The 72,089-nt window shown below is 34.7% G+C and overlaps 3 protein-coding genes across 3 annotated transcripts; all 3 read left to right on the plus strand.

Moving 5' to 3' along the window:
- Nucleotides 1–5,350: 5,350 nt before the first annotated feature.
- On the plus strand, nt 5,351–21,331 carry LOC137396717 (uncharacterized). Its single transcript, XM_068083026.1, has 5 exons — nt 5,351–5,418; nt 17,193–17,338; nt 17,754–17,913; nt 18,069–18,310; nt 21,283–21,331. Exons 1-5 carry the CDS (start codon nt 5,351–5,353, stop codon nt 21,294–21,296), a joined length of 630 nt encoding a protein of 209 aa, XP_067939127.1. The 3' UTR covers nt 21,297–21,331.
- Nucleotides 21,332–24,485: 3,154 nt separating this feature from the next.
- Nucleotides 24,486–55,929, plus strand: LOC137396718 (muscarinic acetylcholine receptor M1-like). The gene is made up of 8 exons (XM_068083027.1): nt 24,486–24,630; nt 27,732–27,920; nt 37,145–37,289; nt 38,920–39,060; nt 40,034–40,221; nt 42,292–42,436; nt 54,119–54,747; nt 55,790–55,929. The coding sequence occupies exons 1-8, from the start codon at nt 24,486–24,488 to the stop codon at nt 55,927–55,929; spliced, it is 1,722 nt and encodes a 573-aa protein (XP_067939128.1).
- Nucleotides 55,930–67,706: 11,777 nt separating this feature from the next.
- LOC137396719 (ankyrin repeat and SAM domain-containing protein 1A-like) lies at nt 67,707–70,430 on the plus strand. The gene is made up of 4 exons (XM_068083029.1): nt 67,707–68,385; nt 69,373–69,435; nt 69,667–69,729; nt 70,327–70,430. The coding sequence occupies exons 1-4, from the start codon at nt 67,707–67,709 to the stop codon at nt 70,428–70,430; spliced, it is 909 nt and encodes a 302-aa protein (XP_067939130.1).
- Nucleotides 70,431–72,089: the final 1,659 nt, after the last annotated feature.

Here is a 72,089-nt window from a genome sequence, read left to right on the forward strand (position 1 = left end):
TGGTCTTACACCAGTAATTCCATCAGTTTATTATTTTCTTCCAGATAATCTTTTTGTTTCTCTTCCATATTTTGGTTTTGATCCGTTTTTGCTTCAGATAACTTATCTATTTCCGGAGACATACTTGTGTATACTGAGGATGCTGTATAGGTTTCCGGGTTCTGTTCTTGTAATGATCTCAGTTGTAATGTTCAAGAGTATCCCGTACTTTTCGGCAATAACATCTGTTATGTTTCTATATGAATAACACCACAAGCTACAAAAATGTGGTTTATTCACTGTCACAGTATGTAATAAACTGTTGCTTTTAAAACCTAGTTTATAAAACCATTAGCTATGGTTATTTAGTAAATAGCTAAACAATATGTTTATTTATTAGATCTACATGTATTGCACAGAGTTAGCTTGGCCTAAACTTTTTGATTGTGGTAATATATCATACATCTTAACAAAACAGACTTAAATTAGCTTTTACTTGCCAATTATTTCACATTTACGTTTAAAAACTTCAATATTTGTTTTATTTTGCTGCTTTTTTTATTTGATCAGAACAATTTTTTCTCTTGATATAAATTTTGAAAGTTACCAGAAATATAATATCTCATTTTGACATTTGTACCAGTATCAAGAGGTACCAGTATGGTTGTATTCAATGTTTGGATGCATAGCTTCATACCTTTTTCATACACACACACACGCTCATACACACTTCTATGCAATAATTGTTATTACACTATTAATTCAACATGTACAGAAGTTTTATTTTGTTTTCTTAGTTCGTACTAATCGTATCATTATTGAATCATATGTTATCGTAATCTTAGCAAATCGGCCTTAATTTAGCTATTACTTGCTAATTATTTTACATTTACATCTACACCTTTTAATAGTCATTTTATTTTTTTTTTATTTAATTGACCAAATAATTAATTATTTTAATTGCAAATATTTTTCTTCTACTGTGAAGTTTAAAAGTTGTTTGAAAAAGTTTGAAAAGCTTTACAGTCGCTTTATTTTTTCTCTTATTTTTTTCAAACAGTTCAAAACAGTTTTTTCTTGATATTAAGTTTCAAAGTTAGAATGGTAAGTGTTGTTATATGCTAAATAAATATAAACTTCCTGTGCAAAGGCTTTTATTACCCGGGCAACTTAGGACATTCAGTAGTATCAAAACAAAAGTAAAAAATATATTCACAACATGTATTTAACTATGTTGAAATAACGTGCTATGCTTACGAACATTAATAAATCTATCAGTGTTATTCAACAAGTGAGCAGAATGCGATGTTGAGAATTTGATCGTTTGTATTTTCAGTAAACATTGTAAAGTGGCACGGGTCAAGATGGTTGTGCACAATTTATGCGGTGATCCTTATCTTACGAGTTCCAGTCTAAACAATGCCATCATATCTTGCACCAAAACTTGATTTTTTTGAGGGTCAGCCATTCATAGACAGCGTGTTTTATTCCAATCTCATACAATAGCTTGTTGAACCAATTTAAACGTTGGCGATAGTTTGAAGCAGTAAATGGTGTTTTATGCATAATAAAAAACAAGTTATGTTCTCAGTCTGAATAATGACCATAGTGCTATCAAATGGTGTGCAACACATCTGCAAACACATATTAGGAAAGGGTGAAGTAATTTGAACGTTGGTACAAGTTGAACCACCCCAATTATCTTCCTGACTGCCATAGTTAGAATTATCTACTCTTACATTTAGCTCAAAGCACATATGATATCACTTCATGAGCAGACATTTTGAAAGAAAAGACATATGGCGAGTTGCTGAGTGAAATTTCTTATTTTTCATTCAACAACTAAACATTTGTTTAATAATGATATATTTGTGTAAAATTTAAAGTAATGGCTTATAGATTCCAATATTGTGATATATTGATGGTCAATATGTCAGTATTGGTAGAATGATGGATTAACTTTCAACTCTTCAGTCATTGCTTTTGGCAGAAAATAGTTGACATTGCAAAAATAGTGGTGGGGATAAACTGAACTACTTTCATTGGGGTAAATTGAACACATTGTTCAACTTACCCTACATCAAAGTTTTTATGTTTGGTACCGTTTTCAAATGAAATTTTTATTTTTTTATATGCTTCGTAAATACATGAAGAAGACACAGCGTTGTAAGAAAACTAAGGAATCCTTATATCATGTTTTAGAAGATGTCACAATGGGCACTTTGATGAGACAAGCTGCCTAAAAACATGGTGTTGACCAAATAACATTAACAAGATATAAAGCAAGAAAGAATGAAGGATATAAAGGCAAAGATTCAGGAGCAATCTATTCGGAAACTAAGTTGGCTAAGATGGTTTTTACAGTCGCTATGGGGAAAAAGTTGACTATTCATCTAACCACACTAGCTGACTCACTTTGCATGTATGGCCTTTCTAAGGATAAAACACTTGAATTAGCATATGAGTATACCAGCCAAAATGAGCTACAAGTCCCACTGTCTTGGATCCGTAACAAACCCGCTAGTAATATCTCTATAATTCATTAACTGGCTTTGTTTTATATCTGGTTGAACTTTAAAAAATAATGCAATTATAAGCCGCTTTAACTTACAGGCAATTACTGGTTTAGAGAGTTCTGCGACTGCCATTGATTGTCAGTTAGATGACCCGAAGCTGCATCTATAACTCAAGCAACTAGCTTTAACAAACCAAATGTCAAATCGTTTTTCACCTTAACTGAGATTATGGACAGGTAACTAGACAGCCAATAGAAAATAAATTGCATTTATTGCCCATTTTTATTCTATTGTTTGATTTTTTGAACTTGTTTTTAAACATACTTTATCATATTTTCAGTTACAATTTTGGACTCTAGGACATCTATAACATGGATGAATCAGGATTAACAAATGCACAATACCCTAAAGGGGTGATTGCAGCCACAGGGAAAACGTGTGGGATCCATTACAACCCAAGAACATAGCGAACTTGTAACATTTGTAGGAACCATCAGCGCCTCAGGTGTGTCAGATACATCATTGTTCATATTTCCGACAGCTAAATGTTGTAAAGGTTTTGTGTGACCTTCACTTTCCTCCACGAGTACAAGACTCGTGCATGAGTACAATACATATATTTCTGCTTTGTTCATCAAGGTGTACAAGAAATGAAACTAGTGACAAGCAATGAACAGGCCCAGAACAGCTCTGCTCTCTACTGCAAATTTTCGTGCTTATATAGCTGGTAGGCTCCGCCTCTCGTTCTGCTTGGCTGGGCTTGACTCAGCTCGGCTATGGCTTGGCTCTACTCAGCTCGGCTCGGCTCGGCTTGGCTCTACTCAGGTTGGCTTGGCTCTAACTGGCTTAACTCTCAACTCGTTATTTTGCCTGACTGAGCACAGCCCCGGCTTAGCTCAGCCCTAGGCAGAGCACTCAGTGGATCACATTCAACAACACGCTCCCCTCTATTGGTGACCACTGTCTCCAATCAAGACCTTGGGAGAGAGCTTATGGTAGCTACTCGGCATACTTCCTCCTCTCCTCTCAGGGTTCTGTCCAGGTCTTCCACATCCGTGTCTGAGGCAGCTGTCCCGGGAAAGCTCATATGCCGACTTCGGCGGCCGCCTTCTCCCACTCCCGATCTCCCTGGTCTGCTGCCACATCGACTGGCTTCGGTGCAGTTAGGGCTTCTTCAGCTTCTTTCAAGCTCCTGGTGACCGAAGCCAATAGTCCAGGCAAAGACGCATCACATGCGTCATCCAAGTTCTCCAACAAACTGAGGGCATTCGGGGTGAGCAAGTGCTCCAACAGAAGGGCCTCGGTAGCGGCCATGAGAACTACCTGGTTGTTCCCTTGTCCCACCTCCGGATCATTTGCCGGTGACTCCATCGAGTAGCACACCCATTCCCAAACCGGTCCGGCCTTCTAGTCGTCTGGACCGGCCTTGAGTTGTGACGGACAGGTTCCAATGAAGTCTCTGGTGTCGGAGCCGTTCCAGTCTCCTCCGGGTTTGATTTGGGTTCTCCCGGAACTTCTTCTAGTGGGACCGGATTGGCTTCTTTAGGTTGCAAAACTTTAAAACTTTAAAAACTGCAAAACTCGAAGCAAAACTTTAGGTTGGCAAGGTTACAATAGCCTTGTTATTGTAAAGTGAGTACAGTTATTTTGCAATAATAATATATGTATTAAAACAAGTCATTTCGCAAATCAATGTTAGTATGTTTGTTACTTAGATTTTATTAATAATAAATAGCTCAGGCGATGTTGAGGGTGTGACAACTCTGAGTCCTTGTAGACAAGCTCTTAAGCAGACACCGAACGTGTTGATAAAAAACTTCAAAAGTTCCTTCATTGCTCAGAGTAAATATCTCATGTCAGATTGATTTGAGTTACTCATCTAATTTTACTAGTCTACAACATTCTTAAAGCTTTTCTTCTTTTTATTACAATATCACATTTTTGCATGATGTTAATTGTTTAAGGGATGTCAAAAATAACAACAGCTATGATATGAGGTTGTCAATATGCAGTATTGTTAATCCTCTAGACTAAGGCGTATTGTACGCTAGTGTGATACTATTGAATAGTATAATACGTAATGAATGCTAGTAGAGACTGATGTGAATAGACACATGATAGCTCAATTGTTGCTTGTTAGTAAGCAAAGATACTAGTGTGTTACCCTAACACAAAGAGGCAATAGGAGACTAAAATATGTTGCTCCTAGTAAATCAGTCTCGTTTCATCTCAAGACTACTACTGAGGAGGTAATAGAATTCACACAGCTAGTTACTGGTGGGCTTACATATCTTTAATTAATATTCATACTATTTTACCCCATTTTGGTGGTTGTGGTTCTGTTGTAGATTTGGGGTGCATTAGCTGTGCATTTTTTACCTTTTCATGTTTGAGAATCTCTCTGAAACATGACTAGGCCTATGAATAACGCTAGATACTCAGTATAATGGCTTCCTTTGTTGACCATTGATCGGTTCTTGTGGAATATATGATGTGAGGAAACAAGTGCCTTGTTTGATGATGTGACAAAAGCATAAGCAATGATGTGAGCAGAAAGGTGACCTGTTTATGTTTATGATGTCTTAAGGTATAGCTATATTAAGTTATTGGTTACTTTATTATTATTTATTATGAACCATTTTTGTAAAGCTCAATTATGCATGCTATTTAGTTTGGTCTGCTCTTCACTATGATAACACAAACACATCAAATAATAGGTAGAAAGGTTATATAGCTCATGTTATATTTTTAGCAAAAATTGGGGTTAGAGGGTTGGCTGAGATAGAAAAGGAGAGGATTATATCTCTCCGCAAAGTGTATGTGTTAGGTGTGAGGAAGAGTGAATGTAAATGAACATGGAAAGTGGTGAAAGGAATGCAGTGAAAGACATGGTTGGGATGAATAGGGATAAGCATTATCAAAGGTTAGGTAGGTTGGGTTTGCAAAATACACATCAATTTTAGCTGCGAAGAATAGTCTGTGCAAATGAATTGTGATAGTCTTGAGTGAAAAGTGGGTAATAAAGGTTCAGCTTGATATCAAAGTATTTTTGAGGGTCAGATGAGTCTGTAAGACAAGCTAATAGAAGTATATGTATGATATGTATTGAAGTTTAAGTCAAGACTGTTCATAAGTAGTGTTAGATTAGAAAGCCTAGCATATTAATGTAAAGCGTGTGAAGTCACTTCAATGATAAATTACAGGTAAGTTAATGTTAGGATGGTAAATGGTTAATATAGCACATGCAGAAGTTCTATGGTAACTTTTCATATCTAGTTAGGTTATGGTAGCAGCAAGTCATAGTCACCTGTCAGTTATCAAGCCCAAGTCATAAGTACATGAAGTCCTACTGAGACATTCTTATCTTTTTTAGGAGTTAAAAGCACCATGAGTTAATTCTTTATATTTTAATTTAACTATATTTGTATGTCAGTCACTAATTTGATCTTTTTTTAAGTTTTCATCTCGGTATCTTTTAATAAAACTGAGAAGGCAAATCTTAATATTAGTAAAAGTTATCAAGCGATCGCATGCATGTTTGATAATAGTATAATTAATTTAAGTTTCTACAAGGTTCAGGTCAAAAATTCAGGTTTCTGTAACCGCGGTACGTTATTTTAACTAAGGTTTTAAATTATTGAACTTGAATGTTTAATTTGCGAAAAGCTATGTGAAAAAAAGTAAACTACGGAAACCAAGTATTAGAATCATTTAAATATTTAAGGTCTTAGGCATATTTACTGTAACACAAAAGGAGGATTATTTCAACCAGGTCTATATTCCCTGGTTGCCAACTGAGGCTGCAAATTTTAGGCAGTTAGTTATGAACACCTTGGGGGTTTGGGGGGCGGTGTGAACCACCAACGGGGTTTGGGCTCTGAACCTTTTAAGCATCAACAACCCTCAAAGCATGTATAAATGCAATCCATTGTAAGCATCCAAATTTACATAAGTAAGTAATATGCTAAAGAAGGATTCCAGCGACCAATGCGCTCAATGACTCCAATGTTTATCCCGAGTTTGAAAAAAAAATTAAAATTCCCCTGTTGTACAGCCTATGACAGAAGTGATATTGGAAAAAAAAGAAAGGGTACTGCTGGTTGAGAAATGCAATATTAGCAGTCAAATGGCGCTGCAGTGCAATAGAATAACTGCATTAGTAGCTGCAATGGTAGTTGTAATGTACTAGGTGTTATTATGTACAACAAACAGCAATAATGAAAGGAGAAGATTATATGTTTATATCTCTTCCTTGCAATATGAAAAATGCAATATTAGAAGTAAAATGGCAAGCTGCTGTGTAATATACACAGTTTGCCAGTTGGTTGTGTTAGATGTAGAATGGTTTTGAAAGTTTCTGTAACCAAAGTGAAGAAATGGGTCATGATCACAGAAACCATGGTTAAAGATGTAGTTGCGTCAAATTTAAGTTGATCTTAAAAAAAAGCATTTTTTCTCTATCAGTTGATATGTTGTTTGTTGTGTCACGCGATCGCATTGCCAAGATATTTGAAGATTAAAACCGAAAAAATCTGATCGCCGTAAAAACGCTCAGGCCACAAAAACGTACCGAGACTTGCCCAAAATGATGTCACGTGTTAGGCAACCTGTCTCTATCTCTCGTATTCACATCGGCTATTTGCGATAAAAGTCTAGTCTTACGCGGCTCTATTGGCATATATCTTATTTTGTATTTGCTCATGTTGGCTAGAATAAAATTTTAAATCCTGCTACAGATGCATTATTATGAATGTTTCAAAGGCCTCAAATAACGAAAATTTGTTTTACTCACTTTCTCTAAATGTTGTGTAAACATTTGGGTACCGACTACCAATTCTACCGGTCTACGGTAATTCTGTCAAGTCACTATGTAGAACGCAGTCTTTGTATCAGCAGCTACCCATTATACTAACGATATACAGCCTCTTATAAGCCCGCCCACATTATGCCTGTCACCTATCTTTGGGGCAGGGCTGTATATCATTGCCTACACCGTCTACGTACTAGTTTCTTACTAGTATTATTGTTACCGAATACTACCGAAGTGAAATAAGCAAGCCACGTCTTTGAAAAGAATATAGACAGGGATAGAGTTTTAAGGATGATAAGTCTGCTGCAAACTGGATTTGAACTCACCTTCTCCAGTTCTGCGGACATCCATATACCATATCCAATTCACTACAATATTCTGCAAATCATGTTTTGCATCATCTTCAACAATTATATTATATAATTTTCACAAGCAAAAATATTTTCATCTCGGCATAAAACTTTTATTAAAAATATTCATCAAGTCGTGGCCACTCAGATAGTATTATGTGATACAATAAGATAAATTCATCTACTGCAACAAACTCAAACAAAACATCATGGCTTATGCAGCACACATTCAAATCTCTCTTTCCACTTTATGGCAGTTTCCACACTGACAAAGCTTCTTCGGCTGGTGGGACGACATAAACATTCTGTAATCAGTAAAAAAAAATGCAATAAATATATGTCATTCATAGATGTGTCATTCTAAAGCGTATCTATTGACAGCTTCCAAATTGGGAGTTAAATAGATTGCGAGTGTAATTTTAAAAACAAATAAACATTTAATAAAGGCACAAGCAAGTTAAGCCAATGGTTCAAAGCTTTGGTTCTGGAAATTAAAGATTTGCAATGATCAATCAATTTTACCCACTTCCTACGAGTGAAAATAATTGGTAATCATGTCTCTAATTTACCAAAGAAAATTCGAAAAAAGTATTAAAGCTAGGTAAAACGGCAGATAAGCTATGAAACGATGATTGGAGATAGCAAAGAATTATCATTTTATTAATTAGTAAATGTATTTATGACTAAAAATATTATATTTACTCAAGTATAGAAGACTAAGTTAATTTACCTCCATTCCGTCTTCCTCTGCAGCAAAACGCTGCTGACGCCTGTCAACAGCCGTAGGCTGTCTACTCCAATCTTTTACTAAAAGTTGCTCAAATAACTCTGAGTCGCAGTCGCTATACAAAACTATGTATAACTTAGTAATTGTTGAAACGCGTTGAATCAGTAATGGTGAGAATTCTCTAACGATGAGATTCTTCGAGATCACAGACAACGCGTTTTACGAGTGATAACATTTATTACGGCCTATATAAAGATTTCGCGCTCATGATTGGATAACGAAGCGACCTGATATTTATCGCTCGTGGTTTCGTTTCAGATATCTTGCTTGTGACGTCACGAAATAGGCACCCACTGGAATGTGAGCTTTTTAAAAGAGGGCCTCATTCAAACGCATATATCTCTGGACAGGGTTGGTCTACAAAGACAAAAATGGCATCAAATTGTAGCTGATGTTTTAGCCTTTTATGGGTCCTAATTTCATTAAATTGACTTTTTTGACGCAACTACATTTCTAAGTCAGGTGTGTGAGATTTAGAGTTATCTCCACTAGCAGAAGGAAAAAAATTCAAATCACAAAATCTGCTTTAACTAAGCTAGAATCAAAAAAATTTGATTCTAGCTTAGTTAAAGCAGATTTTGTGGTCAATAAACTGAATGCATGTTTACCATTAGGGCAAAAACATAGTTCTGAGAAAACTGGTGTTAAAGTTTGAGAAACAAAAACCAATGCACGATTTGGTTTACATTTCAAAACGTCATAGCAACCAATATCAAGAAATTGTGATATTTATCTAGATTTATTTAGATGCAAAAATTATGCCTAATTGAAAAATCTATACAGATTTTAGTTGGTTGTCATAGAAATAGCTGTATATCTATAAGTAAGTGTAGGCCTATAACTTAATTTTGGAGATATTAAAAACGGCTAAAAAGAAACGATTCATTTCAAAGACGATTAAAAAAACATTCATCCTGTTGTAATTTAAATGGGGAGCATTTTTATTGCCTCTTACATTGGCTTTGTTTACCTCTGCAGACTATCGAAAGTTGCAAAATAAAGTATTAAAATAGAAAAGAAGAAATCGAATTGTGTAAAACTCTAAAATAAAACAGAACCTAGTGATGAGCTTGAAGATCTCATGTCCAAACCTAGTGAGGATGAGCCAACATACAAAATGTATATTTTACCAGGAGTTATTGTAGCTGGCGTGGCTTATACACCATAGCAAACTTTTAAAATGATAACACCACAACCCCAAGTCTCACAACCTCTACAGCTCCAAGTCTCACAAACTCTACAACCCCAAGTCTCACAAGCTCTACAAACCCAAGTCTCACATCCTCCAGTCTTGACAGCAAAACAGAGAATAATGTGAGATAATATACTATAATAAATGGCATCGAATGATATGTTAAAAAATGACCATAATACTTTATATAATGGAGTTTTAATGGCGGTGGGAGTAGTAGAACCTTGATACACATTGACATAAATGGGTTTTGCAATTAGGCCCATTGATTTTAAACTAGAAAGCCTTGCGATGCTGGGTCAATAAGTGGCAACAAGGGTCTTTGGAATCAAAAAGTTGCAAAACAATAGACTACCGAGTGTTATATGAAAATAATTTTATATTTTAAAATATGAAATGTATTTTATATTGTAAAGTATTTTTATATTTCATAATATAAAATTACCCTAGTTCAATGTCAAGATCTTCTGTATGATGAGGTATGACTTGAAGTTGTTCTCTCATATATGTTCTGTCTACATTACTTTTTAAAGTATATACTGATTGTTGATCATCAATATGTTTTATTTTATCAATCAAATACGCATCTGTAGACCAAATTTGATCAGTTGCTTTGTTATCTCCAGCTTCTTCTCCGGGTTTGTATGAATATCGAACAATCCAATCTAGCTCATCGTGTTTAAAGTCTTCATCTTTATATTTGGGTTGTGGCACACTCTCTAGTTTTATTGCATCGACTGATTTCATATATATCATTCTAGTTTTTTTCATTAATAATAGCATCCACAACATCGGGTAGTCTAACGACCCACTCACGATTAGTTTGTTGGTTTTTGATTTCATTAGTCCCATCTCCATTTTAATTTCTTGTCTAAAGACTTTTCAATTTTAGTGTGTTTTTTGTGTTCTTTCATCAACTTGATAAACTCATCCATAAATCCATGACCATTATCACACATGATAGTTTTTGGACACTTTAGTGGAAATCTAGAGTATATTTTTTTGTATAGCATTTGAAGCTTTGTTGGCAGTTTTTGTTTTTATAGGGTTGGCTTCTTTATAACGAGAACCAATATCTAATATAGTTGAAGCGTTTTTGTATTTTCCATCGTGGGGTGACTGTAAAATATCCAACAGATGAGAATGATTTAGTTTGTCTTGATTAAAATGAGAATATTTAACTGTCTTTGGTTTAGGTTTATGCTGTATTTGTTGTTTTGTCAATTCAAGAAAACTTTTGCGTAGCTTGCAAAAGGCTAAACCACCCATTGATAGCCAGAAAGTTGTAATAGAATTGTTGTAGTTTTTCTAGGTATTGTATATTTTTTAAATTTACGTAAATTTATTTGACTTTACATAAATATTTTTTAAATTTACACCCATTTATTTGAAATTACACATTTTCTGTGAATTTATGAGAATATTTTTTTAATTTACACAATTACATTTGAATTTGCACAATTTTTATAAATGTTTTACCTTTAATAATATTTTTATCCCGTAATCGTCTATTAATTGTTTATCATATCTCATTTGATTAAGTGTTAGATAGCATGTGTTTAGAAAAATTATTTCCACTTAAGTTTTGTTTAATCTACATTCTTTTTCAATTGAGTGATGAGTTTTTACATCCTCATCTTAAACTCGCAATAACTCGGGTCGCTTCATTTTTTATAATTATTTATATCACGGCTTTTAGCAAGCCCTCTCAACACTAGTACACTTCGATTTTTAAGTTCAGGTGGTGAATGACGTTCTCTTTCATATATTAGAAGATGTATTGTAGGCCAAGGTGTGCTACACTAATAAAAACTTATAGGTTCAAAAGGTTTATTTTTGGGCTCATTTTTTAAAAATAAACAAACTTTTATTAGGTTCATAATTTACTTTTTCTAGCCTCAGTTCACGATCTTGCCAGTTGTAAAAATATAATATTTAGTAGTAAAAAAATACATCAACACCATCAAGACTTTTTATTAATATGAATCCATTAATATAAATTTAGCCATTGATTGAATCTTTATCATTTATTTATACTTATTCATCTTTAGCCCACAATACGGAGTGATAAGTGTGATCCCTGGTATCAGATTTTGTGGCAAGCCATTGTATACAAATCTCGAGCTAGGTGTAGCGTTATCAGCTATATACATACTTCAGCGTAAAATATTTTAGTTCTTCGTTAGTATCATAATTACAAATTGTGACTATATATGAGTATATGAGTTGAGTTTAACTGTCTTGGGGTTTACTGATACGATGGTATAACGAGTTGTTTGATTTAAGATAGCTAGTATGCTTATTGACTCTGTGGTTGCTTTAAATTCTGTACTATTTACAATCTTGTTATCTATGCCTATTTATCACATGTTTTGATCAATACAAAAAATTAGGCTAGAGTAGTATACTACAGGGGTTGGCCTATATATATCCAATAATTTATATTGGTTTTTTTGCGAATTCGAGATACAAATTGGGGTCACTGCGTGCAAAGATCATCGAGTTAAAAGTGACCCCCGACTACACCCCCTATGTAGCATACTACTTAAATATATTGTTTATGATTCATGGTAGGCAAAACTTTTTCTTTATTCACTGTTTATTCAATATATGATATAAAATGCATGACACTACAGATTTCTGTATGGGACAGTGACAGAACAGCAGCTATTAACTATTTATTGCAAAAGCTTTTGTTCTGTCAGTGGGTCCACGGCAGAAATCTTTCACATCTGATTCTGTAGCTATTTCAACCTCTTTATATATGTGTAATATTACAAGATTATTTAGACAAGCCTGCCTCACAGTGTTCATCATCAATGTTTTGATTCGCTTCAATGCAGAAAATATCTTTCACTCACTGCATTAGTGGCAGGCGAAACCAATACTAGGGTAGTGAGCCAGCCTTTCCACTTCATTGCTAGTTGTGCTCTGAGCTCATTCAGTTGCAAATTCCAAGAACTTATTAACTAGTGCTAGAGCACAATTGGCGCTAGTTGCTAGTAAATTAGTTCTTGGAATTTACAAGTGAATGAGCAGCTTAGACTGCAATTCTTAGTACTTATCCACCAAAAATCACTAAAAGGTTGGGGCGCTCAGCCGCCCAGCCGCCCCAGAAAATACTGGCCTGATTTAACAGTTACAACTGTAGCCTATAGCTTAAAAATGTATCATTGCACACAATCTATCGAAGCGCCGCATATAGCCTAGTTAATGGAGTAAAAGATATCAACTTGTCATGCGTTAAACTGACCCATTCTGATTCATTGGTTCAAAACTGTTATTCATGATTAATTACTGTTTTGTAGCCACACGCTCACAGCATACAAAAGCCATTATTAGATTGGATTAAGATTATGCTTAAGCGTGATTGATAACTTTAGTCTGAAGTCACAGCGGCGCTCACGCTTATCGTTAAGGGCACGCACCAAAATTGTCACAATTCATCATTCACTTCATGCAATCACTCACATACACTGCTTTGTATACTTTCACACATGGATACACTTTCTCTCTCATACACATATATTACTCCGTTCTCTTAAGCATAAAGGTAATTATTATAGCACTATTCTGTTCAGTACAAATTATTACTCATTGTCTTTATATGAGTAGTTAGTGAATTTTACTTTCAGTCGAAAGTGTTTACTTTGTCATTTCATCGAGATGATTCTCTCGATTTTATATTACTTTCTAAAAACTAATTTCAAATGTTTAATTAAACTATAATAGTAGTTGGTAGCTTATTAATCCATAACTGGGTTTAAAGTATCCATGGTGATAATGTTACTTTTTAAATTATTTCGTTTTTAATCTTTTGCGATTATGAAAGCTTTAAAAATGGTATAGAAATATGATCACTGCGCTGAGTTTAGCTGAAAAATAAATGGTTACAATTTCATTGCTTCTAAAGAAATACTTGATTATTTTATTAATTTGGAAGACGTACCAATCTGCAACTTGAATTTTTCATTTGAAAACAAACTTCTTTTCAAATTTTTTTCTCTAAAATTCCTTCATCAATTTAATTTTTTTTCAGTTTGAAAGCTTCCTTATATTTAATGATCTTTACGGCTATTACTGTACACCAAGGCTGAATATTTTTAGTTGGTTAACAAATTTTTTTGAAAATACTAAAAACTTGTTTTAAAAGTTGAAAATTTAAAAAAAGGACAGTTTCTGTGGTTTAAAAAAGATTTAAGTAACTTTTTTTATTCAAAATCAACAAGTAGATGAAGTATATCCATTGAAAAAGTGTAACTCTCATCATTTGCTATATAAATTGGTAGAGCAGTATTAGTAGTAACAGCTGTGTTTTATAGCCACCATATAGTTACAAAGTTATCTAGGGCTGGCTTACAATCTTTTGAAATGGTATTCTTTGTAAGTTAGAACTATCTCATAGAATTAAACTTTTTCTTAGCTAACCAGTTTTTTTGAACAAGCTATGACTGTTCTACTTGACTAGTTCTTTCGATAAATGACTTTTTTGTTAATTGAAAGGCTAGTACAGGTTACGTTACCTACATGTATATGAAAGCACACATTATTTTTGCAAATTTTTGTAAATTTTATTCTAGCCGAAAAATAAATTTCTTTTCAGGGCTTCACAGTTTTATAAGTTTAAGCGACATTTTAAAAAACAATTTCTGGCATTTTGAAAATTTATATCTTATTAACTGAGGTCAATCCGCACAGCTGAGACATGGCAAGTCAACTATCCAGAGTAGCTGATTTGTCAAGACAAGCTGAGCGTGATCTAAAGCTAACGCAAATGTTCAAGAGAACTAATATTTAACCTTAGTTATTTTATCATGTTTGACTCGTCAAACATTTAATTTGACGATTAATATGCAATTTAATTATGAAATTTGTTTTAAAATGAGTTTGTTGTAAGAATGTATGGTACACCATCAACCAATTAAAGTGAAAACTTAATTATTTATTTCCTAATCTTTGAGTAATAAAAATGTTGCTATTTAATAAAAATAACATAAGATGGCCTTTTAATTATAAGTTTTTTCAAACATTTTAATTTTATTCTTGAAAGTGAAACACATATTATTTTATGGCTTTAAATAGAGAGTAGTCGAGTCTCAAGTTTTAGAGCAAAATAAATGCACTTTAATTTAACGAAGTGTTTACCAATCAGAATTAATTGGAACAATAAAGTTTCAGTTTAAATCCAAAGTTTTTTGTGTGAAAGTTTAACAAAGCTATTTGTTGAAATTTAAAGGAAACAAAATTTCTTGTTTTATCAATTGAGCTACAAGTTACTTAAAGATCTATTTCAAAGCTGAACTACACTTTTTTGTAAATGTTGCATTTTTAGAAGCCTTTTACTATTGAAAAATGTTACAAACTCTGCTTTAGATCATTGTGAATTTTAAACACAATATACCTGAGCCTTTCCAAGTATGACAGCACTTAGTTCAATTTAGAGTGACAAGAGGAACACATCATCTTGAGACAGACACTTCGGATTTTCATGCTTACATACAATGATTGCACATTAATAAATCATTCTAAACAGGTCTCTAGTAGAAACATCCTTACATGTCTAACAAAAATATGTTTAAAAAGATGTGGCACTGAATACATCTATTCGTTATCATTATCCAGTACATAAGGAATGAACCACAAAGTTTCATCAGCTTTGCGGTTCCCAGTGGGCCGTACTGGGTACCAGAGCTAATTAATATTACATTCTGATACATAAAATGACGCGAAATGCATTTCTCTGACCAGCATAAGATGCATGTAAGAGTGAATATGACAAACTTGATGAGCTCAAAATTGCATAGTCCTTTAGTGGTCATGAGCTGAGTGATTGCAACCAAGCAAGGTGCTACAATTTTGTAGGAGTTTTGTGTAGCTTCGTATGATGATGCTCTCAATATCTATCTGAATTTAGCTTAGAAATGTCTGCCTTGTTATTAATCCAATAAAAATATTAAAATATTAAAATAACTCATCGGTCATACATGTGGTTAATGTACAGTTTATTATGGATCTGTCATTCCGCATGGTCTCGAATTAATCAAGTTTTATTTATTGTCAAAAAGAAGTATTTGAATTTATTCATTTTTTTAATAGCAAGCCTTTCATAGATAGGGAGACTCTTATTAATAGGAAACTATCATCAAGCCTCAGCTAGCATAGCGTTATAAAATCCGCCGACAACCGAAAATTAGGTACTATCAGTCTGCCCAGTAAGCAAGATAGACAGCCTAAATTATGATAAACTTTCCATAGCATTCAAATGGATGCTAGCACACAGCGTAATAATGGTAGACATTTCAAAAATTTCAATTTCAATGAGATTGTATTAAAACACAAGAAGGCTTATAAATTTCTTTTATTTTGTTTTAGTTGCACGACTTAAATACATTTGATTAGCTCAATTAACGAAATTTGCTAGAATGAAAAGCTATGTATTAGAACTTGCTTTTTAACATTTTTTCCTTTAGATGTTTAGGCAGCAGGTTTACACACATGACTAGAGTTTGGAGTGACGAAATAGTGAACAAATGGTTCATCTTTTGACAGATCGTCGTAATACTGTGTTTAGCGTTTTTACAAAGCCTCTAATAGTTACATATTGTTAGGTGCCCTAGGTAGTAATACTAATATAGTATATGTTCTATCATCAAGGGAAATTATGTACAACGTATATCAATAGATGAAAGATACACTCTTCACAGAACTAAGTTTTATGATTTAATTTTAATGGCTATTAAATATGTTAAATATTATTAGGGTTATTTAATGGTAGTCATTTTACCAAGCTGTTGCAAAAATTGACTAAGTCTGCTGTTTACCCAAACAAATGACTTTTTATCCGATCAACATTTAGTAAAAATTTAATCTACAGTATACATTCTTATGCTATTATAGCAATTGTACGAGGGATAACCGTTTAGAAAGAAATAAGTATCATGTGTGGTGCTCAACCAACTAAGCAAAAACAAAATGAACTCTGCTTTTTGTTTTAAAATTGGCGCACAAGAATATCTTAATGTAGGTCTAACATGGTTATAACTTTAGTTGTAAGTTTAACAGTCACTTTACTTATACCAAATTTTTTTGTGGCTGCCTTGTTAAAGGTCAGTTTCTTATTTATTAGCTCAATATTTAATGCTTTTAGGATAAAAAGTAAATATGCGCAGATGAATTGTTCGATAAAAAAATAGCATATTTAAAGGTACATGTATTTAAGAGTCTAAGTCAACATTTACCTCAAATGAGAAGTGATCTAATCTACCTACAACTGTTAGGGAGTAATTCAAGCTTATTATCAAATGCATATGCACTGCTTAATAGTTGGTACTATCTTCTCAGATTAGGACCAAACCTGATTAATGACTGTTTAACCAATGCCTGGTTGGTTGATGTAATCAAAATTATACAACCGACCTTCGTAGATGTGAGAATTTAGAATTATACTCTGAGAGAGGGAATCTCTAAGGTATGTAATATAAAGCCAGTTTTTCTCAATACCTAATTTTATTTCACATACTTCCATACAGTTACTATATGCTTAATTGTTCGAATTTAGCTTTTGGCGGACAAAAAAAGCTTTCCTTGACCCACCCTTATCCGCTTCCAACTACGCAAGCTCAGTTTTTGTTCGTCAACTGAAGTTGGAGCACGCACTGTTTCACAGAATTCTCTCTCTTCAGTTTCCAGCTTTAAATATGGCAGGTACGTATCATGTTTGTCCCTCCTTGAGAGGGACAGCATACCCCTTGCCTTCCTGTCAAGGGGTAGTCGATGGACGAGTTCTTTTATACTCCGAAATCAACATTTTCTTACCTTGACTTGACTCGGTTGATTTGCACCCGACCTAACCTTCGCCCTGTCCTTTCGGAAGGGGATACCCAGGTCGGAATCTCCTTGTCTCACCCTCTTTAGCTCGGAGCACATGTGTAAGCCTCCTCATGAGCTATCGGTGGGATATCTGTTATATCAGAAATACCTAACTGAGAGGTCTCTGTTTATAATGGATTGTCAGGGCTCTCCTTGATCAAGTTTCCGTACCGCTGTGTCTTGAAACTTGAGAAGGTGGTCGTTACTTTGTTGTTAACGAATATGTCAGGTCCTTCTCTTCTCTTGACAGACAATCAAGAAGCAGAAGACCAGCCTCAACCAGTGACCGTTGATGATGAAAACGGGACAGGGGAAGATGGCAAAGACATGTCCTTAAGGGAGCTGAAAAGGAAGATCTTTGAAGTACTCCCGGATTCCATACTACCCCCTCCAGATCACAAAGTAAAGAGGTATGGTAGCTTCTATGTATATCTAGTTGATATTGGTTATATTCCATGTCGATATCATGATAGATATAGTGGTTACATTGTCTTATAGATGTACATGATATATATCTAGTGAATAGATATTTATGAGTACATAATGACATTTTCTGTTCTCGTAGAGCCAAGACTATCGCCGAACAGATGCTATCTCAAGACAGACCACAAGACGATGACGATACAGACTATAGTCTGCCCTTGTCTCAGGTCATGACTTCAGCCATAGAAGAGGTCAAACACCAGAAACAAGCCTTCACAGCGAAATATCCCAGAATAAGAGGGTTCCATGTTTCGAACTACCAAGTACAGGGGGACACGCTCAAATCGTCTTACAGCCGCACTGACGAGGACGCTGCACTTCTGGGTAAGGCATCTAACAAGGCCCTCATTCCATGCAAATATATTGAGGAGATGGAAACCCTTACAAGGCAGTTGATGCTTGTTGCTAGCCATTCAGATTGGGTCCTTGGCAGCTCTGTTGCGCTTTTGCAACAGGGTGATACAGATGCAGTCATCAGATCGATTGAGAGCTTATGTCTTGCACAATCCCATACTGCTGCTTTGCTTGCACGCTTACTTGCTAATTTGGTGCATGTCAGGCGAGATCAGTTGGTCTCTACCTCTGCTCTTTCCTCTGCCACTAAGTCTTCTCTGCTAAAGCTTGCCATGCCGCTTAATTCATCACTGTTTGAAGGAAAGTTGGCTGATTTGACCTCACAGGATGCATCGACAGCATCCAACAGAGCGTTGATATCTATAGTCAAGCAGCAGAAATGGTCACTACAACCAGCTCAACCAAAATCGGAGAAAGAAGGTGACACTGGTAAAAAGTATAGTTTTCAAAGTAAAGGAAAGGCCCCACAGAAAGGCAAATCCTTCAAGATACCCAAGAAGACCGTCGAAAAAAAGTAGGCGGCTGTCTCACCAGTTACTGGCAGGTATGGAACAATCTGCCCAGTGCCTCTACTTGGCTAATAGATCTGTTAAAACACGGTTTGCGTTTAAACACAAAAGCCCCTTTAAATTATCCAGTACCACAAACACTCTCAGAGGACTTGGTATCGGAGCTAATGGTTTTAGAGTCCAAAGGTGCCGTAGAACCTGTCACAGGAGATCACAAGGGTTTCTACAGCCGAATATTCTCAGTACCGAAGACAAACGGGCAGTTGAGAATAATTATAGACTTATCCAGACTGAACAAGTGGCTCACTGCACCCAAATTCAAGATGGACAACATACAAACAGTACTAGCTGCTCTGGACAAATCGATGTGGATGGTAAAGCTGGACCTCACCGATGCCTTTTTCCATATACCCATTCACACAGACAGCAGGAAGTTTCTACGGTTTATGATGAACGAACGACCAATGCAGTTCAAGGTTCTACCGTTCGGGTTATCTATAAGCCCTCACACCTTCATGAAGGTCATCTCCACAGTAGCGGCTCACCTACGACAACGGGGTGTGACGCTGATAACATACCTAGACGACTGGCTGATCTACAGCAAGTCAAGGGAGGTCTTACAGTCCCAGGTTTTGACCGCTTCCAACCTGCTACAGGACCTGGGATTCCATATCAATTACGAAAAGAGCATGCTAAATCCCACACAAGTATGCACATTCCTAGGCTTCAATCTAGACACCAAGAGAGGATTAGCTCACCCATCTCAGGAGAATATCCTAAGACTGACTACCATGTGTCGGGCGATAGCAAAGAAGAGGGAGATAACTGCTCAAAGTTTCTTAGCGATGCTTGGTCTGATGAACTTCTGTGCTACGACATCGTGGAGGGCAAGGCTTCGAATGAGGCCACTGCAGTTCCACCTACTGAGTCACTGGAGAATGTCCAGAGGCCACCTACAAGATCCTGTGCCTATAACCAACTACATGAAAGAGCACCTAGTCTGGTGGACCACAGAAAACCTTCAGATAGGCACTCAAATGAATCCACCTCAAGCGGATTGCGTGCTTCAATCAGACGCCTCTGCCTCAGGATGGGGAGGTATAGTCGGCGAGGAAACAGCTCAAGGAAGGTGGGGAGTCGAGGAAAGAAAACTCCACATAAACGTTCTCGAACTCCTGGCACTCTACAAGTGCCTTCAAACTTTTCAGAAGAGTTTGCTCGGAAAAGTGGTCTTGTGCCAGATAGACAACACAACAGTCGTAGCCTATGTAAAGAAACAAGGAGGGACCAGATCGCCACAGCTATGTACCCTAATCTGGGAAATCCTGCACTGGTGCGACGAGAAGAAGATCACACTGAAGGCATGTCATCTGCCCGGCAAACGGAATGTTATCGCAGACATGTTGAGTCGGGTGACTTCACCAACAGAGTGGTCTCTACACCCTCAGGTGGTCAAGATGATTTTCAAACAATGGGGCACTCCAATGGTGGATCTGTTTGCAACCAAGTTGAACAACAAGCTACCGATATACTTCAGCCCTATGAAGGACCCTCAGGCAGCAGGAGTGGATGGACTGAGTCAACCATGGGACAGACTGTGGGGTTACGCGTATCCTCCCATAAACTTGCTTCCCCTGGTACTGAGGAAAATTCTCCATTCCCTAGATTGTCAGATCATAATTATAGCTCCAAACTGGCCCAGACGGAGTTGGTTCACAGGACTGTTAAACCTACTGGCATCCAGACCACTGGAACTTCCTACAATGGCGAAGCTCCTGAAACAGAACGGAGTATACCATCAGGGGACAGACAGACTGCAACTTCACGCCTGGATGCTGTCCAGCAGACAAGATGCAAGGAAGGCATTTCTCGAAAAGCAGCCTTTTATGCCACAAAATGCGTCAGGGAGTCTTCATCAGCCGTCTATGATGGGAAATGGAAAGTGTACTCTGATTGGTGTATTAGAGAGGAGAGAAATCCGCTCGAGCCCACTATCTACATGTATGATGTAACTGACTTCCTTATCTATCTGCTAGAGGAGAGAAAGCTGTCAGTGAGTACAATTAAATGCTACAAGGCTGCACTGGTCAATACTCTAGGTAGATCTTTCCCGACAGGGGCCAAGGACATAATCAAGGAGATGCTGAGAGGCTTTGCCGCTTGCTCTCATAAAACCATCAGAAGACAACTACCAAAGTGGGATCTCACGGTCATCCTCCACCACCTCTCTAAGTCAAGCTCAGATTTGAGGTAATCCTAGTTGCCTTATACTCACTAATCCTGCTTGCTTGCTGCTTTCTATCAGCATGTTACAACGCTTGTTGTACACACTACACACTAACACTGCTTGCTTGTTGCTTTCTATCAGCTTGTTAGAGCTCTTGTATTAACTTGGTGCTGACACAACAAGTTATAACTTGTATTATTTTTCAGGTCGCTATCCCTGAAATGCGTGTTTCTTCTAGCCCTGAGCACTGGGAGGAGGAGATCAGAGATTCATGCCCTCACTAGAGAGTCCATCAACATCTCTGAAGATACCATCCAACTCGGAGTTAATCGTGGCTTTATGGCCAAGACACAGAAAGCAAGCGATCCGGAACTGAAAATCCTCGTTAGAGCTAACCCAGGAAATCCAAACCTGTGTCCTTATCTGACATTACTAGAATATCTGACAGTTACTAATGATTTATGTGACAATAATGGTAATCTGTTTCTGTCTTACATCAGACCTCATAAACCCATCACTCAAGATTCTGTTTCAAGATGGATTTGTTGTGCTATTAGAGACTCTTATAAAGTTTTAGATATGTCTTCTCTACCAGAAACCAATGCCCATGAGGTTAGGGCTATAGCTGCCTCTATGTTCATTTCAGATGATAATAATGTTGATGAAATTTTAGCCACTGGCCTATGGTCAAGCAAGTGGTCCTTTCTGGGACACTATAAAAGAGATATACCGTGGGACCTGTCTCAATTTAAGTCACTGGTGGTTGTTAATAAAGTGTTGAAGCTCTAATCTACACTCTTATCACTTTATACCCAAGACCCCTACCATGATGATTGGGTCCTTTGATACATACTATCAGACACTCCACGAGTAGATAAATTCCTTGGGTGAGGAGTTTTCCCCTCCTATCACACCTTACGAAGAAAAGGGTTCGGGGTGATATCCTTTAGTATCCCCTCCTTTGACCCTTACATTTTAATCCGCTTAGTGAATTCCATACAAGACAACTCCTGCCCAGCCACCTGTGTCTGTGGGATTCTATTAAGCATATAGTAACTGTATGGAAGTATGTGAAATAAAATTCAAGATTTTTTATAGTAAAATCCAATTTTATGATCATACTTACCATACAGTTACTATAGACCCACCCTTCCTCCCCACGGGAGTTGCCTTCTCTCTGCGTGCAAGTTGACTCACAAAACTGAGCTTGCGTAGTTGGAAGCGGATAAGGATGGGTCAAGGAAAGCTTTTTTTGTCCGCCAAAAGCTAAATTCGAACAATTAAGCATATAGTAACTGTATGGTAAGTATGATCATAAAATTGGATTTTACTATAAAAAATCTTGAATTTTTATTTAAGAACAAGAAAAATTTATAATAAATTTTACTCTAGACTATGTTCTAAGAATATAAACTAATTTCTAGAGACTTAAAATATAGTCACCCTCTTGTTCTCTTGGGAAGTGACTCTTCCATGTTATCTGCTGACACGTCTGCATGCCATAATGAAGCTATGCTGAGAGAGTGAAGCATATGAGTGAACATGCATTCTTTTATATCGATTGAGAGTTAGCCCTAGTGTTCAGAAGTGAAACTCTATGTTTTAGGACTTTAATTCTGAGTCTGGTAATTTCAGAGATTCCTGGCTACGTCTTGTGGTTATTCTGTCAGCAGAGGTTCTATAATATTTAACCTCTAGTTTTAAACCCTTGTCTGGTGTAGATTGGTACCAGATGCAGATCTTCATACACCACATGACATAGGTTGTTATCCTCTCAGTGTTGTTGCCGACTGAGGGTGTGGCACTGTTTTATGAAATCAAAATACTGCTTTGAGATACACTGGCCATAGTTACCAACATGATTGAGTGCCACGCTGGCAGAATAAATATAGCACAATTATGAATTAATGTTCAAATAAGCTTTTTTCAGCAAAACGCAACAAATTTATAAAGGATAAACAAAGCTTGAGGTAACCGAGGAAGATTGTAATGATGTTTTATAATTCTTATTAGTCTGATGTCAATAGGTAAGAATTTCCTATATAGTGGTTATATCCATAGCAACATGCTTTTTCGAAAGTTGCTGCTAATATTTCAGCAAAAGGTTGCCTTTGCGATTTCCACGCAAAAAATTGAGAGTAGACAATCAAGTAGTTATGGACATGAATTCCCCCTATCATCTCTGGTTAGAGTTTATTAAAAAAACTTCTGAAAAAGTTCAAATATAGATTCTTTCTGTAATACAAAATGCCAAGCATTGATCTAGGTTCACACAATTAGTTACCAACTATATGAATATTCAGTTCTCCAGGCCTTCACTACATTTATTCTAGAGCTCAATGATTGAAAACTAAAAACTTTGATAAGTGTAAGTGTCTTGTCATCTGGGGTTTTGTTATTCCAAAAAGACAAGGTAATAAATATTGCGTTGCCATTTTGTGGCAGGATAATGAGTGGTCTACAGTCATTTGAGACCAACTTTAACCATCCAAAATGGTCAGCTGCAAGTAGAGGTAGGTACTTGTGAAACCTAAAGTAAGTCTCATCACCAGTGTTACCTTACTGTGAGTAAAATCAGCTACTCCAAATCTAAACACCTATATTTTAGTTTCGGCTAAAGCTAAAAGCTGGGTGGATTTATTCTAAGATTGAGTTTGGAGTTTAACATTAAATGAAATGAATTACTTAAAGTAATTTAACCAATTCATTTGATTCAGTAACAAATAATTTTTTTAGAAATACATTTTGTTTATTGTCTGTGGAAATTATATGTACAACTAGCCATCCTAGCTACTAACTCAAATATGGACTTCTGCATAGATTCTTGGATGCATGGATGCATAAATGCATGGGTGCATGGATGAATGGCGTGTTGAATACTTGGTTAACAATGCTTGATGTTGAGAAAAAATAGAAAGCAGGCAGTCTTACGCAATACTTTTTCCTGCATTATATTAGTGGAAAGACATTTGATTAATTTTCATTCTGTTTGAACTAAGATAAATTATTTCCGAACCTGAAACAATCATGAATAACAAAATAGATTGCTGACTGAAACTGCTGACAGCATTCCAGAAGTTTGTGAGCTGTTTGTTTGACTATTGCTGACTACTGACTATTGACTGCTGACTACTGACTGCTGACTGTTGACTGTTGACTGTTGACTGTTGACTGTTGACTGTTGACTGTTGACTGTTGACTATTGACTATTGACTGTGGACTATTGACAGTTTACTGCTGACTAGTGAAAACTGACTATTGACTGTGGACTATTGACTGATGATTGCAGACTGTTAAAACAACAGTCTAGTAAAGGAGCTATTGAGTAGTTCATTTCATTTGAATCTCGTTTTCGAAATGTCTAACTTGTCAAGCCTCTTACTACAGATCTCAATGAATACAGCATAAGATGGCCCACATTGCTGCTAATGACAGTCAAATATGGATTGGCAGCAACAGTACAGATCTTCAAACAGGCATCTATAGACTTCTAAACATTTCTTCAAATCAGACGGAATATTTTCAGGATACATCATTCAATCTCTCTCATACAGGTTTGTTGGGCTAACCTCTCTATTCATAGTCGCCTCCCAGCGCATCATGCCAAAATAAACAATTTCCAGTCAAACCTCTGCATACAAAATTATTTCGTTCTAGGATCTGCTTCATATAAAATGATTCAGCGTTGGAGAAAATGTTATCATAATAATACACAGTAATTTGTATAATCTATTCTAAAGGGCGCAAATCTATGATAACGTCCTAGAAATGGATGAGAAGAAATGGGTGGGAGAAAAAGGAGACTAGAATTAGAAACAGAAGTAGTGGTATTTAGTATAACTTACTTGACAAGTTTGAACAAACTTAGCTGATACAGTTTTCTTGTTTTTTTTTGGTTTTCTTCCCCTTTTTTATTTTCAGCAATTGAATTAAAAAAACTGCAGGTGTCACATGCTGACAATTATTTTGGATGCAAGGCAAAGTATTTGCTCAAATTATACAACAAATTTTGGAAAGTGTTCGAATGGTCAAAAGTTGCGGTTTGACTATAAAGGTTTAAATGGTACTAATAATTAATTTTCATAAAAATTCACATAAGTCCATATGAAACAGTTATCTGATGCCAAAAAGTAGACATGCAGACAAAAGTTATTCATTAGGTTTTAGAGTAAATTTAGTCATTTATTCAAGTTCAACCTCTGTGTGGGCTGAACTTGACCTCATGGGCTGCTTGTGACTGATGGATGCTGATACTTGTAACAACTTTTTTTTCTCCTTAACCAAACTTATGTATGTAATAAGTAGTCCTTCACCATTTGGTAATTTACATGTTAACATTGAAGTCAATGGTCATAGACACAGACTTTCCAGGTTAACCTATCATATGAATAACAACTTCATTAATGTTCTCTGCTAGTACCCGAGCAGTCTGGTATGCTGTGAGAAATTGTCTTGTGTAATAGTAGTCTGCAAAATTATTATCAACTGAAAAAAGGTGATCAAGTGGTGCTAAAGGTAACATGCTTTGCTAGAATGCTAAATATCAGGTTTCAAGTTTTGTGCAGTGTAATCTTTTTTTATGATGCTTTTAAAGCTGGTTCACACTAAATCGCCATAATTTGGCATTGCAGCCACAATACTTTGGTGATCGTCAATGATAACAATGTTTACACTATCACAAGCCCAACTGCATTTGCATCAGGAAATACTCTGAGACATAGTGCTTTCATTTTTCTTTTAAAACTTTTCTTAAGAAACCCTTTTGCTTTTGCATGCTTGAATCAAATACTAGTGTCGCCGCAATTATCATAAATGGTTATAAATAGATCATGCTATCCGAGAGCGCGAAAAACTATCTGCAACTGGGAATTACTATCGCCTAAATGGTTCACATTAAAAGAGTAGTCATTGATGGTCGGCGAAAGTTTTGGAAAGTTTGAAACCTGCAGACTTTCTCGACGTATCCGCGTTGTTTCGTCGTCGCTATTGGTTTATGGTTCACACAATCGACAACGAACGCCGAGAGGAAAACGCAGTCATACGGCGATATAGGGTGAACCAGCCTCAAGCGTTATGTTATTGGTATATTATATCCAGCTCTATTGTTTTATAAATTTTTGTATTATATCACATAATATAATATTATGTTCTGCTAATTTTATTATATATTTTTTGTATTATTCTGTATTATGTTACATTTCTTTACATTAAAATGCATATATATGTAGTATTATAATATGCTATATTAGATTGATGATTCTATATTTCATTACATCGTTTTATATAATCTAAGGCTCTGTTATAAAACATAACATTTTGTTATTTTATATTTATTATATATTCACAACCTTACATTCGATTTATTATAGTTTACTTTAGTATGTTAGAATAAAAGTATTAGATAACTTATTAGATTATACTATTTTTATTAAGATATATTATTTTGCATCATATTATTCTAGTTGTAGTGATTTATATATTGTTATATTATTCTTTATTGGATAGTATTTTATTTTTCCTAAATTTCCATAAATTTGGGTTTTTTAAAGATAAGATTTTTTTTCTGCATAAGTTTGCAAAGTCAAAAAACAAAATGTTGTTCTGTGTGGCAGAAGGATTTATTTTTCAAACCCTGTCTTTTTGATCGATTTTTAAAAAAAATTGCCTCTACATTTAGACTGAGATCCCAATTTAGCATTTTAAATCTTATTGTGTAGAAATATGTATTTCCTTCAAAGAATTAACCAGTATGATCAGTAAAGTAATATTATTTGATAGTGCAGATCACTCCACCTTGAAAGAAAAACCCAAAACATAAATTTAAGGCAAAGCCAACCATAGGGAAGCTTTGTGAATTCTTTGCCACGACTTAAAATGTTTGCCAGCCGATCATGGAGATTATATCTTTGGGTCTTATTTAATCATTTGCATGCTGTTAGGATGATCATAATTGGTCAAAGACTTGGCATGTTATTAGTTGATTTGTAGGCCGACAGAGGTATTGGACTACAGCCTTTTATAATTCGCATATGCATACTTGTCCAAACTTACATTATTAAAGCCTTCTATCAAACCAGCAATAAGTGAGGCATGGTAAAGTTTTGTGATGCTAACATTACTTGCAGTTGAGACTGATTAAGTCTATATCACTGTACATGAATGTCGGTGTTAACCACAAAATACTTTAGTGATCATCTGTGGTAACGATGATCACCAACCCAAATGATGCGTTAAAAATAATCCGATTATCACAAACCCATCTGCATTTACATTAGCGAATAGTCTGCAGTATAGTGTTCTCATTGTACATTGCGGTTGCAGAAATGGTAAAATACTAGTCCCGCAGCAACTGTAATAACAAACAATAGATCAAGCAATCCATGACAACCAATCACCATCACCCAAGTGGTGCACATCGCACATGTTGTTATGGATGTTTGGAATATTTAGGGAAAGTTTAACAACTGCAATCTTTCTCAACATTTCTGCACTGCCTCGATGATGCCATTAGTTTATGGTACACATAGTAGATGAGTTATCGCCATAAGGACAACAGCAATGGAGTATGAATCAGCCTTTAGTTTAAGATATCTTTTGCCTAGTATAATGCAGAACAAAAATGGAAAATGTATGTTTACTGCTTGAGTTGTTACAGACGCTAGGAACGTCAGCTCTTCTCGCCAGCTCTGGCAGGTGGCGCTCATTTCTCTTGGCGCGATTGTGTTTATCGCACTAACCATCGCAGGAAACGTCCTCGTGCTTGCATCCTTCAAGGTCGAGATCAAACTGCAGATAATATCAAACTACTTTCTGCTGAGCCTTGCAGTTGCAGATCTTATGATAGGTGAGTTGAAGTCAAGTATTTAGCGTTTATGCTTAGTCAATTCTTAGGAACTGAAGCTACATGTAGACTGATGAGGATCATGAAATATAGTTTGTGCTCAATTGTAAACATAGTATGCATCGTATAAACATACCCATCATTTCTAAGACGCGGTTAACTCATTCGCTACCATGAGCCCGTAGTACCGCTTGGCAAAGCATTTGAGTATAGTCAAGAGCAATGAAGTGCAGCATCAGTAGGTTTTGTATAAAATGTTTCGGATTTGTGAGTAGTAAATTAATTAGCCTTTAAGATCCATACGTAAACAAAAGCGAACAATTATCTGAATGTCAATAGAGAATACATTAACAGCCCATCCTGAGCGAAGCTTTGCCAAGAACTTTCTTTTTTGTTGCAATCAGTGGTCAGGCACATTACAGCTATGGAGGTTTCACAAACTGTTGATCAATGGACTTTTATGATTTTTTATTGAACAATAGCGTTACGCCTTGTATGGATTGCCAATTAAGTATGATGGATGCTTGGAGTATGCGTGTACACATTTATTTCATTGACCAATGGAGAATGACCGATGCCTGGAGTGTGTGTATACGTTACTTTCATTGACCAATGAAGGATGACTGATGCTTGGAGTGTGTGTATATGTTTCTTTCATTGACCAATGGAGGATGACTGATGCTTGGAACAAGTGTATGTGTTTATTCTGTTGATGGTAAAGCTGAAAAGCAAATGTACATAATGGGTGCAGCTATACAAAAAGTACATAAACCTCAGCAAAATGAGTGTATGAAAAAATCAAATGAAGCTTCTTTATTTCTAGTTATCTGTCCATACAGACCAGCAAATCTTTTGATACTAACAGAGTAGTATAAGCGAAGATGATTGTTACTTACATGAAGTTTTCCTTTGTCCTGTTCAAAATGGTAGTAAGGTGTGCTTTTATATGGCATGGAAAAGATTAATCTTTTATCTTGTTTTGTTAACCATGAGGTTCTTAAAGGGATAGCTAGAGACTTATGCACAACAAGCTTACGCAACAGATTATGGAAAGCCTGTGCATAGCTGACGAATAACCCATCATGACCTCTACGCTACTGCAAGTGATTATTTTATTTTAGCAGTAATAATAATAATAATAATAATACCCTAAGCTGTAATAATTCTGATAATTCTTCTGACCACTACATGCTAATGGTACTAGTTATAATGGCCAAAAAAGTGTTGAAAGTTAGTTGCAAAAGTGTTAATCTACTGGTTTGCATCATCCACAAGATGGGAACTGGCAAAACCCACAAGTCAAGCAAGTTTTATAGTTTGCAAATTTTTAGCGAATGTTCCATATTTTTGGAAGATGGAAACAGCACTTAAGGCTGATGCACAAGAAAATACCGTGGAAGACATGCCATGTCTCGAATGTTTCATGCTTGAAAAATATGGAAATGGAAATACAACAAAATACCATGCAAAACATGCTAGCTCTTGCATGGTGCTAATACCGAGCAATATTTGAAACATTTTCAAAGATTTAATATTGTAAATATTTTTTACACTGTCGTTCCTATTTTGACATTGTGCTGCTAAGCGAGACAGGAGTGCTTCACATTGACCTCTGGCGTAGAATTTCTTATACTTTTTAATAAAATGTTCATATTATTTAGCTACATGCAAATGTTCATTGAAACACCAATCACGTGATAACTCAAAGCGTGCATAATTTCAAACCAACATCATCTGCGCAATAAAAAAGAAATGATAGCTTTTTGCCTACGAACAAGCAAAGTATGCTAAAAAATTAACTGGATTAGCTGTCGAGCGATTTAATCTTCAGATGTTGTTTTTTTGAATATTTATAGGCATTCTTATAATAAAATGGGTTACCGAGAACTAAAATCAACTGAAAACTTCAGAACTACTCGGCTTTTTTGTGTTCCATTTGTACTCCAACGGTAAGCAATCACATCGATTTATCTATGTCTACTCTAAATGAGTGCTCAGCATTAGAGTTGTCTACTGAGATGATGGGTTCAATGAACAACACCAAAATTTTTGAATGATAAAATTATTGATTCATTTATTAGCATTTCCTGTGACTTTTCTTGACCAAATCGCATGCTTAAATCGAGTTAAGTTAATTTTTTCCTCTGCTTTCACTTGTTATTCTAGACAATTTTGATTAGTGTTATCACATCACCTCTACATTCTCTGCATAACTACAATTAACTTACCAAAGAGACAGGTCATCGCTCTACCATATATGTCCATTTAATATCCTGTCTTCTGCTCTGAATCTATAAAACTCTTGAGAGCTAGAATGATGAGCTATCTTGCGCAATAAACTATAATTAGACAATTACCTGATAAACTACTGACTGGTGTACCTAAGTTGGTTTGTCAGAGAGGACGAATTAAGGTCAGAAACACTTTTTTTAATCACCTATGGCTTTTTCATCTAGAAATAAACCATGGGACAGGTGCATGGGACAGTTGCTTTAGACCACAAAATCACGGCTGTGCCCAAAAGACAAGGAATGTACAACAAAGTTACATATATGATTTTTGACTTGCCTCTTTTAGCAAAAAGTTGACATACGTATCTTGTTTCGATCTGGAAAAAGTAAAACCATTGCTTGGATATGTGTTCTTAATCACACTCATAAGAAATTTGTGCACTGTGTAGCCACATACACTTTTGTTTATGCTGTAAAAATACCGTGATATTTTTGGACAAGCGTGAAAGTTACTTTTAGCCCCAGACCCCAATAATCAGGGAGATTTTTTGAAAATTTTGGTTGATCAATTAGTTTTGACAGACTCTTTTTTTGACAAACTAAAATTGTTTTGAAAATATGGCTACACTTCTATTTGAAATTGTTCAATTTGCAAATGATTGTTCAGTTGTGACAACCAATCAGAGCGGATCAAGTGCAATTCCGTAAAAACACTTGGGTTCACTCTGCAAATGAAAAAATACAAAAATACTACATTTCTATTAAAAAAGGAAAAGTTTATTAGTTTAGCATTTCTGACTTTGATGCCAAGACAAATTGGCCTAATACGTGATGACCAATGATATTCGCCGGCGTTGAGTCATAAGCTAAGGTTTTGCTCAACTCATAGCGTGACGTTTTTCTAACTTCTGTAGAAGGGAGCCAGATTTGAATCACTACTCTTAATCAATAAGTTGTCAATTGCTAAGTGATCATTTATTAGGGATTACAGGTTAGTTGCATATGCTATTTTTATTTTGTTATACCATGTTATATTGTTTCTTGTCACATTTCATTTGATGTTCAATACTTTTACTTGCCATGATACTGTACCTTTTCATATTTTATTGCATTCATAATTATTCTGCTTTGCAAGTTGGTATAAAAATGATACTGAAATGTTTTTTTAGGTTTCACAGTAAAAATAAACATTGTGAACCACAGACTTAACCATTAAAATCGTCTCTCTTAAAATCTTGAGTGTATTCAATATTTAGATCTTCGAACAAACTCTACACTTTGTATAGATCAGTGGTAGAGTGCCTGGAGTTAAAACTTGTGGTTGCAATCTGTGTGAGTTCAAATCCATCAAAATTCAAGGTTTTATTTTCAAGATGTTAATAGCTGTAGTCAAACAGACACAGACAGACAGGCATACCAAACTTTAAGAAATATATATATATATATATATACAGAAACAAAAATTTAAAACTTATGGTTAAAACAATTTTATTACTAATTATATATATATTGTATATATATATATATAAAATTTGTTTCCTCACCCCGGATACCCCGTATGGGTGGTAAATTCTGCTCTAACTCGGGTCTCCTACCAGAGACCTGGGAGTTTGAGCACTCGTCTCAAGATCTTAGCTGTTCCCAATAGCGCACTTTTCTGCAACTCATCTGAGTTGATTGTTGTTGGTATTTGGGCAAGCCACATTTTATGCGCCGGTGTTATTGCGCCCAGTGCCCCAATGACTACTGGGATTACGGTTGTTTTTACCTTCCAGCATTTTTCAATTTCTTCTCCAAGAGGGAGATATTTTTCTACCTTTTCTTTTTCTTTGCTGGCTATATTGTAGTCATTGGGTACTGCTATATCTATTATAGTAGCCCTCTTGTTCTCCTTGTCTACCACCACTATATCTGGTTGGTTTGCTAGGACATGCTTGTCAGTTTGGATGTAGAAGTCCCAGAGGATCTTAGCGCGGTCATTTTCATTCACCTTACCAGGAGCTTCCCACCAGTGTTGTGGTTTATTAAGGCCATACTCATCACATAGACTTCTATACACAATACCTGCAACATGATTATGCCGCTCAGTGTATGCGTTCCCTGCTAGCTGCCTGCATCCACTGATGATGTGTTGGATGGTCTCAGGTGCATCTTTGCACAGTCTGCATCTAGGATCGTCTCTAGTGTGATAGATTTTCGTTTGGAGTTGCCTTGTTGGGAGCACTTGCTCCTGGGCTGCCATGATTAGCGACTCTGTATTGGCCGTTAGGTTTCCTTTGTTCAGCCACATATATGTCTGGTGAAGATCGCCAACCTTAGATATTTGTTGATGGTAAGCACCGTGAAGAGGTTTCGTATGCCAGTCAATTTCCTCATCATCAGGGCGTAGGTCCGTTGTGAGAGCAGCCGATTGAAATTCAGCTTGCAAATTATCTGAGATGGCCATGGAGGCTGCATATGCTTTGATGCTTTGCTCCTCCTCTTTCACTGTCTGCTGTACACTTTTGAGTCTCCCTACCGCCATCTTTCCTATCAAGATACAATCTCATAGTATCAGATTTTGGGTGGAGTGCTCCATGCATGGTCAGCAGTTTACGAGTTGCTATATCTGTTTCTTTGATGGCTTCCTCAGTCCACTTTATTATGCCTGCTGGATATCTTATTACTGGCAGTGCGTAGGTATTTATTGCCATGATTTGGTTCTTGGCATTGAGCTGGCTCCGTAAGACCTGCCGAAGGCGTTTCTTGTATTCGGTAATGGCTTTGTGACGTACCTCGGCTTCGTGGTTGATGTTGCTTTGCATAATCCCCAAGTACTTGTACCCTTTTTCTATATCTTTGATAGTACCATTTGGCATTCTTAGGCCATCTGTGAGCATAGAATGGCCTTTCTTAAGAATTAGCCTTCCACATTTCTCAATACCGAAGGTCATTCCAATGTCCTTGCTGTATACCTGAGTGAGGTGTATTAGCGAATCAATGTCCCTTTCTTTGTTAGCGTACAGCTTGATGTCATCCATGTAGTTGAGGTGGTTTATCTTGGTGCCACTCTTAAACTGGTACCCATATTGAGTCTCCTCCAGCATATTGCTTAGAGGGTTTAGGCATATGCAGAAGAGCAGCGGTGATAAGGAGTCACCTTGATAGATGCCTCGCTTAATTTGTACACTCGCCAGCTTTTTGCCATTAGCCTCCAGTTCCGTCTTCCATTTGGTCATTGACATTTTGATGAATGCCACAAGAGCAGAGTTAACATTGTACATACTGAGGCACTCAAGTATCCAACTATGGGGAATTGAGTCATAGGCCTTTCTGTAGTCAATCCAAGCCATGGCAAGATTGGTTTGCCTTCTCCTGCTGTCTTGACAGACCGTCTGATCCACCAGTAACTGATGTTTAGCTCCTCGGGTGTTGCGCCCAATTTCTTTCTGAGCACTGGTCATATAGTGACTCATGTGCTTTTCCAGTTTGTCTGCAACTATTCCTGAGAGCAGTTTCCAAGTGGTGGGCAAGCCCGTTATTGGTCGATAGTTTTTGGGAATCGGCCCCTGCTTTGGATCTTTTATCAGAAGCACAGTTCGTCTTTTGGTCAGCCATTCTGGATGGTCACCTTGTTCTACTAGGTATTCCATCTGTTTAGCCATTCTAGTGTGAAGTGATGTCAATTTCTTTAACCAGAAGGCTTGAATCATGTCATGGCCAGGTGCTGCCCAGTTCTTCATACGCTGCACTCTGCACTTAATGTTGTCTTTGCTGATGGTGAGTCCTTGCTGAGCCACAGTGTGTTGATGGTTCTCTTAAGGCCTCTTCAGCCAATTTGCAGTGGTGTTATGAGTGGTCTCTTTCTCCCAGATGTCCTTCCAGAACTTTGAAGTGCTAGATCGAGGAGGCTCAGACATTGGCCTCTGCAGTTCACCTTTGAACTGGGAATACACTCTAGATGGATTATTGATGAACAGTTTGTTCATTCTCTTGTTATCTAGCTCTTTGGTGTACCGCTTCAGTCGTGCCGAGAGTGCTACTAGCCGCTGTTTGGAAGATTCTAGAGCTTCTATTGTGGCTTCTCTTTTTGGACGCTCCAAACTGTGGTTAGATCTCTCACTGAGCCTACTAACTTTCTTGCGCAAGTCCTTGATCTTATTTTGTAGCCTCAGCTGCCAGGATGGAATGGCTTGAAGCCTTGTTGGCATTGGCTTAATATCCATCTCCTCCAAGATGACGGTTGCTGTACTGTAGATTAAGGCATTAGTCTCACTGATTGATCCAGTTGAGATCGACTCCAGTGCCATGTTAATGTCTTCTAACAGCTTCTTAGGTATGGCCTTGCTAACTCTTCGTAGTGGTACCCTGCTTCCATAATCATTGGCAGCTGACATCTTGTTGATGATATTTTCCGCAAGCTCTTTCACTCTTGAATCAAGGTCCAAGTGCATGTCTTCTTCAGCCCGTGAGTCAACACATGATCGTGTATGCATGGCAGTGTGTGTTGATATGCACTCCTCGTTGGTTGAGGTTACTAGGGTGAACTGTTTCCTAATTTCATCTACCGCAAGTTCCGATATGAGGTGCCGCTTGATTATGTTACTCCTCTGAGCTACAAGTTGCTTAGCGGTTAGTGGCAATTCAGGGCGCATGTTTATCCACAGTTGCCGCATCCTTCCCATATAGCCCCACTTCTGAGGTTCACTCATAAAGTAGCACTGCATGAGGTCCGTGTTATCAGTCTGAGTCCATTTCATCCGTTTTGAACCAGTAGCCCATTTTTCACTGCCTTGTCCTGGTTCAGCTACAGGCAGCGCGGACCTTGTTTGACCGGGCGACGTCCGAGCCGGCATGGCTTTGGTTATTGCACTCATCATAGAGGTTGTAAACATTATACAAGCAAGGGTCTTGTCCAAGGACCACCAGAAAAGTGCAGTTGTTAGGGTTTGAACCGAGGACCTAATGATCACGGTCCCGATACCTTACCAACTGCGCTATCTGTCCTGTACAGATAGCGCAGTTGGTAAGGTATCGGGACCGTGATCCTGTATATATATATATATATGTAATATATATACATATATCTTGTATATATACTAGCTGTACCACTCGGCGTTGCCCGGATAATAAAAAAGTCTTTGGGCAGAAAATTTATTTGTATTTAACATATGAAGACTTTTCCCATTCTAACTTTCCAACTACATATCATGAGAGAACTGTTTAGTTTAATTGGAATAAATTAACAGAGAAAATAAAAACATCTGTAAAAATTTTCAAACTTTGTCAAAAAACTGTAACTTTCAAACTTCCTCTCATGAAGAAAATGTATATCATTTTCCAGGTCAAATAAATTACAAAAATAAAACAACTACAAAAGAGTTCAGATGTATTCAATTCAATGTATCTGTACTTTGTGCATTGCTGAAGCTATGTGACGCTACAATCGCTACGAAGCTAGACCGATCATCTACAATGTTCCTTACTCTTACAATGCTTTTACCTTCATCACCATCAGAGTCAGTGCTGCTACTTTAATTATTGGTTTAATCACAAAAATCCGAATTGGCTATAATGTCATCAACATAAGTAATTATCTGTTTTTTAACTTGATAGGAACTTACAAAACATATAAAAAAAATGTTCGTTTTCAAGTTGGGATTTCCTAAGGAAATTTGAAACTGCTTTGTTATTTTAGGCTAACTTTATAGTTAAATCTTGGGACAACACTGTCAATACTATAAAAGTCCTAACAATCATTGGTTTTGTTGTCAACAAATAATAAAATGAAATTACTACGCAGCTGCTGGGAAAGTCGCGAAAATGCGTCCAAGGCAATCGACCATAGAAAACGCTTAAATGCATCTATGGCAGGGAAAGGGTCAAAAAAGAATACTGTTCAACCATAAGACATCCATCAAAAATTTGAATATGATGATACTATTCTCTTTCGATGCTGGTACAAATGTAAAAATGAGATATTGTACTTGGTCTGACCAAAACGTGAGGGAATGTCAAGGCTCTACTCACGAATATGGTATACTTGAGTATGTGGGAAGAAATGGCCTCAACCCTAAATATAGTAATTGAGCTTTACAAAAAATATTTCTCAAAGGGGCGTCATAATGCGTAGCCGTATCGGTAAAATAATCAGCGTTCGCTGTATCTATATCTATAGCTGGAGGGACACACAAACTTTGAGAAATGCATACTTTTATATAGATAGATTGATACCTACTGCTTGAATGCACAAGTGAAATAACTCCATCTACTATAATTACCGCCTTATAAGTTTTCTCTCCACCAATATAGAATATCCCTTGATATGATTTTGAGTAAGCTTTGCATAAGGGGTAGACAACATCATGAGAGCTAAACACTGATGGTTTAGGTGGATTATTACAGAGCAGCATATATTACAAAAATCACATTCAAAACTGAAATGTCAAAACAGAAAAAACTTAACGCTTTTACTATTTCAATTAACCAATGAGCATGCCAAGCCATAACTATAAAATTGAGTTTTTTCTGTGAATGCATGCAAAAAGAGTTGCTGATATTAAAATAACACCTTATGAGACTTTCAAGTTTCACTACTTTTCTTGGCATGTCTGATGCTCAGACATGCAGTTTTGTTACTAGAATTTAAAAAGTTAATTACAAATAATTACGTAAATGAAGAAAACAGACTAAATGCTCCACTCATTGCTAAACTAATTATATTGCAGAGAAACTATAAGAAAAACTTTGCAAGGCACAACTATTAATATGTTTTACATGTTTGGGTGAAGGACATGGAGGTATTGTGAATGTTTGCTGATGTAATTTGACACTCAATGCATTTTTCATGATATTGACGTAGTGTCATAATTTTGGTTCAACTGTGTGGATTACCTGAGTGTTTGGGTGGCCGTGCACTGTCCATGTAACGATTGTAAACGATATAAATTATAGTGGTAGAGACACCCTCTAAAGGGCCAATTGCTCTGTCTTCTCTCAACCTTCACTGTACTGCAGGTCTAGTGTCAATGCCTTTATACGCAATGCTTCTCATCGTTGGTGAATGGCCCCTTGGACCGATCGTGTGTGACATCTGGCTCTGCATAGACTACACTATGTGTAGCGCCTCTGTGGCCAGTCTCCTAATCATCTGCTTTGACAGGTATAGGCACTCTCTTTGTTGATGAACAATAGTGAATGATATTTGAATTGCAATGGTTTCATGTAGCTTTATCAAATTAAGTTCTTTCAAAGTGGAATTGAAAATTTTTAAGTTTTCAATATTTAAATTTACAACTGTAACAATGAGTTTAAATTTTGAGTTGTAAACAACAGGCAGCTAGTTGTAAAAACATCTGGATAACAAAAAATTATTGACCCTTTAACCTCTTTTCTGATAAATTTGAAACCCGTGGAAGTTGGATTACGTAAACTAGATTATTGCAAGAATTAAAGAAATTGTGAATAATGAAACAATAAAGTAAGTCAATGGATATCAAACATTCGTAAGTTTAATCGATGAATAACAGAAGAAATTACTTGCTTTTATCAAGTAGCAGTGACTAATGAGGCGTTGTCTTACAGTGAAAAATGACTTTTGTTGAGACCAGTCTTTTCAATATTTACTTTAGGGAGTTTTTTGATGCAAACCTAGAAATAATTTTTTGAGCAAATAGGTAATGATATACATGTATATCAACCATATTATAATATAAAATACATTATAATATAATATAGAATAGTACAATACAAACTGTGTTGTTATATATTATAGTATATATTAAATTATAAAATAACATAGGTATATATAATATGTTATATATATTATAATTTAATATGATTATATTAAAGTTAATTACAACATACAATATTATATTTTATGTTACAATATTAAATATAATATGTTAAGAATGTATAGTATAAATTATATACATTATATGAAATATATAATTTAATATATAATTTTTATATATAATACATTGTGGTATAATATATTTTAATATATGCCTATCATAGGTAAACATATATATCAATATTGTGAAATATCCGCTAATCAGGAACTTGACAAGAACAATACCGCTTGTCATCGTTATAGAGATGTATGCATTTGTGCCATAGCAGGACCTTACCATACACATGTGTACAGTATAAAGTACCTTACCATACACATGTGTACCATATATAATACCTTATAATAAACAGGTGTACAATATATAGCACCTTATAATAAATATGAATAATTTGTATATAGTACCTTATGATAAACATGTGTACAATGTATATTATTTTATAATATACATGTATACCATAAATTACCTTATAATAGACATGTGTACAATATATAGAACCTTATAATATACATGTGTACCATATGTAGTACCTTATAATAGACTTGTATACAATATATAGCACCTTATAATAAATATGAATAACTTGCATATCATATATAGTACATTATTATAGACAGGTGTACCATATATAGTACCTTATAATAGACATGAGTACCATATATAGTACCTTATAATAAACATGTGTACAATATATATTATCTTATAATAGTCATGTGTACCATATGTAGTACCTTATAATGTACATGTGTACAATATATAGTACCTTATAAAATGCATGTGTACAACATCCAGTACCTTGTATTAGACATATTTACAGTATACAGTACCTTATTATAGACATGTATACCATACATAGTACCTTATATCAGACATGTATACAATACACAGTACCTTACAAAATACATGCGTACGATATATAGCACCTTATATGTTACATGTAAGGTTCATGTCTGTGAAAAGGCCTCTCCACTATAGAGCATGGAGAACTGGAAGGAATGTTCGAGTCATGATAGCCATAGCTTGGGCTGTTTCTTTTCTTTTATGGACTCCCTGGATAATTTCATGGCCATATATAGCCGGAGAGTGAGTATGAATTTCCTATGTCTATAGTATTTTCATGCAACCTATGCTTGCATTTTATACTAGAGGCAAAATATATATTATGTTAGTTATGCTAGGTCTAGGGGTTGTCTGTGCAACTTTAAATGCTACCTATCTTGGTATGAAATGTTTTTTAGTTAAATATATACTATATATAGTGTGTCTACATGGTTATGTCAATATGAACCTTAGGTTGGCTCTAGTTATGGTAAGCCTATACAGCCTACTACGCTGATACTAAACCAAGAGTAGGTATTATAGCCTGGTAGTCAAAGTCTGGCTTCAGATCAGCAGTGGAGGTTTGATATCCAAGACCTACAGCATCTGTTTAAAGCATTTTATTTGGTTATGTTGCTTATCATCAATGACAGTTTTACAAACTTCAACGAGTTACGTAATATGAAACTACAAAATAAATGACACAAAAACCTCAAAATACATGAAAAGATCTAAAAATATTCAAAAGAGGTTTTATATTGTTCCTTCACTTTGTGGACACCTGAAAGAAAGTGTGGACTTGACAATGCTTTAATTTGGTCTGAGAGTTAGTAATTGAAATATGCAGCAAAATCAACTAACTTACACAAAGTAAATTACTATTACTTACAGTGTACATTAGATAACTTATTCCAACTTGCACTAAATTACTTACCCTAACTTACAATAGATAACTTAATCTAACTGACACTAGATAACTTACTTAAACTTACACTAGATAACTTACTTCAAATTACACTAGATAACTCACATCACCTTACACTAGATAAAATACATCACCTTACACTAGATAAAATACATTATCCTGTACATTGTTTTAGATACAGAACTGTGATCTTTTGAGAAATAATATGAGAGCTGCATGTTGAAGATTACTTCATTTGCTGAAAATGCCCAAACCACTTAGTTTGCTGATAATTGATTTTTGTGATGTCATCGATCAGCATATATTTTGCAGACGAACAGTGCTTGACAATGAGTGTTACATACAATTTCTCGGCAAGCAACATTTGGCTAGTAACCAAATCATCACACTTGTGACTTCAATCATTACTTTTTATCTCCCTGTGACGGTCATGGGCGTTCTGTATTTTATTGTCTTTCTCGAGACAAGAAGACAATTTCCTGAAAAGCTACATGCAGGAAGTAAGTTTGCTGGCATCTAAACAAATCCTATACAATACTTACATATAGATATCGCAAGTCACTCACAGGTCAAAATGTACTGTCAAGATAATTAACTTATCAAGTTAATCAATAAGAAAGTTAGCTAGATATTGTGAGAAAGCACTGTATCTGTATGATACTTCGCTGCCAAACCAGACTGCTAAGTTCTTGGAAACCATTTTCAAGCTACACTATTCTTGATTGAAATGGAGTTTTCTACCCAGTAAAGATTTTAGCAAAGTACTGACTTGGCAGCTGTCAAACTTCTTTGAAGGATAAATGGCAGCATCGAATACACTGCTCATAAGCCGATTATATAATAGATTTAGTTAAATCTTGTAACAACCGATAGTTTCGAGGGAGTATTTGATTTTGGTTGAACAAAAATGTTATGAAAAACTAGTCATTGGTAATTTAAACTTTTTTGATTTGACAATTGTTTGGCTGCAACAAACAGTCATAGAATATTAGGTGCCATTCAATTTTTTCCCGCTTAGGTTACATTGTTGACATAGAAAACAGTAATGAAACGTTTGGTCGCATCAGAAAAAGATGTTTTTTGCAGCATAAACCGTTTACTTCATAGCTCATGCAATGGTAACCAATAAGAATGACTAGCATATTTACATGCATAATCTACACCGATAGTTTTAATTGGTTATGCTGATCGATTAATCTGCTCATTTGCAAAGTGGATTATCATCACAAAAATTGGTTGAAAGCTAATAACAGAATATGTGTTAAGCTACACACAGTTAAAGCATGGTTCCGATATAGGGCACACAACTCCAACAGCAAAACATTGGCAGTGCTAGGCTTGGCAGCATATGTTCATTTCAAACCACACCACCATTGACCGCATGGCCATGCTGGGCCTGTACTTTTTACATAAATAAACACTAATTCTACTTATTTCTCTCTAGCTACCAATATTACTACTTATAATAATCTACACTCACCTTGTGAGTCGTACAGAGCCAGGTATTTCTGAACCAGTGATAACAACTGCGTTTCATTATCAGCCATGCTACTGGCTTTTGCCTTTCTATTTTGAAAAGTACTGCGCTTAACCTAATGGGTGTATTTTGAGAATGTTTTGTCTGTGGCTCCTTGTGGTAGCCAAACAGCGCTAAACTCTTACACTGACTATTGGGCAGCTAGCGGCAGCCCTCGGCGCCTAGGTTCCATTTTCACTGCCAATAACCATGCAAGCCTGCCGATGGTGCGTGCGGCGTATATGGGAACCATGCTTTAAAATTGTGTAGCTCTTTATCTGAGCAATCACTCTCACTAGTCATCATTTATCTGAGGGATCCATGTGACAACGACCGTTAAAAGTTCTCAGAGCCAACTGACTGTAACAAAATGTTGTGTCTGATCATTGTTTTATTGCTCTAGGAAACTTCCGCCAACCTTTGCGAGCCTGAAATGTTAAACACACATGCAGGCATGCATGTTCACATGCACACACGCGTACACACCCATTTTAGAAAAATCTCTTGCCACGTCACATCACCTTGCTACTTATAAAAACATAAGTAACACAATCACTTTTTTATGAACTTATTATCTGTTTTATAATGTAGCTAAAGGTTTTGCTACCTCAATATTGCGAAAGCCTGTCTCGGTAGTGTGGCAAATGTTTTCCAACTTTGGAGGAGTGTGCAGATTTACCAATTTAATAATTTCATCTGACTATATATTTGTGAATACAATCAGCGATTATTTTTACTAGCATCCTGTGTGCAGCGTGAGATCATCAGGTGTAATAACTTTACTTACACCAGGCATCAGTTGAGTGGTGCAGTTGTTAGAGTGCCAGTCTGCTATGCTGCAAATTGCTAGCTCAAATCTTGCATGAAGCATTTTTTTGCCCACTGATCAACTGTGGCTTTGAAAAGACGAATAGATAGGCCTTTTATTATAGTAAAGATTTGTTGCTTTTTCAGAATTTTAATGATTTAAATCTAAAATAAGAGTTTTAACAAAACTTGAACTCTGAAACCGTCAAGATGATAATATTAGCTGATAAATATTTTTTTCAAATAGACAACCTCACCATAAAGACACCTATTCAGCAGCCTGAAGACCTCGTCTTCTCTCAAAATTCTCATGAGAATGATAAAACAGAAGAAAATTCATGCAAGGAAAGAGTGCTTGACTGTATTGGTATTTGCTGTGAGGTGCATGGCAGGTTAGTTGACTTCAGCATTTTCTTCAAAGGAAGATGTTTACCAGACACATGGTTTAATATTAACATGGCTCATGTAATCTAAGTTAAACATTGAACAGTTTATTTGTGATTTCTTAAGAGATAAGCAGTCGTGTTTTGGTAGCAGGTTAGTGGCTTGAGTTAAGCTTAATCATTTCTAAGTAAATAATTTGAAAGTTGTCACCTTTTAAAAAGATATCGCCAATCGTATTAACAATATAATTGTGAAGTGGCAATTTCTTGTTTGATTGCTGAACTCAAAACTGGTTTTAAGTTTTAAATTTCACCTGGCCAAGGCAGCGCATAAGCGCCAAAAAGCCGCTGCCATGAAAACTCATGAAATGTCTAATCCAGGTAATTAAATTATGGCACAAAGGGCCTAAGTACATAATAACCCCTTATTGGGACAGATCACCTTGTATACTAAAGTGGAGCCAACCATAATCGCTATACAGTAAACAACCCTATAACCTACTTACGCATTTATTTCACTGAATGTAAAAAAATTATGTTGAGTTTGGGCTTTGTTTTACACAAGAAATTTCATATAATGTAAAGCGTCAAATTCTCAAAATTGATTTGCAAAATGACAGTCCCTAAAGGCTGGTTCACAGCATATCATCATATGTTGGTGTTGTCTTCTCGACAATTATTCGTCGACTATGTGAGCCATAACCATTGGCATTATAGAGCCAATACGCATATGTCGAGAATATATATTACCTTACAATAGTCATGTAAATCATATATAATACTTTATAATAAACATGTATACCATATATAGTGCTTTATAGTAGACATACATGTTCCCATATATAGCACCTTACAATATACATGTCTACAATATATAGTACCTTATAATAGACACGTACACAATATATAGTACCTTATAATAGACATGTGTACAATATGTATTACCTTATAATAGACATGTGTACAATATGTAGTACCTTATATTAGACATGTGTACAATATACATTGTATAGTACCTTATAATAGACATGTCTACAATATATGGTACCTTATAATAGACATGTGTACAATATATAGTACCTTATAATAGACATGTGTACAATATATAGTATCTTATAATAGACATGTGTACAATACCTTACAGGATGAAAATATTCACGGAGTTAAGTTTCGCGCACATTGCCTTTTTCATGTTTAGTCGCGGATGAACGCAATCACACTCTATTAAGAGTTAACTCTATTGCAGCTAGCAATAGAGTTAACCGTTTGCATGTGTACACCGCGTGTTTAGGTTTCCATTTAGCTGCCAACTACGAGTCGATCATGCTAAACTATAAATTGCTTGCTGCGTCCAGAGGTTTTCACGAATACTCATCGCTTTGGAGGCCTTTGATGAACCAACAACTTGTGGTAAATAATGGATTCTTTTCAAAACAATTTACTAAATTAGTAATTAAATTTACTTTGATCCTTTGGTAAAATGCAATATTTATTTTTTCATTCCTACGGCTTCGTTATTCGTTTTAGTGTGAGAGAGGGGCCTAATAATCTGCACGACCCATTTTCAGTAAAGCTAATAAACGCAGACTGCGCAACGGTTGGTAATCTACCCTGTGAAATAAGTAGAGTAAGCAGCTTTTTCATCATACACGAAGACACAATGACTGCAAGGGTGGTGGATGTCATTTCTAGAAGATCACCAACCATTCAGGGAAGTCTTGAAATCAAGGTAGAAGTGACCGCAGCTGCTAACGAGGAGAGTATATCTATTTTAAAAAGGGAACAATAATTGCTTTACAATCACAAGTCTTTGGCCAACTGGCAGATCGTTGCACTAGCAAGCCATGAGAAGGGTTTTGATGATAACTGCCTTACCAGCCATGTAGTAGTGAGAGAATTGCCTTTAACATGTACCCAAGACAGTGACAGCGATATAGCGCTGCCATTACCAAAATAACTAGTCAGAGAGCACCATTCCACGCCAGTATTTACTTATCAAATGTATCAGTTTAATTTTATTACCAGACAACCGCCATATGGGCAAACTGTTTTTATTTACTCAATTCATTGTATAGAAAATTTTATTTGCATTTGGAATATTGTATTTGTACACTCAAATTTTTAATTAATTATAATATATTTATACATAAAAATGTCTCTATATAAATATCTCTAAAAACTCCTTAAGAAATATCTATATAGATTTTTATCTATATACAAAATATGTATATATATATTCTGAATATATGTATTTCTACGTATGAATATAAATAATATAATCATGTTTCCAATATTCCTGCCTTGGTGAACCCATTCCGTATGGCAGCCCTCTGTGATTGTAACAGAAAGTGCTTGTAAATCCGTGAAAGCTGCTAGAGTAAAACCTTCTGTGTATACCACGTGTTTAGGTTACTGTTTAGCTAAGAATTTTATGTCGATCATGCTAAGCTATAAATGTTTGGCTTTATCCAGAGGTTTGCATAAATATTCATCGCTTTGGAGGCCTTTGGTGAACCAACAACTTGTGGTAGGTTATGAGATTTTTCAACGTAAAAAACTGTAGGAGGTTTTTTCGATGATGCCGTGCCGAATTTTGAATAACTTGTGACAACCTTGAATAATTTTGTAAAGAAGTGTGATGCATTGGCAATAGGGCTAACCCAAAGCCAAGGCAATGATTTAAAAAAATGGGAACTCGGCTACGTTTACTACTTTTGCCTAGCGACTAGTTTTTAATTTGAGACAGTAGTTATTCTCCCTTGTGCTTAAAAATAGAACTAATTATTTCTGAACTTTAAAGACTCGCGGAATCGTCTGTTTGCGAAATGGCGAACTATTAAATCCATCGAATATTTTTATCCTTCAGAGTGTATACAGTAGTTTTAGAATGTTAATAAGTTAATTGTCTGCACTTGGCCGCTATGAGTGGGCAATTTTCCAAAATTGAGTGTGATGTCTGCTTTGCTTAAGACAGGTAATGTTTTTAAGGCCACAGTTACATAGACAATTGGTTACATAAACAATGGCTCTGTGATCTTGGCTGGGCATGTCCGAGTCTAAGTGGGCTTGTCCGAGTTTGGGGGTGTGAAGACGACCTCCAAACTTGCATTTTCCTTATGATAACATGATAATAAACAGCAGTGTTGTAATAGCAGGCCAGTGGTTTGAGTAGAGGTTAAGGCTTAACTTTTAAGGAAATTATTCAAATATTTTAATCATTTAAAAATATATCGCCAATTGTATCACCGAGATAGCTGTGTAATGGTGATTTATCGCTTGATTTCTAAATTCAAATACGGTTTTGAATTTCAAGTTTCTTCTGTGAAACGCAGCAAATAAGCACAAAAAACTGCTGCCATAAAAACTCCTGAAATTATGAAACAAAGGGCTAATTACATAATAACCCCTTATCGGCACAGATCACCTCGTACTATGATAGTGGACGCAACCATAATTGCTATAAAATGTAGAACCCTATAATCTCGTTGCGCATTAATACCCTTGATTGCAAAGAATTGATGTAAAGTTTAGGTTTCATATTAGACAAGAAATTTAACATAATGCAAAGCGTCAAATTTTATAAATTAATTTGAAAAGTGAAAGTCCCTAACGACTGGTTCACAGCATATCTTCATATGTTGTTGTTGTCTTCTCGAGAATTGTTTGTCGACTATGTGAACCATAACCGTTGTCATTATTGAGCCAATACGCATGCGTCGGAAATATATATTGCCTTATAATAAACATATGTACAATATACACTGATTTATAATAAACATTTGCGCAATATATAGTATCTTATAATACACGTGTGTACAATATATAGAACCTCAAAATAGACATGTGTACCATATAGAGTACCTTATAATAGACATGTGTACAATATATAGTACTTTATATTAGACATGTATACAATATATAGTACATTATAATGGGCATGTATGGAATATATAGTACCTTGTATTAGACATGTGTACAATATATAGTACCTTATAATAGTCATGTGTACAATATATATTACCTTATAATGGACATGTGTACAATATATAGTACTTTATATTAGACATGTATACAATATATAATACCTTATAATAGACATGTATGCAAGATATAGTACCTTATATCAGACATGTGTACAAGATATAGTACCTTATAATAGACATGTGTACAATGTATAGTACCTTATAATATACATGTGTACATTATAAAGTACCTTATAATACACATGTGTACAATAAATAGTGCCTCATAATAGACATGTGTACAATATATAGTACCTTATATTAGACATGTATACAATAGAACGTACCTTATAATAGACATGTGTACAATATATAGTACCTTATAATAGACATGTGTACAATATAAAGTACATTATAATAAACATGTGTACAATATATAGTACCTCATAATATACATGTGTACAATATATAGTACCTTATAATATACATGTATACATTATAAAGTACCTTATAATACATAGGTGTACAATATATAGTGCCTCATAATAGACATGTGTACAATATAAAGTACCTTATAATAGACATGTATACATTATAAAGTACCTTATAATACATATGTGTACAATATATAGTGCCTCATAATAGACATGTGTACAATATAAAGTACCTTATAATATACATGTGTACATTATAAAGTACCTTATAATACACATGTGTACAATAAATAGTGCCTCATAATAGAGATGTGTACAATATATAGTACCTTATAATAGACATGTATACATTATATAGTACCTTATAATACATATGTGTACAATATATAGTGCCTCATAATAGACATGTGTACAATATAAAGTACCTTATAATATACATGTGTACAACATATAGTACCTCATAATATACATGTGTACAATATATAGTACCTTATATTAGACATGTATACATTATAAAGTACCTTATAATACATAGGTGTACAATATATAGTGCCTCGTAATGTACCCGTTTACAATATAAAGTACCTTATTATAGACATGTGTACACTAGAAAGTACTTTATAATAGACCTGTGTACAATATATAGTACTTTTTAATAGACATGTGTACAATATATAGTACCTTATAATAGACATGTGTACATTATAAAGTACCTTATAATACACATGTGTACAATAAATAGTGCCTCATAATAGACATGTGTACAATATAAAGTACCTTATATAATATATTTGTACAATATATAGTACCTTATAATAAACATGTGTACAATATTTAGTACCTTATAATAGACATGTGTACAATATAAAGTACATTATAATAGACATGTGTACAATATAAAGTACCTCATAATATACATGTGTACAATATATAGTACCTTATAATAGACATGTATACAATATATAATACCTTATAATAGACATGTATGCAAAATATAGTACCTTATATCAGACATGTGTACAATACATAGTACCTTATAATAGACATGTGTACAATGTATAGTATCTTATAATATACATGTGTACATTATAAAGTACCTTATAATACACATGTGTACAATAAATAGTGCCTCATAATATACATGTGTACGATATATAGTACCTTATAATAGACATGTATACAATAGAACGTACCTTATAATAGACATGTGTACAATATATAGTACCTTATAATAGACATGTGTACAATATAAAGTACATTATAATAGACATGTGTACAATATATAGTACCTCATAATATACATGTGTACAATATATAGTACCTTATAATAGACATGTATACATTATAAAGTACCTTATAACACATATGTGTACAATATATAGTGCCTCATAATAGACATGTGTACAATATAAAGTACCTTATAATATACATGTGTACAACACATAGTACCTCATAATATACATGTGTACAATATATAGTACCTTATAATAGACATGTATACATTATAAAGTACCTTATAATACATAGGTGTACAATATATAGTGCCTCGTAATATACACGTGTACAATATAAAGTACCTTATAATGGACATGTGTACATTAGAAAGTACTTTATAATAGACCTGTGTACAATATATAGTACTTTTTAATAGACATGTGTACAATATATAGTACCTTATAATAGACATGTGTACATTATAAAGTACCTTATAATACACATGTGTACAATAAATAGTGCCTTATATTAGACATGTGTACAATATAAAGTACCTTATAATATATATTTGCATAATATATAGTACCTTATAATAAACATGTGTACAATATTTAGTACCTTATAATAGACATGTGTACATTATAAAGTACCTTATAATACATATGTGTACAATATATAGTGCCTCATAATAGACATGTGTACAATATAAAGTACCTTATAATATACATGTGTACAACATATACTACCTCATAATATACATGTGTACAATATATAGTACCTTATAATAGACATGTATACATTATAAAATACCTTATAATACATAGGTGTACAATATATAGTGCCTCGTAATATACACGTGTACAATATAAAGTACCTTATAATATATATTTGTACAATATATAGTACCTTATAATAAACATGTGTACAATATTTAGTACCTTTTATATACATGTGTACAATATGTAGTACTTGATAGTAGACATGTGTTCAATATATAGTACCTCATAATATACACGTGTAAAATATATAGTACTTTTTAATAGACATGTGTACAATATAAAGTACCTTATAATATATATTTGTACAATATATAGTACCTTATAATATACATGTGTACATTATAAAGTACCTTATAATACACATGTGTACAATAAATAGTGCCTCATAATAGACATGTGTACGATATATAGTACCTTATAATAGACATGTATACAATAGAACGTACCTTATAATAGACATGTGTACAATATATAGTACCTTATGATAGACATGTGTACAATATAAAGTACATTATAATAGACCTGTGTACAATATATAGTACTTTTTAATAGACATGTGTACAATATATAGTACCTTATAACACACATGTGTACATTATAAAGTACCTTATAATACATATGTGTACAATATATAGTGCCTCATAATAGACATGTGTACAATATAAAGTACCTTATAATATACATGTGTACAACATATAGTACCTCATAATATACATGTGTACAATATATAGTACCTTATAATAGACATGTATACATTATAAAGTACCTTATAATACAAAGGTGTACAATATATAGTGCCTCGTAATATACACGTGTACAATATAAAGTACCTTATATTAGACATGTGTACACTAGAAAGTACTTTATAATAGACCTGTGTACAATATATAGTACTTTTTAATAGACATGTGTACAATATATAGTACCTTATAATACACATGTGTACATTATAAAGTACCTTATAATACACATGTGTACAATAAATAGTGCCTCATAATAGACATGTGTACAATATAAAGTACCTTATAATATATATTTGTACAATATATAGTACCTTATAATAAACATGTGTACAATATTTAGTACCTTATAATACACATGTGTACATTATAAAGTACCTTATAATACACATGTGTACAATAAATAGTGCCTCATAATAGACATGTGTACAATATAAAGTACCTTATAATATATATTTGTACAATATATAGTACCTTATAATAAACATGTGTACAATATTTAGTACCTTATAATAGACATGTGTACAATATAAAGTACCTTATATTAGACATGTGTACAATATAAAGTACCTTATAATATACATGTGTACAACATATACTACCTCATAATATACATGTGTACAATATATAGTACCTTATAATAGACATGTATACATTATAAAAAACCTTATAATACATAGGTGTACAATATATAGTGCCTCGTAATATACACGTGTACAATATAAAGTACCTTATAATATATATTTGTACAATATATAGTACCTTATAATAAACATGTGTACAATATTTAGTACCTTTTATATACATGTGTACAATATATAGTGCCTCATAATAGACATGTGTACGATATATAGTACCTTATAATAGACATGTATACAATAGAACGTACCTTATAATAGACATGTGTACAATATAAAGTACCTTATAATATACATGTGTACAACATATAGTACCTCATAATATACATGTGTACAATATATAGTACCTTATAATAGACATGTATACATTATAAAGTACCTTATAATACATAGGTGTACAATATATAGTGCCTCGTAATATACACGTGTACAATATAAAGTACCTTATAATATATATTTGTACAATATATAGTACCTTATAATAAACATGTGTACAATATTTAGTACCTTTTATATACATGTGTACAATATGTAGTACTTGATAGTAGACATGTTTTCAATATATAGTACCTCACAATATACACGTGTACAATATATAGTACTTTTTAATAGACATGTGTACAATATAAAGTACCTTATAATATATATTTGTACAATATATAGTACCTTATAATATACATGTGTACATTATAAAGTACCTTATAATACACATGTGTACAATAAATAGTGCCTCATAATAGACATGTGTACGATATATAGTACCTTATAATAGACATGTATACAATAAAACGTACCTTATAATAGACATGTGTACAATATATAGTACCTTATGATAGACATGTGTACAATATAAAGTACATTATAATAGACCTGTGTACAATATATAGTACTTTTTAATAGACATGTGTACAATATATAGTACCTTATAATACACATGTGTACATTATAAAGTACCTTATAATACATATGTGTACAATATATAGTGCCTCATAATAGACATGTGTACAATATAAAGTACCTTATAATATACATGTGTACAACATATAGTACCTCATAATATACATGTGTACAATATATAGTACCTTATAATAGACATGTATACATTATAAAGTACCTTATAATACAAAGGTGTACAATATATAGTGCCTCGTAATATACACGTGTACAATATAAAGTACCTTATATTAGACATATGTACACTAGAAAGTACTTTATAATAGACCTGTGTACAATATATAGTACTTTTTAATAGACATGTGTACAATATATAGTACCTTATAATACACATGTGTACATTATAAAGTACCTTATAATACACATGTGTACAATAAATAGTGCCTCATAATAGACATGTGTACAATATAAAGTACCTTATAATATATATTTGTACAATATATAGTACCTTATAATAAACATGTGTACAATATTTAGTACCTTATAATACACATGTGTACATTATAAAGTACCTTATAATACACATGTGTACAATAAATAGTGCCTCATAATAGACATGTGTACAATATAAAGTACCTTATAATATATATTTGTACAATATATAGTACCTTATAATAAACATGTGTACAATATTTAGTACCTTATAATAGACATGTGTACAATATAAAGTACCTTATATTAGACATGTGTACAATATAAAGTACCTTATAATATACATGTGTACAACATATACTAACTCATAATATACATGTGTACAATATATAGTACCTTATAATAGACATGTATACATTATAAAAAACCTTATAATACATAGGTGTACAATATATAGTGCCTCGTAATATACACGTGTACAATATAAAGTACCTTATAATATATATTTGTACAATATATAGTACCTTATAATAAACATGTGTACAATATTTAGTACCTTTTATATACATGTGTACAATATATAGTGCCTCATAATAGACATGTGTACGATATATAGTACCTTATAATAGACATGTATACAATAGAACGTACCTTATAATAGACATGTGTACAATATAAAGTACCTTATAATATACATGTGTACAACATATAGTACCTCATAATATACATGTGTACAATATATAGTACCTTATAATAGACATGTATACATTATAAAGTACCTTATAATACATAGGTGTTCAATATATAGTACCTTATAATATACACGTGTACAATATATAGTACTTTTTAATAGACATGTGTACAATATAAAGTACCTTATAATATATATTTGTACAATATATAGTACCTTATAATATGCATGTGTACATTATAAAGTACCTTATAATACACATGTGTACAATATATAGTGCCTCATAATAGACATGTGTACGATATATAGTACCTTATAATAGACATGTATACAATAGAACGTACCTTATAACAGACATGTGTACAATATAAAGTACCTTATAATATACATGTGTACAACATATAGTACCTCATAATATACATGTGTACAATATATAGTACCTTATAATAGACATGTATACATTATAAAGTACCTTATAATACATAGGTGTACAATATATAGTGCCTCGTAATATACACGTGTACATTATAAAGTACCTTATAATATATATTTGTACAATATATAGTACCTTATAATAAACATGTGTACAATATTTAGTACCTTTTATATACATGTGTACAATATGTAGTACTTGATAGTAGACATGTGTTCAATATATAGTACCTTATAATATACACGTGTACAATATATAGTACTTTTTAATAGACATGTGTACAATATATAGTACCTTTTATATACATGTGTACAATATGTAGTACTTGATAGTAGACATGTGTTCAAAATATAGTACCTTATAATATACACATGTACAATATATAGTACTTTTTAATAGACATGTGTACAATATATAGTACCTAATAATAGACACATGTACAATATATATTGCCTTATAATAGACATGCGTACAATATATAAAGAAACAATATAATGCTAGTAATCTAATAGCTTGCACATTCAATTTTGAGAAACTGCCTGCTATGAGGGGGCAGTTTCTCAAAATTGAGTGGGATGTCTGCTTTGCTTAGGAAAGACGTAGGCTGTGCATTTTTAAGGCCCCTGCTACATAAACAGTGGTTCTGTGATTTTGTCTGGGTATGTCTGAGTCAAGTGGCAAAGAAACCTTGATGATTGAAAACATGTCCAGCTGGAGAGAGCATTTCAATATTGTTTGTCTTTCCTGTCCGTTGTGAGAAGTAAGCCCCAATCTGTCATCTGCACATCAGGCACTCAAGAACCTTAAGCTACAGCTACCTTTATCTATGTTTACAGTATGATGATGCCAGTGTATAATATTTGTTATATTTTTGTTATGTTATAATGTTATTATACATCATAATATTATAATATTTTTCCCACAGCTCCTTAAGGTTGTGGTTTTCTATCATCAGTGTATATTAAGTGTCGTTAGCTCACAACTCTTTTAATGAGTTACAAGAGTTCCGGTACAAAACTTGTCGAAAAGAGTCATTGCTGTTCTAGAATTTGTGCCGTTAGAATAAGACAATTGCAGTTTCTTTTAACTTTATGCTATATGGAAACTTGCTTACCAACATCATGAAGCTTATGTACAACTAGAAACGTAGAACATAGAGATAAATAGTATGTTCTCTATTTAAAGTAACCTTGGCTTCGGTAGCCTCAGCACCCACAAAATGTGTAAGCCCCGCTATCAACATCGCATAACCTTATCAAGTGTTCATTAGAATTATGAGAACCAATGTGATTGGAGTGTCTGCATTTTAAGCCGAATTATACTAGAGGAAAGGTTTATATAAGCAGGCTTATTGCGCTGGGAGAGCTTTTAAGAGGCTAAGGTGGCTGATGTATAAATAAAGTTTTTAAGATGTTGTCATTGAAGTCCGTATTAGGGTGTTAAAAAGAAGCAAATCTATTGATTTGTCTGTAGGGATGATGAACACGACAGCTCAGACCTGAGTTTAACCCACACATCTGGCTACAAACATGGCCACGCAAATAACTGGGACAACCTTTCTCTGAATTCCAATAGGCAAACCTCAAGCATACCCTCCTTCTCAGCCTTCCTTAACAGAGCTTTCTCTCGAGAAAATGTTAAAAATGAATCCAGAGACTTTACTGAAATAGTGGAACGCCTTACTACATCTTTTAGTGAAAGAACTCCATCACCTGAGCCCACAACTCTGAACAATCACATTGCAGCCAGAAGTAAGGGTTCACACAAACTATTTTCAAACACTCTTACACAATATAATGTCAAACCAGACCTGGGGCCCACACCACTGATAGCTGCTGCTGGCAGCAGCAGTTCAACGGAGGACAGAGGTGATTGCTCACCAATCTCAAACAAAGAGCATGAACAAAATGAATCTCAAGTCCCACAAAAGGCCGCTACTCAAAGACAAATACAAGGTCACGAAAAGAGGCAAAAAAGTAAGGCAGCAAAGACAATAAGCGCCATCTCGTTGGCGTTTATTCTCACATGGAGTCCATACATGGTCTTCACTGTCATCAATGCGTTCAATGAAAACATCATACCAGACATTCTCTACAAAATAGGTGAGTGTTGATCTTTATCGCTTGACTAATTTACTTGTACGGCAGAGCAAGTATATTACAAACATCATGTGACTTTGTTACAACTATTTGTCTTCCGTAGTATTTCTGATTACGTGAGCAAGGGCAACTTGTCTTTTTACCATATTTGATAATGGCCAAATAAATAGGCCAATCATAAGTTGTTGATTGAAAAATGAACTTGCACAAGATTTTAGGATATTTTATCGGAAGGTATTGGCACTTTACTATCATTTTGGATTGCTTTTGATGTTTGAAGTGATTTGACTGCCGAATGTTTGATCATTAAAATCGATAAAACTTGATCGCAGTTAAAACACTCAGATCAAGCTGATTATGACATTTAAACAATTCCCTCCTGATCAGACCTGTCATACTGACAGCTTACATAAGCTTCATAAACCCTCACATGTGATTCAATAGACATTTACATTAGTTGAATTTTTTTTGTTTTACTGCAGTGTTGACTGCACAGTTAATAAGTGATAAATTACACCCAGTTGTAAGAGTTGCATACATATACCCAAACCAATCACATCAAAGATTTGTAATGTGTTTCTTATATTTGTATATGGTACTGTACAACTTTGGTATATAGTACTGTACAGCTTTTGTACATGTTACTGTACAACTTGTGTGCCTAGTACTGTTTAATTTTGCATATAGTTGTAGTACTGCGAAAATTGTGTGAATACATGTACATTTGTAGTTCTGTGCATCATTTGTAAATAACATCATGTATATTTGCGCTACCTAAACATTACAATAAACACCCTTTTCTTGCCGGCTTTTGGTTGGTCTAACTAAACAATCGTCAACAACTCTTTTACAAGCTATTGGTCGTGCTACCTAAACGGTACAGTAAACATATTTATTTTAGGCTATTGCTTCTACCACCTAAGCATTACAGTCAACACCTATTTTGCAGGCTATTGGTTGTGCTACCTAAACAGTACAGTAAACATTTTTATTTTAGGCTATTGGTTCTACCACCTAAACATTACAGTCAATAACTCTTTTGCAGGCTATTGGTTGTGCTACCTAAACAGTACAGTAAACCCACTGTGCTACGCCCTGTGTAACATAACTTTCCGACAGACATTTTTAAAAATAATCACATGCAAAGTCAAGCAGAAGCGGAGAGTTGACTTGATCACAACCTGACGGTGCTGCAGTAAAATCTGAAAGACTTCTAAATGTTACACATTGTGTGCGATTGTATCAGATGGTAAACAGCTGGAGTCAACAGCGGCAGTTAACAAAAACTTTTAAACAAAACTTGTATATATCTAAAATATCTATTTTTTACGATTTCTGTTAAATTTGCAGATACTGTTGTTCAATGACTCAGGAAACAAGCTTCCAGATAAACCGTAAAAATTGCCAAGTAGAGAATATAATGTCTAAGTAAGATGACATTATACTTCAACATAGGTGTGTCATGGAAGAATGAAGACACAATACAAGAATATACTGTAAGGTAATTACTAGCTCAGCAACAACTAGAAATACTAATAATATGGGATACAATGAGTGGCCCTGAACTTTTTAATCAAATTAGACAGTGAATGAATTGGATCAGCAAATATATATTTAATGGCAAGTAGAATCGAAAGACCCCAGAGCAAAACAATTGTAACGCAATAAATGGTGAAGTATACCAGCCAAAACTAAGGCTTGTGTTCAAATAAATTGCCGTCTACTGAACTAGAGAACAGTGACTCTTTAGCAAAGAGACCGCTCTTTTTGGTACCATCAGATACAACTGTGGGTAAGTTTGCTATCGATTTTGCTGACAACCGCACTCCTACAATATACATGAGTTGTGCTATCATTGTAAGGAAAGCCAACTACATATGACCATATATAAAAGCTTGAAAAAGTGCAGTCAAACTTGGCCTATGAATCATCTCAGCATATGAATTTTAAAGTTGCAACATAAAATGTTAATAAGTAAAATGGAAAAAAAACTGAAACAATCTCAGAGTATAAAACTAAAACAAATGGAAATGGCATCGATTGTGAGACCCTTAGTCTAAATCTCTGTACCAGAAATCCTACGCATATACGATTAAAAACTTGTTAAGTTGTTTCAAAAGATAAAAATATTTCAATTTTATATGTCCAATAGATGATTCTGTAACAAACCTATGACATAAATTTTACTAAACAGTTTTCTCTCATAGATTTTTCTTCGTATTATGCAATAATTTTCATATCACGCATAGAGTAAAGCCTGTGCAAGTTCTCAGAACTGAATTAAATAACCAAAGTCTCGTAGTTGACTTTGTTTCACGTGAGGTAAGGGTATTTCTACATATACTAATAATCTTGCAGTTTGTGTGTAGCAAGAGATCGCCACATGCAAACAGGTTGCCACAGGTGCTGATAAAGCAGATAGAATAAGTAGTTGCACAGTTATTCTGAAATACTTGATGGTGGTCGATTGATGCAGGTATTAGAGTGTTGGACTACCAATCTGACTGTTACAAATTTGAGTCTCCTTGAAATCAATATTTTTATTGTATCCTCTAATCTTGGCTTAGGAAAAGAATGGGCGGACAGACAGACACCGTTCACTGACAGTAAAAATATAATTTTTGTTTTTCTTTATTTTGGAAAAAGTTTTTTATCTCATTTCCTTATTATTCTTTTTATTTAATTGCAGATCTTGCTGTATAAAAATTTATTTAAATTGATTTTGACAGTGCGTCATCTCTTTACTTTAAAATTACTGTAATCATGAACTCTAAACCAAGTAAAACGGATAATAAAGAGAATTTGTAATACAAACCAATAATACCATGGTTACTGTACAATCATTAAATTTAATAGCTAGGTTTAACTTTTTTTCTTTTATTATAGCCAACAGGGTGAGATTGAAAGATCTTGTAACATATTAGGCAATTTACATGTAATTTACTATTCGTATAATGTAAAATCTCTCTAACTTAAGCATTCTCGAAATGATTATTTATGTCGGAAGAGTGCTTACTGTATTTACATAAAACAGAAACAGTTGTTTTTGGAATCTAAAAGAATTAAACAAAATGCAGTGTAATTTACTAATAGTATTTGCTTCAACACACAAAGGTTTTGACATATGAAGCTAACATCAGAATTGAAAAGCAAAGTGGAAAGCCCAGTAATCTCCCCTGCTTGGTGTATTTATCTATGCCATTTCCCTGTATCGTGGGTTGTTGTTGACCTATATTTGAATATATATAGCAATATACTATCTGTGTCAAGGCCAAAACTTGAATAGGAGCAAACAGTTTCATGATTTGACCGTCACCCAGCAAAGAGTTGGTTGATATCAATCACAAAAATAGAATTTTTTTCTGAGAATAGCTCATTAACATTTATTAATTTGCTGACTTTTGAACTCTTCAACTCACTAAAAAAATATACAGTGTAAAAGAACTAATAAACGAACCTCATCATTTTGCTGTCTGTCCTTAATTTGGTTAAAAAATGCTTTAGCATTGACTTGGCTTCCTTGATTAATGCTCCACCCCGTCTGTAAGTTTTGTATGTGAAACATAGTCTACTGATATGACAGTCACTTAACAGCGAACTGGTGAATAAAAGTGGTAAAGTCGGAATATTTTCTAAAAAATAACTTGAGACTGCTTTTCAAATGATTATTGGAGTGTGGCCATCAATCTTCCTTCGAACACAAAATAACTAATAGTGTGGTTTCTATTATTTCGTTATCCTGATTGGCTCAAGAATATTTAGCATTGACTTTGTCTCATTGATTGTCAACAGAGTAAACTTTCATCGTTAAGTTCTAATTAAGTTCTTAGGGATGTTTGTATTGTATGTGCCATGTACTATACAGGTGTACTGCTTGAACAAAGACACATAAAAAGACATGTACCAAGACATGTATTGAGCCATGTACAAGGATATGTGCAAAGACATATACAAACACGTTTACAAACGCATGTACAAAGACATGTATAAAGAAATGTATGAAGACATCTGTAAAGACTTGTAAATACATGGATATTTAGTATTTGAAAAAAAATTTAGTTAACGAAGTGCTCTGAAGTGATTAAATTTACTCTGTATTTCATGAGAATTTCCAGTTTGCTGTGAGTCTGGGATTCATCCCTTGAAGTAAAATATATTACAGTATAACAAAAAATATTGGGCAGCTTTGGGAATTTGGAAAAAACAGCGATGAGAGATTTTCTACTGGATGAACCAAGCTGCAGATAAAAGGCTAACTGCAAACGATGCTTAGGAGAGAAGTAATTACAATAAATGAGTTAATCGAATGTTACTACGGTTATTATTGGGCAACAACAAGATCAATTTAACAAGCTAGAAAGGGGTCGTCACTTGAATTTTACCACTTTCTGTATATCTTTAACCTTTGGAATCTACAAACACCTGGCTAGTACACATGCTAGAGGGCTTACGCTTTTACATGTAGGAGGTGCAACACTACAATATTACAAAGTTACTACTGGAAAGAGTAAAATCAATTTTACACTTGTCTCCTTGATATGACTATGAAATACATATGGCTATTATATGACTGTTAGATATCTGCTGCACAGCACTCTCTGTGATCTATGCAATAGCTTGCAAGAGTGAACATATTTGTTATCCCACGAGCAAACGAGCGGAGCGAAGTGTGGGAGTTTTTATGATAAATGCATGTGCACACATCTTACGAAAATTATTCATCAACAATGAGACGAACCCTTGGCTAGAAATTTCATCAAGAAATTTAAGCTTCGGAATGTAAAGTCGTTAAAGTACAATAATGGTACAAAACACATTTAAACCTATTTAAATATGTTACCAAGTCTTTGTAAATATTGGTTATTTTAATAATATCAGTGCATTTCACTTATAATATTGGCCAACATTGCATTTCTCCTATTGCAAGGGAGAAATATAAACGTGTAATATTTAAACCTATTTGAATATGTTACCAAGTCTCTGTAAACCGTCGGTATTATCTTTAAACTTACCCATCTGATCGGATTATACCCAAATAGACAGATTAATTTGGACGAAAAATGCTACAAAAAGCTTAAAAAGCTCGGTTTAATAAAAGTTAAGACCGAAAATTGAAACGCCAATAAAGCCGTGCGACAGATAGTAGAACTATTTAGCAGTGCGCATTTCACGAGAAAACCGTGCTCATTTCATCAGTCTATGGCATTTTTACTCGTAATCGAATTTATTCGAAGGTTTCTGTAATAAACGTAGACCGTTTGAGGCGTAGACCGATCTACAGGTACGAAATTGTGGTACACAGTTTATCAGTCTGTGTTTTTTGTCCAATCACCGAAGTTTTCATTTTTTGAAAAATTAGCCAAAATTCTTTACAACTTATGTACTAGCTAGGGCTGAACTACAACGCCCCTTCATGACAAGAACATTTTTTATTTTGCTACAGTTTTATACGCGTGAATGCTCCAACTCGCTTTCCGTTAAAGATCGCTTATCAAAACCATTCTACATTCAGCGCGACAAACTTTCAAACTGTGTATAGTACACAGTAGCTTGCCATTTTACTTCTAATTTTGCATTTCAGAGTTATAATAAACATATTTCTTAATTGTTGTTGAATTACATACATTACAGTAAATTAGGCCTACAGCTTTATAACACTTTTGTAACAGCTTGTTTTGCTGCAGTTTGCAGAAATCTTCGAGACGCGTGAACGCTCATAGGTTTTCTATTATTGCTGTATTACTATATTAACAATATTGGTTATTTTAATAATATCAGTGCATGCTACTTATAATATTGGCCAACATTGCATTTCTCCTATTGCAAGGGAGACATATAAACGTGTAATATATTGTGAGTAAATATTGAAGTTCATTGTTGTTGTTTGTCATGACCAAACACTTTTTAAATAAATTTTCTAAAAACCTATATAAATACCACAACTTCTCAATATTGCTATCTATGACGCTTTGAAATGTAAACAAAATTGTGTATTGGTTTTCTATTATTACTATGTTAATAAAATTGATTATTCTAAGAATATCAGTGCATTTTACTTCTAATATTGGCCAATATTGCATTTCTCCTATTGCAGGGGGAAAATATAAACATCTTTTCCATTCATTATTGCTTATTGTTGTATATAATAACACCCACACCCAGTACATTACAGCTACCATTGCAGTTATCCTATTGCACTGCAGAGCCATGTGATTGCTAATATTGCATTTCTCAACCATCAGTACCCTTTATTTTTTGCCAATATCTCTGGCCATCTCTTTGGTCGTGGGCTGTATGACAGTGGAATTTCTAGTATTTAAAATTTAAGGTTTAAGCTACAAATAGAAAGGTGCTGTTTCTGAAACATTCAATTAATTTTAACAAAAAAAGAAGACATTTTCTGTCTATAAGAAAAGCATTGTCTGTTCGAATCCAAGCCTAGAGCATTAGAAAAAGAGTTTGCTCGCACAGGAGTTGAGCTTCTATACTTCGATTAGCATTCAGCTCACTAACCACTACACCGCTCAGTCGCTTTAACTCTCACACTAATTATTCATATACTGATTCTTATTACCATCTCTCACAGTGCACGGAACTGATAGGCGTTCAACCAATAATAAGTTTTGCTAACTAATTTTGCTAAAGGTTCACAAAACGTTATTGAATCCACCTTGTGAATTATGGAAATTACACTTGCAAATGATGCACATTAAAATACTGCATCAGCTATTCATTCAGCTTTAAACATTTCATTATTTCTGTTTGTCTTTTCTCGATCAAGCTACACATGTTGGGGCGTTAAAACGTGCTTCGCTAACTGCATCGCTATTTATTAACTTATAGCGTACAACTCTTTACCCTTTCAACAAGGCCCCTGAGTCAGTCGGCATCATGCAAATGTCCATAAAAACACTCAATCGCGCGATAACACAACTCCAAATAACGTGATAACACAACTCTGATAACACAACTTGCGCACAACTCAGAATCAGCAATGTGCGTGTCATGGAAACAGAGTGAATTTAGCAGAGCTGTGTTGAAAATCAAGGTATTTAAAAGGTTAGCTATCGAGAACCAGCCTCTTAAACATAGTAGTTAAATAAGTAACTAGCATTTAATATTTTGTATACTTATTTTTATGTATTATTTTTATGTATTATTTTAAGTATACTAACTAAGGTTTTGAATGAAACTACAAAACATCATTTTGTTTTGTGAGTTGCAAGCAACAATATATCAGTTTTAGAAAAAGAAAATTTGTTTTTGAATACATAGTTATTTCACTCTCAATGTCACTTGAGGTAAGTTATCTTATACCGTTTGACTAACAGGAAGCCGTTATCTCAAATGATCTTGCGATGGACTAAGGATCACAACTGTTGCTCTATTGCACCTAAACAGTCAGATTTTGCTCTAAACTATAGCAAACATGAGTATGTGCATTGAATTTTTATGTATCATTGTTGAATATATTTACAAAACCCCAAAATTTATAATAAATTTTGTCAACTTCTAAACTACAACAATAGCGATTATATTACTATTATCATACATTGAAGCAGCAAGTAATAGCAACAGTTACGCATTGCTGTCAAGTTATTCCCACACCACCTTGAGCTAATACACTTGTCCAGGAGGTAATAACTCCATATAGTACTGCCCATAATAATGTTACATTTTATTGCAGATCTTAATCGCTAAATACATGAGATATTCGTTACTTTTTAAGCGTAGGTAATAAATTACAACAATTAAAAACTCATTTTGTCATCGTAATGTCCTGTTTTTTTGTGGTTTTTCTAAGTATTAGAACAGATTAATTTCTATTTAGCTATTTTACATTGGAAATATTGCATTGAGATAGGAGAAAATTGACATTCTATATAAGCTCAGCCCCAGAACGAGTCAAGTTTGTGTGTAGAAGGATGACTGTATGGTGGCACATATAAGGCTACGCTTATACCTGTGTTGTGTTGCAAAAGAGGAATCATTTCGGTACATTGCCCTGAGGCAAAACAATCTCAATAAAAATTATCAATAACACATCCATCTCACTATGTACACTAATGCTGTAACCGAACTACCGCATAAAAATCACTTTGTGCTTAAATCCGCACACCATGAACATTCCAGTCCAAATTCGTTCAATTATTCACACAATCCCAAACATGACCATCCCTAAACAAACATACATAAAATTATAAATTACATGAACAAAATATAAAAAATCTATAAGAATCACTAGTTCATTTGCTGCACGTCTAAGTGGTGCACGTGTAGGTGGCAAACATTTGCTGCACGTGTAGGTGGCAAACAAGGGAAGAAAAATCTAGAAAAGAACTCACCAAGCAAGTACTGCTTGGCCCACCTCATCAGATGAAGAACTGAGCAATAGTCAGTCTATTAAGCAACAAGGAAGAAAGCTGCTGGTCTCTCGATGTTGCTACAAATAAGCTAAAATCAGCTTTAAAATTTCAGCCGAATAGCAGGGCCACATGCAACAATTTGACAGAGAGGGACAGCGGGTCGTCGGGAAAACCAAAACTGCAGAAGATTACAACACGACTGACTCTTTACAATAGATCAGTATGTGCACCACTGGGTTGATGTCTTCAAAAAGCTTTAGATCAGGGGTATCCAAACTTTTTGAAAAGGGGCCAGGCTTGACGTGTTACAAATTTAGGAGGCCAACTTTGGCAAACATTCTCTACATATAACAGCAATTAATTTAAATAAGTTTTACCAAGACATTCTGTGTTTCAATTTTGCTTTTTTGCTCTTTTTCCTTTAATTTCAGCCACCTTAAGCATCTGCTTTGGCTCATTTGAAACATGCATATCAAAATTGAAATGACATTTGTTGTATTACAGCTAACACAGCGAAAGATTTTAACTATGTAAACTGCGACTGTGTTGTTGAATGGCGAGGATTATTACGAAGGTAAAAATGAAGAGCGAGGATTATTACGAATGTAGAATGTACGAATTACGAATGTACGAATTGTAGAATGGCGAGGATTATTACGAAAGTGATATAAGATCATTTTTATTTAATTTTGTATTCGACCTTAAACGCATGTTAATCCTAAAACATGGATATAATATGCTCATTAAAAGCAAGAGTTGTCTTCTCTTAATGAAAATATAAACATGAGAGAATAACTTGTAATTGTAATAATATCATTACAACATCCCCTCACAAGCTTGAAAGCTGGCATATCTAGACAATGATCTGCAAAACTAACCAGGCACATAAACCCTGTGCCGCATAAATAAGCTATAATAAAGTTGTATGGGGTAATGCAATGCAAGTAAACAACCAGAGTATTTGTCAAGAGTAAAATACATAACGATATGCAATTGTGATCGTCTACAGTTTACAGTTTGTTGGTCAGCAATGTGATGTAGCAGCATGTCGCAGTATCGTAGTTACTCTACTCATAAGCTTATGCCTCATATTTATCTGGCTGGTGCCTGAGCGGCATACGCATCCTCGGGGTTGCCGTCATAGCTGATCTGACAATAACTCTGCGTCTTTCTGCATTTACAGTGAAGTCACTAACTGAGATTACAGCTGACCTGTTCCGTACTAATTGCTGACCGTTATCTTTCTCTATGATGACCTTTCGGTCCCATCTTGATTAGCTTTGACTACTGTGCCCTCCTGGCTATTATATCTTGCATAACACGATCTCCACCACACACTGCTGGAAGATATTTTACCTTTGGGATTGATATCATAGTTTATCTTCATTCTCTCTTTGTAAACTCATTCTTTGATTTAAACTTCTCATGACCGGGTAACTTTGGCATTAAACTAGTAGGATGTACTGCCACAGTTTTCTTCAGCATCAATCCTATAAGCGATTCAGTGGGAGAGTATACACCTAACTGTGGTGATCCCTTGTAGGCAAAGAGCGCCATATAAACTCTTTGCTCCTTGCTGAGCAAAGATTATACTGTTGCAACAGCTCTATCAGCTGAACTTTTGGTGTGACCAGAGGCTATTTTGTTACTATAATAGTAAAAAATGTTTGTAATTTTATTGAATGATATTAAAAATACTTAGTTAAAGTTTCTTATCAAACTGGCTAATAATAATCTTAGCTGACTGTCCGAGTGCCTCTTTTCAGTCATTTTAAGCTAAGTTTAGACCAAGCTGATACACTCGGCTGTTCGGGTTGATTTATTTTGACCGAGGCGATCAAATCGGCCATTTCAATAATGCTCTATAATTTTTCTGATTACCTCATAATTGTTAGTTTACCCAATAATAGTAAAGGAAGCAAAATGGAGATACGTTTTCATTACGAAGCGTTGCAATAATTTCTATTTTACTCATTTTGCCAATGAAAATTATTTTCATGAAAACGATCGTGACTGCTACTCTGAATTTAGATGAGAAAGACGTTTTAGGTCATTTAGATTCTATCTAATGGCAGTGATTTTGAGGCCAACTAGACTGATGATGATTATTAAGAAAGCTCTTCTAAATCAGACGATCAAGAATAAAAGTTGAGTTTTTTAGCCTTTTATCTGTTGGTGTTCGTAATTCATTAGAGTCTAACCACAGTCACACTTGGAATTTGTCGTCAAAATAAAGTTTCAACTTGTAGTCAGTCACACAACTTTAGTTGATCTAGAGTTTATTTTTCTGAGCAGAACAAAGTTTCCTTATTGTGAGAGGGTTAGATTACATCGCGTTTATATGTGAGTCAATGAGGAAATAAATTAAACAAATTCTTATTATATTAGTACACTTCATTGTCACGACTAGTAGTATTAGTGCTAGTATGCGATATGAATGAGTGAGTAAATATTGAAGTAGTTAATATGTAGCCTCAATATTCTATTGTTCTTGTAATTGTTTTATCAAGAAGTCCAGTCCACTGGTTGCTGTAATTAATGTTGCAAAGCTAATCTTTATTTTCAACTGAATCCCCGGTTGTTGGTGCTCTACAAAGTGCCTGAGAAGGAGCTCGGTGCAAAAGATCCAGCAGAAGGAGAAGATTTGTATGTGGCCAACAAGTATCTGGAAAATCTGAACCTGATGCTGGCTGGAGTGAGGTTACTGCAGCGGATGTGGGTGTGAGCTATGAGCTTGCTGATGGTGTGCCAGATTTTTAAGGGTGACAACCTGGTTCCACAAACATACCTGATAATCATATTATCCCTCTCCACTTTTTTGAGCTATTCATCACAATCACATTGATTTCTACTATAAAGAAGAAAAAAAGTAAAAAAAAGGAGGAAAAAAAGTACCAAACTATGATAAAATTGCTACAAATTTTATGCATCTTCAGCTGCAAATTTTAAGCCAATTTTTCGAAAATGACTTGAATAGTTTGACTTTTTGGAGCTGTCATTCAGTAAATCTTTCCTCTGGCTCAATCTTAACATAAATCGAGTTCAAAATTTATTTATTTATTTAATTTAGCATATGCACTTCAGTAAGCTTGAGCTACATCATTTTTATTTAGTAGGTGGGCAGCGGCATATAATTATCGCTTTGATAGGCTCACTAAAACCTGACTGTTGGTTTTGTCGCTGGAAGGAATGTATGTACTGCTGAAGAGATGAGAAAGTACATTGCGCTCAGAATAAACATGGGAGTAGTAAAGAAAAAAAGCACTTATAACTACTGAAGAGAAAAGTTCCCTAACGTGGACACACCATTTTTCACGTGGTTGCGTTGTCTGTTCTAATCGGTCGGACAAAGATCGTAGATGATTCCACACCTGCTGTGCAGCATGCAAAGTGAGCTGTCATTTAAGCGGATATGAAGTCTTTAGTCATAAGTTGTAATTTAATTATTATTTTTTTATTACTATTTTATAAAGAAAATATTATTTCACTGTAATTCTTTGTTTACTTTTACCTGGTGCATTCTGTACAGTTGAATATTATCAATTTGTTTTTTTAGTTTGTACATATGTTCTTCACACTTAATTTTGCCTTATTCTGCACGAACCCATTTAAGAGAAAAACACGACTTTTGCCTGCAACTCCTAATACATAGGAAAAAATTAATGAAATTGTCTCACCCTGATGTATGGTCTACGATAGTTTATCTAATGAACACTTACAAACTAAATTATAGTGTAGTTAGATTCTTCACTTTGTCAACTTTAAAAAAATGTCTGCATCGTACAGGTTTAATTGACAATTTTTTATTAATTGGGAATTAGACACTTGCTTCATTTATCCTGAAAATAGAAAGTCGTTTGAATAATGTTTTTGGTCAGTAGTTGGGTTAACCAGATAAAATTGTATTTAAATAGTAAACAGCAAGTGAAACCAGCCAATTACAAGGCTGAAACACCGGCTTATCATAAAACTGCAGTGTTGATCAGCTCCTGTTCCTTTATTTAATACCTGATAATTTCATCGTGAATCACTATTTTAATAACTCTTATTCAGATCAGCCAATCAGAAAACAGGTGACATTATTTTATCCAGCTACCAGCTATAAAGAAGCCTGTAGTATTCAGAGCAAGTGACAAACAGAATAGCAACAGGTAAGTATAGTTAATACATTATCATCTGTTGATATTTTACTCTCTGGGAATAATATAGTAGATGAGGAAAGACACTGAGTCAGTGTGATTATAATATAACTCTGACCTCCTGAGACTATCAATCTTTACCTTGAGGAGACTCATAGAGTCTGTCATGTAGTGATGTTAAGTTAAGGTCAGGAGGCTCTGGTCTCATTCCTCAGTCATAATCAGACTAGCAAACACTTCCTACACCAGATATTTCATGTTTCTCCGTTCTGTCAGAGCCTGACATCCCTTGCCTCATTTTTAAACTCTGTAAATATCCATGATTTACTTGCAGCCACTCTGTTATGGTTGGCAGCTTTCTAAGTCAACAGTTAAGTCAAACTTTGTAATCATTTCTTTATCACATCAAACACTACACAGCAGCTATTAGAGCGCAGTGCTTGTTTTACAGTTAAAGATGGAAGGATTGATAAAAGATTATGTAAAAAATAGAACAATAGATATCAGTGCATTGAGGAAAGCTGTAGAGACAAGCCAGCCAGCTCAGTTACAAAGGTTACTGATTACTATCAGGAATGACTCATACACGGCTGTTATGGTAGCTGCAATAGAAGGCCACAAAGAAGCATGTCGGCTGCTTCTTTCACCAATCAGAAAAGCCTCAGACGAGCTGCTCTGGATGAAGAGGAAGGATGGATATACAGTCTTACACATTGCTGTAAGTAGGGGAGACAGTGAGTGTGTAGACTTACTGATGGACACAGTGAGTGATGAGAGGAAATACGAGTTTGTAGCTGAAAAGAATAAATATGGTTACACAGCTATAGTAGTGGCTGCACTGTATGGAAGTGGCCAGTGTATAGAGCATCTCCTCTACCACTTCTCCTCACTACAAAAAGACTCCCTATTAAACATGCAGAATAACGATCTGTACACTCCACTACACTATGCAGCACTCAATGGGCGAACAACTGCTCTAAAGATCATGTTAGGTTCTGTGTCTCCACTGACTGCCTCTTCACTCCTCAACATTAAGAATAAACACAACAGGACTCCATTGGAAGATGCTGAGTATAGGGGAAAGAAGGAAGCATCAGAGATGTTAAAGGGATGGCCGCTGGAGTCAGTAGCGGAAGGTAGGATGGTTATACAGTGTGATACTAACTACTCACTTAAACTGTTATACTGCTAAACTGTTCTCAAGTCTCGGCAACTTTCTCTTGAAAATCTATCTGAAGATCTGACAAGATCTATCTTGTCTGAAATCAGTCTCACACAGAGTCTGGCTGCCTGTCTCCTCCTGCTTGTGTGCAAAATCGCCGGCAAGCCTGCATGACTTCTCACCTTGAATCAATGCTTATTGTGCACTTTTGCTGCCCTGACAACAATAATCGTGCCCTTCGGCTGCCGAATAGACAATGAGTAATTTTTGCTGCTGGGCACTAAGCTTGGTCCCTGTCAAACTAGTTTACCTGACTGCACCTGCTTGCTTGCCTACATCTGCTGGTGCCTACCTACTCACATCAGTCTATCAGCTTGTTGTCTCAACGTCTACCATAATCTTGCTTTTCCCATCAGGTATACAACTATTGTCTGTTTTTTTTTGTTGAATAGCCCTATCTATTACGCTAATACAGGGTTTGCTTTCCTGTCGCTAGCCTGTATGCGGGTCCACTAACTACCTTGTTTGCCTCATATAATGAAGTCATGAGGGTCATGTCAAAGGATCTTGAGCTCTGACTTTAGCCTTAAGACAGCTCAGTCAGGCTTAAGCTGTTTTTGGGCTCAAGCCTGACTTCAACCACTCACGACTTGCCGGCTTGCTTGGATCTGTTTCTAGGCACTTGCCTTTGATGTGTGTATCTACGGCCCTCTGCATCTGCGCTCCTACCAATGTTTTTGCTACAAAATCCGTTGGTCTCTACGCTATTACGTACACCTATGATTTTTTGCCCAACCAATCAATTCTTTCTGTGAATGACATTTCGGATTAATCCCTGGTTAGTATGCAAATATATCAATGTACATCGATTCAAAAATGCGTTCAGCAACTGTTGTCATTGTGAAATGCAAGCACTAAAAGTATGGCATGTCTATCCACCAGTTTTTTTACTATGTTTTAGCATTGGATGATGCACGGCGACAGATAAAAACACTGCAAGAGAAAACTGAGCAGCAAGGAGGAGGTAACTTCATGTGTGAATGTTTTGCTTGTTTGTTGTTAGTATAGTAATGAGACAAAGAAGTCAGTTACTTCTGTAATTGACAATGCATATCATTGCTTTGTTAGCAGCTAAATGTGCTAAGGTACATGAACATCTGCTCACCGATGTGTTCTGAAATGGCGATCAATGTCAAACTCAATCTGCAAAATTATAGAATATTTATCAGAAGGTTATTTTTTTACTCTGTTGTAGCATTGGATGATGCTAGAAAACAGATAAAAACACTGCAAGAGAAAACTGAGCAACAGGCAGGAGGTAACTTAATATGCTAATTAATGTCTTACTATTACATTGTTAAAATAGTACTGAGAGGGTGAAATCGTTGGTTCTGTAATTGACAATGCTTACCAGAGTCAGGGTAGGCAATTATTTTTTACATTTAAGCATAAATATGCTCATCACCTGCTGGGATTGTCAAATAAAAGCAATGAGTGTATTACTTTTATTGCATTGGTTGAGGCTAACCTGCAAGTAAAATTGCTACAGGAAGCGTTTAGACAAGAGAGAGCATGTATGTTTTATTTTTTGTAAGTTTTATGAGACTATTTACTCTCCACCTCTTATTTTGAGTCTCTAGTATTAGCCAATGCTAGTAACAAATAAATTATCTACTAGTATATATTATACTAGCTGTGGTATTGCTCTGATGGTCTGATTCTATAAGGCTGTTGATCAAACATGGCTCACTCCTGGTAACTTCATGCGGATAGGTTGATGCTGCTTGAGTTACATAGTATGTGATCATTTACTGCATAAGTTCATGGTGTTTAATCAAAAAAGCAGCAATTTCAATTTTAGATTTCAAATTTATTTAGGCATGTTGTACATTTAGATTCTCATTTGATTATTTAGATTTGGCTGTTACGCAGCGGAGGGTGGAACAATTTGCTGCGTATCTACAGACTCCAGGTGATACAAACTCAACCGGCAATCAATGTCATGACCCAGACAGTTGATAGTGTAGCGGCCGTGACTGATGATCTACCCAGACAGACACTAAAGTTGCCGAGTTACATACGATATGACTCAACCAGACTGATAGGACGACTCAGTCCGAACCAGCCTAATTCAAGCTTAAAGAAAACTGACCATCCAGCCCTTGAGCCAAAGGAGCAGGCTTACAGCATATAAGGACACATAGGAGCCATTCAAGGCCCACATCAAAGAGCTTAGGCAATATTGTATTTTTTAATTTGATACACCCTGCTTTTATTTTATTATTCTTGATTAAATATAATTATTATTTCAACCTTCTCTTTTCATCTATATGCAATGCACCGTTAGACTTTTTTTAAAACCCCAAAATATAGCTAAATACATTGTTTTAAAATTTATAACTTTGCCATATGAGAAAACAGTGATTTCGAAATGATGAACATGACTAGTCTCCTGGGTATTAAAATAGCCTTTAGTTTAATAAATATGAGGAGTTTGTTGATGACGTTAGGCTACATGTATGTCAAGAAGTGCACCACCATTTATAAATTACAATATATCGTCTCATACCCAGCAGTATAAAGTCTGGTTCTTTATCAATCTAAATAAAACGCAAAAAGTATTTCATGAGATAATCCTCCAAATTAATTGGATTTTTTTTGTAAAATACATATACCTGACTGCTTTCACACCCCTTTTAACTTATTCACAACTATCGCGAGTTAACTCACAAATTTATATCGTCGCTAAGCTACCAACATGAGTTATCTTGCTTTGGAAATTTACCCATTTCATGCACAGTTATTTCTGAGTTATAGAAGGAAAGTTTTGATTATTTAGAAAAAAATTTCTTGCCAATCAGAAAAACGTACAAATATGCCTCAATGATGTATCTTGCAAAAATTATAACCAGCCTACTAAACCCATATCGATATCCACCTAAGCCAGATATAATCATGGCGACTTAAAATTTTATCGTTCGCAATCAAATTTTTTCAACTCCAGAAGTAAATATGATGATTCGAAATTAGTAAGGCAATGAAAGACTGCATAAAAAATCAAAACATTTTTTTAATTTTAAAATTTTTAGTTAACTTTAAATTTTGCCAGTTAGAATTGTTATGCTCGAATGAAAATGCACATTTAGGCAGTCAGCCGTAATCAGACTAGGGTTATCATTCACTTTTGATAGGATGATAATAATTTTCACAGCTGTCTATCAAGCCTGAAAAGTCAAGAACAGATTTATTGAAAATATTTTTGTTACTTGAAACACGTTTATGACATTTCGTTTGACTAGCAGCTAGATTTGCTATGTTTTGGTTTGAAGGATGAAACTCGCTAGGATAAGTTTGAAGTTAAAGTTTTATGATTTTCACGTTCATGACTAGCAGTTATTTATAAAAAATATTACTTGTAATTGCTCATTGTATGTAGCCAAACAATAGTTTTAGCTAAACTATATATAATGTTTATATTTTTATGGTGAAAGGGTAATTTCTTTTCAGCAAGTAAAGGTATGTGTGACTACATGAATTTAACAAGAAATTTTTATCTGAATTTTACACTATTTAAAGAGGAAACTTGGCTGGTTATTCTGATATCAAAAATGGGTAACCTATTTTAATTCAGTTTCTTGCAGTAGTAAGTTAAATTATAACATTTTTCTGAGAAATGAC

The sequence above is a fragment of the Watersipora subatra genome, chromosome 5 (genome assembly GCF_963576615.1).
Source record: "Watersipora subatra chromosome 5, tzWatSuba1.1, whole genome shotgun sequence".
Classification (NCBI taxonomy): domain Eukaryota; kingdom Metazoa; phylum Bryozoa; class Gymnolaemata; order Cheilostomatida; family Watersiporidae; genus Watersipora; species Watersipora subatra.

Excerpts from the sequence above, each read along its gene's own strand:
- LOC137396718 (XM_068083027.1), top strand. The coding sequence starts at position 24,486 with ATGGCCCACATTGCTGCTAATGACAGTCAAATATGGATTGGCAGCAAC. Across the intron at positions 39,061-40,033 it reads TGGCCATATATAGCCGGAGA|ACGAACAGTGCTTGACAATG; the intron begins GTGAGTATGAAT and ends TATATTTTGCAG. Across the intron at positions 40,222-42,291 it reads TGAAAAGCTACATGCAGGAA|ACAACCTCACCATAAAGACA; the intron begins GTAAGTTTGCTG and ends TTTTTCAAATAG.
- LOC137396717 (XM_068083026.1), top strand. The coding sequence starts at position 5,351 with ATGGAAAGTGGTGAAAGGAATGCAGTGAAAGACATGGTTGGGATGAAT. Across the intron at positions 5,419-17,192 it reads AGGGATAAGCATTATCAAAG|CTTTTGGCGGACAAAAAAAG; the intron begins GTTAGGTAGGTT and ends GTTCGAATTTAG. Across the intron at positions 17,914-18,068 it reads CCAGATCACAAAGTAAAGAG|AGCCAAGACTATCGCCGAAC; the intron begins GTATGGTAGCTT and ends CTGTTCTCGTAG.
- LOC137396719 (XM_068083029.1), top strand. The coding sequence starts at position 67,707 with ATGGAAGGATTGATAAAAGATTATGTAAAAAATAGAACAATAGATATC. Across the intron at positions 68,386-69,372 it reads GCTGGAGTCAGTAGCGGAAG|CATTGGATGATGCACGGCGA; the intron begins GTAGGATGGTTA and ends ACTATGTTTTAG. Across the intron at positions 69,730-70,326 it reads AACTGAGCAACAGGCAGGAG|ATTTGGCTGTTACGCAGCGG; the intron begins GTAACTTAATAT and ends TTGATTATTTAG.